General features: G+C 35.0%; 3 protein-coding genes and 1 non-coding gene across 4 annotated transcripts; 2 read left to right on the top strand and 2 right to left on the bottom strand.

Moving 5' to 3' along the window:
* Nucleotides 1-14,369: 14,369 nt before the first annotated feature.
* LOC149834135 (vacuolar protein sorting-associated protein 20 homolog 1-like) lies at nucleotides 14,370-22,148 on the bottom strand. Its single transcript, XM_090011238.1, has 6 exons — nucleotides 21,841-22,148; nucleotides 20,485-20,637; nucleotides 20,176-20,328; nucleotides 17,691-17,774; nucleotides 14,761-14,926; nucleotides 14,370-14,647 (listed from the first exon to the last, which is right to left on the bottom strand). The coding sequence occupies exons 1-6, from the start codon at nucleotides 21,940-21,942 to the stop codon at nucleotides 14,622-14,624; spliced, it is 684 nt and encodes a 227-aa protein (XP_089867364.1). The 5' UTR covers nucleotides 21,943-22,148; the 3' UTR covers nucleotides 14,370-14,621.
* A 4,480-nt stretch (nucleotides 22,149-26,628) lies between these two features.
* On the top strand, nucleotides 26,629-41,495 carry LOC149834134 (uncharacterized). The gene is made up of 9 exons (XM_090009287.1): nucleotides 26,629-26,790; nucleotides 29,781-29,852; nucleotides 31,561-31,650; nucleotides 32,029-32,071; nucleotides 35,043-35,149; nucleotides 37,630-37,725; nucleotides 38,508-38,698; nucleotides 38,798-38,867; nucleotides 41,367-41,495. The coding sequence occupies exons 1-9, from the start codon at nucleotides 26,629-26,631 to the stop codon at nucleotides 41,493-41,495; spliced, it is 960 nt and encodes a 319-aa protein (XP_089865413.1).
* A 3,322-nt stretch (nucleotides 41,496-44,817) lies between these two features.
* Nucleotides 44,818-44,889, top strand: TRNAP-CGG (transfer RNA proline (anticodon CGG)). The gene has a single exon. It is a non-coding gene; the product is annotated as a tRNA-Pro (tRNA).
* A 3,471-nt stretch (nucleotides 44,890-48,360) lies between these two features.
* On the bottom strand, nucleotides 48,361-58,379 carry LOC149834132 (DNA replication licensing factor MCM3 homolog 1-like). The gene is made up of 16 exons (XM_090009286.1): nucleotides 58,314-58,379; nucleotides 58,118-58,230; nucleotides 57,840-58,048; nucleotides 57,174-57,304; nucleotides 56,621-56,859; nucleotides 56,299-56,535; nucleotides 56,065-56,219; nucleotides 55,773-55,981; nucleotides 55,179-55,347; nucleotides 54,895-55,097; nucleotides 54,641-54,700; nucleotides 54,460-54,552; nucleotides 54,073-54,260; nucleotides 48,896-48,964; nucleotides 48,596-48,737; nucleotides 48,361-48,417 (listed from the first exon to the last, which is right to left on the bottom strand). The coding sequence occupies exons 1-16, from the start codon at nucleotides 58,377-58,379 to the stop codon at nucleotides 48,361-48,363; spliced, it is 2,340 nt and encodes a 779-aa protein (XP_089865412.1).
* Between the last annotated feature and the right edge of the window lie 6,500 nt (nucleotides 58,380-64,879).

Here is a 64,879-nt window from a genome sequence, read left to right as displayed (position 1 = left end):
CGATTATCATTCATTAGTGAAAATCACAACTTACACTCTCATGTTTCACTAAATTTGAAAAGGCGCTGTGTTTATAATTTGCAATTATATGATCTTGAAAATAAAATCCAAAAAATCACATGGTAATCTCAAATGTTATGTCATCATCATTTTGAGGAGAAAAGCCTTTCTTAATCTCAAATGTTATGTTATATTCTTTTCAGGGAGGATTAACCTCTCTTTGAGAAACTAAGTATGCAAACTATTCTTTCCCCTTTTACTAGTGATTTTTTTAAAGCAAATTTATATTAAAGATGTGAAAAACTTGGTGGATACAGTCTTGGGAAAAAACTTAGCAATCATCCTAAAAATCATAGTAAACAGAAGAAAGGATTGCATGTTTAGAAAAGCACCTATCAAAAGTCTGCCAAGAACTAACTAAAAGTTTGCGTCGAGCATCTCGATTTCTGTTCTCTATGGCTTAGACACACTTTTTTAGGGCTTCAGAGTACCAACTTAATGGAGAGCATGAGGGGACATGGCGCTACTTCCACATCACTTTTGAGTGCCTATGACGTCATTGCATACTTTCTGAATAAATCTATGATTTGCTCTCCTAACGATCCCGAGAAGCAATGGCCCTTGATCCTTCAGGTCGGTCATAGTTCATTACTCTTACCACTCTCTTTCCATAATCATAGTTGCTAGAGAATTACAAAAAGCCTCCATGGACTATCTGAAGAAGAAGAATCAACCGGAAGAGTGGTGGAAGACATACCTTACTCAGTGAGTCAGGCAACTCAGCTTCAACCAGGTTCGATCAAATTCACTCGTGTAAATGAACTATCTTTCAACCGATAGTTGTCTCACTTAGGATCAAGTCTTAAGTATAATGGGTACTCGTGCAACTATGCTCTAAGAATACAATCTAGATTTCACCTTGCAAAAATTGGCCCACGCTCTGCACTGAGTAAGACTGATAACCTCGACACAAATCACCTTGAAGAGTCTCTTGACTGGTTAAGTTAATCCGGCCTCGAATTGGATATGGATCCTGAGTTCAGATATGAGTATCAATACTATATACAAATGAGTATGGATTCTAGGTATGAATCTGGATAGCAGCCAGAATTGAATACTAAAAAGCAACTGAATCTCAATCCTAAAAGCACTCTAAGAGAACAAGGAGAGAGAGAGAGAGAGAGTTTAGCGATGAGAGAAATGAGAGTCTTGGGGTTTATATAACACCACTCAACCACCATAAAGGGCTTTTAAGAGGCCCAAATAACTAACTTTAATGTGCCAAGGCTGGCCAAATGGTCATCCACAAGTGCCCAAATGGCTGGCCCATGGAGGGCATCAAAAAATGATCACAAGGGAATAAGTAGGGTCCAAAACTACCCTAGCAGGGTCAGGAACGACCAAGATCGGGTCAAAGGTCAATGGTCAATGGTCAAAAGGGTTGAGCAGTTTATGAATCATTTGGACCATAAATGCCCATGCAAAGACGTTGGGCAAGGTCCAAATAGATTCGGGTAAAGGTCCAAAAAGATGTAAGGTAATTTAAGGTTGGGTCAAAGTCCATTAATGAGTTAATCAATGGTCAGTTTTTAGACTTGGGGATTAAATTCAACCCAAGTACCAAAAAGATAGGTCCAAGATCGAAATTGAAACCCAAGCTCAAACACAAATCCAAGTCCAAGGTCCAAAGTTCAAATCCAAATTCAAGTCCAAAGTTTAAAGTTCAAAGTTCAAGGTCTACAGTCCAAGGTCAAGGGCCAAAGTTCAAGACCATAAATGCTCATTCAAAGACGTTGGGCAAGGTCTACATAGATTCGGGTCAAGGTCCAAAAAGATTCAAGGTAATTTAAGGTTGGGTCAATGTCCATTAATGGGTTGGTTAAAGGTTGATTTTTGATTTGGAAATTAAATTTGTTTCAAGTACTAAAAAGTTAGGTCAAAAACAAAAACCAAAACTCAAGCCCAAATCTAAAGTCTATGGTCCAAAGTCCAAATCTAATTCAAGTCTAAAGTCCAAGGTCAAGGTTCAAGATCCAAGATTCAATATTCATTCAGTTAGAGGCTTGTTCTTCCCATTGAACCACTAGATATGGTTTGACCCTTATCATGTGGTTCGGTTCTCATCAACAATGATCGCTTTTACAAACTTTAACCTCGTTCCTCTTTATGTCTTAAAATTAAATTTTTGAGAAAGTCCCTTCGTTAATAGATCCACTAAGTTTTGAAAAAATTCCACATATTCAATTGAGATTACTCTTTGCTTGAGTAAATTATTCACATAATTATGGTTTACACTGATGTGTTTGTAATTTTCACCATAGATATTACTTTCTGTTGTGTATATAGTTGCTTGACTATCGCAACGTATAGCTATCGAAAGTATAAGTTTATCTCCTAATGGTATATTCATTAAGAGATTTTCTAGTCACTCAACTTTCATACTAGTTGATGCTAGTATTGCAATCAACTTTGCATCCATTGTAGAATGGGTTGTCACAAATTGCTTTTTAGGAATCCAAGTATCTGCTCTAAATCCAAGGGTAAATATTCAACTATTTATGGATAAGGACTCATTGAAATCAGAATTCTAGTTTAGCTCTGCACTGAGTAAAAGCGATAACCTTGACACAAACCACCTTGAACAACCTCCTAACTAGTTTAAGTTAATGCGACATCGAATTAGATATAGATCATGAGTTCAGATATGAGTATGAATACTATATACAAATTGGTATGGATTCTAGGTATGAATCTGGATAGCAGCTATAATTGAATACTAAAAAGCAACTGGATCTCAATCCTAAAAGCACTCCAAGAGAACAAGGAGAGAGAGAAGGCTCGTGGGAGAGAGTGAAAGAGTTTAGAGACGAGAGAAATGAGAGTGTTGGGGTTTATATAACCCCACTTAGCCACCATAAAGGCCCATGAAGGGCCTTTAAGAGGCCCAAATAACTAACTTTAACCAAATGGTCATCCATAAGTGCCCAAATGACTAGCCCAAGAAGGGCATCGAAAAATGATCACAAGCGAACAAGTAGCGTCCAAAACTACCCTAGCAGGGTCAGGAACAACCAAGACCAGGTCAACGATCAATGGTTAAAAGTGTTGGGCAGCTTATGAATCGTTTGGACCATAAATGCCCATGCAAAGACATTGGGTAAGGTCCAAATAGATTCGGGTAAAGGTCCAAAAAAATCTAAGGTAATTTAAAGTTGGGTCAAAGTCCATTAATGAGTTGATCAATGGTCGGTTTTAGACTTGGAGATTAAATTCAACCCAAGTACCAAAAAAGATAGGTCAAAGATCGAAACTGAAACCCAAGCTCAAACCCAAATCTAAGTCCAAGGTCCAAAGTTCAAATCTAAATTCAAGTCCAAAGTTCAAAGTCCAAAGTCTAAGGTCCAAGGTCCAATGTCAAGGGTCAAGGTTCAAGACCATAAATTCCCATGCAAAGACATTGGGCAAGGTCTACACAGATTCAGGTCAAGGTCCAAAAAGATCCAAAGTAATTTAAGATTGGGTCAATGTTCATTAATGGGTTGGTTAAAGGTCGATTTTAGATTTAGAAATTAAATTTGTTTCAAGTACTAAAAAGTTAGGTCAAAGACAAAAACCAAAACTCAAGCCCAAATCTAAAGTCCAAATCTAATTCAAGTCTAAAGTCCAAGGTCAAGGTTCAAAATCCAAGATCCAATATTTGTTCAGTTAGAGACTTGTTCTTCCCATTGAACCACTAGATATGGTTTGACCCTTATCACGTGGTTGGGTTCTCAACAAAAGTGATTGCTTTTACAAACTTTAACCTCATTCCTCTTGATGTCTTAAAAACAAATTCTCGAGAAAGTCTCTTTGTTAATGAATCTGCTAAGTTTTGAAAAGATTTCACATATTCAATCGAGATTACTCTTTGCTTGAGTAAATTATTCATATAATTATGGTTTAGACTGATGTGTTTATACTTTTTACCATAAATATTACTTTTTGTTTTGTAAGTATCACAATGTATAGTTATTGGAAGTATAAGCTTATCTCCTAATAGCATCTCCATTAAGAGATTTTCTAGTCACTCAGCTTTCATACTAGTTGATGCTAGTGTTGCAATCAACTTTGCGTCCATTATAGAATAGGTTGTCACAATTTGCTTTTTAGATACCCAAGCATATGCTCCAAATCCATGGGTAAATATTCAACTATTTGTGGATAATGATTCATTGGAATCAGAATTCTAGTTTATTCAACATGTTCATTCTCATAGAATATCCCATATTATAGAATTTCTTTTAAGTACTTCAGGACTCGATAAATAGCATCTCAATGTTCTTATCCTAGATTACAAGTATATCATCTCAACTTGCTCATGCTAAAAGCTAGGGGTGGCAAAATCTGACCCAACCCTCTTCTTAGCCGGGTTAGGGTTTGGCTTAAACGGGTTCGTGTCGTAAACGGGTCGACCTGCCTAACCCGTTTATTAAACGGGTCGGTTCGTGTTAGGGGTATGCCAACCCGCCAACCCGTTTGATCCATTAAATAAACGGGTTAGGAGGGCGAGTCAACCTGTTTACACGAACCCGTCAACCCGCAGGAGAGAAATAGCCAACCCACGTCGCCTGAGCGACAGCCAAAGGTCACCGGCACTGCCAGCCAGCCGAAAGGCCACTTACGATGGTAATCGTCTCCCATTAGCATCATGATTGGGGTCAAATGAAGAAAACGTTGGTCAATGCTTGGTGACCCACATCGTTTACTGACGACCATCCGACAACCCTGCGATGGCGAACTCCGAAAGAGGTCCTTGGAGCCTTTCGTCGACGGCAGCCTGATGGTCGGCCATCGTTGAGACCGAAGAAAGGAAAAGCTCCTTCTGCATCTCTGACGATAGGAAACTTCGTTGACACAATGATGAACCCAGATGAGACATAGGACATTGTCGGCGAGGCAGTGAGCCCCGACGAGCATTCTATCAAAAAACCCCTTTCCAACAAAAGGGGTTTTGTGTCAGCAGCTACCAGAAAAAACTCAAAAACCCCTATCGACGTTGTGTAATCGGGTGTCGACCCGACCCATTTATTAGACGGGTTAACCGTGTCCTGTCGGGTTACCCATTTAATAAACGGGTCGTGTTCGGGTTGAGGTATTCTAACCCGCCAACCCGACCCGATTGCCACCCCTACTAAAAGCTATGTCTGATCTAGTTTTATTTATAGCATACATGAGACTGTCAATAATACTTGCATACTTTAATTGAGATATACTTCTTTTAATGTTATTTGATAGCTTAACACTAATGATTATATTTCTTTAAAATTTTCTCAATATAGTAGGATTGAGTTAATACATAATCATTTTTATATCTAATTAACCTAATATCAAGTATAACATCAACCAAGCTCATATCTTTCATATCAAATTTAGATGAAATAAAACTTTTAGTATTATTTATGAATTTTATATTATTTCTCATAATTAGCATATCATCCACATAAATACAAACAATTATAACATGACTATCTTCTACTTTATTATATATGCATTTATCAAAGTCATGAATTTTAAATTTCTCATGTCATTGTTTACGTGATTGTTTCAAACTATACAAGGATCTTAACAATTTGTAAACTTTCTTTTCTTAACATGGTGATATATATTGTTTAGGTTGTTTCATATAATTTTTTTGTTCCAAGACACCATTCAAAAAAATATTTTTAACATCTATTTTGTGAATTTCAAGATTATAAATCAATGTCAAAATAATTATAGTTATAATAGATGCAATCCTACTAACAAAATTATGTGTCAAAATAATGTCCAGGTTTTTGTTTGAAACTTTTAAATAATGTTCAGGTTTTTGTTTGAAACTTTTAAATAATGTCCAGGTTTTTGTTTGAAACTTTTAGCTACAAGTTTAGCTTTACTTTTTTTAATAGAGCGATTAGTTCAAAGTTTTCTTTTGAAAATCTATTTACACCTAAGGGTTTAAAATCAAGGGATAAATAAACTAACATCTAAGTTTTATTTTCGATAATAAAATCTAATCAGTTCTCTATAGTCTCTTTCTGAAAAAGGGCATATGAAGATGCCATAGCTTCTAAAAAATAAACAGGGTCTCTATCTATCATGTATATATGAAAATCAGGACCAATTTTTTTTGGTTTTCTAAATCTTTTACTTTTTTTATTTTCAGGATTTTCAGGCTCACATATTCTTTTTCTTGGATTGTTTTCAATGTCTTTTGGAGCTTCAAGTGATTTTAAAGTTAAATATACTCTAAATTTGACTTAGATAAATTCTAAAATTACTTTAGTTTCAATATCCATGAACCTATATGTCTTGCTATTTTGAGAATATTCAATGAAAACATATGTTCGAGATCTTGGATAAAGTTTGGTTAATTTTGGTTCATTAAGTTTTATATAAGCAATACAACCCTAAACTTTTAAAAAGTTTAAATTTGGTTTTCTACCTTTTCAAATTTTATAAAGTATAGTCTTACACTTAGAATATAAAACTCTATTTAAGATATAGCACGAACTAAGCAATGCATCACCCCATAGATTATAATATATATCAGAACTTATAAGCATTAAATTAATCATATTTATTAGAAGCATATTCTTATGTTCAGCTACACCATTATGTTGAGGAGTATATGGATCAATATTTTGTCTATGCATTCTATAAATTTTACAAAATTCAATAAACTCATTTAAAAAATATTCAATCACCTCTGTCAGATCTAAGATACTTTATTTCGTAATTATAAAAGTTTTTAACATTTACTTTGAAAATCTTAATTTTTTCAAATGATTCGTCTTTTGTTTTCATGGGATAGTCATAAGCATATTTTGATAAATCATCAATAAAAGTTATAAAATAATTGTTATCCCCATGAGTTGAAGTATTTTTCAAATCACATACATCACTATGTATTAAATCTAGTAGTTTAAAAGTTCTTTCAACACTTATAAAAGGTTTTTTCACAAACTTCGCTTAAATACAAACATCATATTTTTTAACATACTCAACTTTGCATTGAGGAATAAGTTCTAAGTTACTCATACTTCTCAAAGACTTATAATTAATATGTCTTAATCTAGCATGTCAAATCATACGATATTAGCCAAGATCTGCATCTCATGAACTTGAGGCAACAATAGCTTATCATCGAAGAATTTAAAATCTATATATTTATTAATAAAAAACTCATGTTTTTTAGCATCCTTCATTTTATATTGGCTTTCAAGGGCTTGTCACAACTTCTTTATCATGTTGACTTTCGAGTAGAGCTCGAACAGGATGTCTGGGAGAGCATTCAGTGTATGTTCGCAACATACAAAATCATTCTGCTTTCACTTTCGTCTCTTTCAATTTTCGACGATGGTCTCCTTTTCGACAGAAAACTTAGATAGTTTTTTTAGCCAAAACCCAACAAAGACAAGAAGTTGGAGGCCTAAAGTATCATAACTGGATGGGTTACCCAGAGATCAGGGAGAGGAGGCATCGTCCCTAACCAACTCCATGTGCGACCACACACTATTTAGTGATCCCTTGATCCAAGTGTCATTGAGCCCTTCAACAAGACCTGCCAAAGCGACCATGCCATGGTCAATGCAAGAAAGAGGTGGTGAGGTTGCAAGAAGCCTAAATTAGACTTTTTTATAAGTAAATAAAAAAATCAAGGAAATAATATGGCTTTCTTAAGAAAAAAGAAAATTAGTTTTTTTAAGAGGAAAAGGGATGACATGCACTTTTGAAGAGGCGTGGAACTTTGGAGAGAGAGAGAGAGAGAGAGAGAGAGAGAGTTGGGTTCAAATGGTTTGGGTTGAGGATCTAGGTATTTTCACATGTTGATCTTTTGAAGTTAGAGTTTTTAAATTGTGCTCTTTTAACTAATATGTTATTTTCTTATATATTGTCTTAGTTTGTGTCTTCAATATCATGCCCATTAGTTGACACAAGTAGTGCACTCATTTCTTTACAAAAACTTGGTCTTGGATGAGCTTTAGACTTTGTGACTCAAACGAAATAACTAGGTAATGTTATGGCTTTTGTTTATATGCCTTGAAATTAACAAATTAATATTGATGTTCAAATTCAATAATATAGTAAATTATTTATTAACTATTTCTAGTAGGTTAACTGCTTTGTGAGAATTTTTTTTTTTTAATAACTTTCATAGAATGCTTCAAATCTAGACAAACGTAGAATTCATTGGGGTTAGAGAGAGAGAGAGAGAGAGAGAGAGAGAGAGGACTCACCGGTCAGTCACGAGACTCACGACACCGCCACCTCACGCCTCAAGTTGCCGGAACCTCACCGCTGCAGGCGCCTCTGAGCTCCGTTGGGATTTGACGAGACGTATAGAGAAATGAAAAGGGAAGGGAGAGCGGCGCACCGCTGCCTGAAAGCCAGGAATGCCCTTTCCGGCGACCGCTCGACACCTCTGATCTCCAATGGCGGAGAAATGAGAAGCAGAAAGGGTCGGAGAATGAGAGAAATGAGAAAGAGTGCGGTGAGCAGCGTGAGAGAGGGAAAATACCGGAGAGAGAGATAGAGGTAAAGGGAAAATGAAAAGGGAGGAGGTTTTATGTAAAAAAAAAAAGACTCTTACTGGCGCAGATCTACGCCAGAAAAGCCTATTTTTCGGGCGCAATCCGTTTCTGCGCCAGTAATATATTTTACAATGGAGCTATTGCCCAGGTGCGCCAGTAAAACTCCCAAACCGTTTGTGGGAGAGTCTTTAAGGACTTTCTCTAGTCCCTTTGCATGAAACTGGGCTCAACGTCTACAAATAAAAGACGAATAGTTTTCAATAGAGATATGTCTACTAACAACTAAGGGTGTCAACAGGTCTGGTTTACCCAAACCAAACCCTATAGGGTCCCGGTATGGTGACAAATAAGAAGGCCCAGGTCCATACTCGAAAGTCCGATTAATACATAGACTTGGGTATAGTTTGTGAAATTTCATACCAGACTCGAACCCAACCCAAGTTCCGATTAAGACCCACAAATTTTCAATGTAAAAATGATAAAAAATATGATTTTATAGGGTATGGTTCGGGTTTGGTTCATGTAGTTCTTATCGGATTCAGGTATGGTTTTTCTTATAGTGGAATCAATTATACCCGAGTCCGAACCCAATACCATACCCGAAAATCTGGTCCAAGTCTGGTTCCACTTGGGTCTGAACTAAACCCGACCTGTTGAAACCCCTACTAACTACTAGACAAGATTTATAAATATTGATAAACCCAGTAACTTAAAATATTAGACAAATTTACTTAGTATATATTTTATCATAACAACATATTTTTTTATGTTTTTTATTAACTAATAGAAAATTTATGAATATACAACTAATAAATAATGTGTATCACAAAAATTCAAATAAATAAATATTATATACATGGTATAACTTAAAATATTATAGAATTTTCTTTAATACATCTTTCATCTTGATACTAGATATTTTATGATATTAATGCATATGTTATATTTGTTTATATCTTTTACTTAGTAAAACACAATTTACAAATATACGACCAATAAATAATGTATATCATAGAAGATAAATTAAATAAATGTTATAAAAACATAATAACTTTCAATAACAAATTTATAGTGCAAACCTATGAGATATTAATCTCTTATCATTGTTTTATTAGTTAACAAAATTTTTCACTAGGCGTGTATTATCTTTAAAATTTTTAGCATTATTTTCAAACTTAATACTAATATATTTGTCACTTGTATTATTGTAGTAAATATTTATTTTTAAAACATGAACACAAATTTGTTGACTTCAAAAGGTAACCTATGAGATATTGACTTCAACCATAATCCGGCAAGATTTTTGGCATCTGTGGTGGAGCTGGAGAAATTGGCTGCTTTGTGAACTGTGATTTTGCTTCATGGATGTTTCTTTTTTAGTCTTATGATCAGGAGGATTGGAGTTTGGTTAAAAAAGAAGAAGAAAAAAAACAGAAATGATAAGAAAGATTGGAATCTGGGTTGTTTTATTAAGTCTATAAAAGATCTTTGTGCATATAAATAAGATAGTGTGGACTCAGATGAAAGACCTATTGTTTCAACCACTACTATTTCCAATCAATACTTGCAACACAATTTCTTATATTTAAAGTTTAGGATAAAGGTAGAAGATAATGAACAACTTTCTTTGTTTTCTTTATGTGGCTTTCAATTTGAGGCATTGAATTAGTTTCTCGGGACTTAATATGAAGTATAAGCTTGATTATCTGATATTGAATCACTGACGATCAGGAATCAATACTTGGATTTTTTTCTTGTTATATTTTACATAAATTATATGGAACCATAAATGACCTACTGAAGATGATAACTAGGTCACAATTGAATATTGAGAAACAAACCCAAATCAGAATGGATATCATATTTAACTTGGTCACAGCTTAATTAGGTCAGATCTACAGTGCTTCTGCCTTAATGTAAATGTTGGAAAACCATGTTGGATTAGGTTTGCAGATAAATGGAGAGAGAATTTCACAGGGGAGAATCGACTTTCTTTTCTTTTCTTTTTTTCTTTTTTTATCTTTTTTGTTGTGAAACTTGAAAAGCTAACGACCTGATCAAAGAGGGCATATCAGGTGATCTGCCAAATCATTTTAGAAATGTGATTTGACATCCTCACCGTTCATTTTGGTGATAAATGGTGGGCCCCACAACTTGTAGAAAGGATCATAGAATTGAAACAATGGATGATGAGGATGTTAGATTAATTTACTAAAGTGATTTGATAGATCACTTGATTGATCTCCCAGATCACGCCGTTTAAAATTTGGGCAAATGGGCTTGTCATGCATAAAAATCATGGTACCATCAATGGATGAATATAATGCTGAGATGAGCACCATAGCCATTTGTCAAATGACCTAATTCGATTCTATATATAAGAGAGGCGTTAAGAAAACTATGACATAACATAAAGTATAAATAAAAAGAAAATGATCATATTATTCGACAAAAATGACATGTTTCCCCAAATGTTCTACAATTTTCAAAATCCAATCCATTTCCAATTTTGTAAATCTATGACTTCTTTAAGACCATTTAACCCTTGGCATGAGTGAACTTTCTCAAGTTTGCACGATATATTGGTACACTCTCTGGGTATGCAAACTCTCATTAAAAAGTAGATTTACACATTTTTTTTACCTCACGAAATTCATCTAACCAAATTTATGAACTTCCTATAACTAAAACTTGTCAAAACTTCACAAATATTTCACTAAATTCACATATATAGTGTGACTATCGCAAATAAGGTATTAATTTCACATATAATATCATTGTGAATATACTCTTTATATGTAGATTTTCTGACATATTTATAAATTTTCAAAAATATTACAAATATTAGGGATGAATAAAAGTTGAATTTCTTTTTTTTGTGGAGTTTCATATGGTCATTAAATGTGTCCCTTCGATTGTTTAAAACTAATTGTCTATAACGTGGTGTTATTTTCGCATAAGCTAGGATTTTTTTGTTGTCCCCAATGTGCATTCTCCCGACAACAATTTTTGGCCACTATTACTGGCGATTTTTTTTGGTGTCATCAGCCACAGTTCATCATCAATCTTTTCTTAATCATCAACGGTAAGTTTTTTTTGTAAGTACATGTTTAAAGGCTAAAGTAGTTATTTTTTAAAACAACAACTTAAATAAGTTATTTTTTTTATGAAATATTGACATGAGTTAGTTATTTTGTAAAAGAATTGCATGTTTTCAAGTTATTTTCCATGTTCAATAGCCTATTACATTTTTTTCATTGATGAAATCATTTGTGTGTGAATGTTGTTTGTCTAACTTGTTCTTTAACTGTTCGTATGCCCCTATTCTTCATTTTTGTTGTTTATATATTGTGTATTTTGTATTATAAACATGATTAGAGAACACTGTTTGTTTGTTTGTTTGTTTGTTTTCTTAATGATTTGAGTTTCTGCATTATCAATAGGCTATTCTCTTTGTTTCTTGCAATTCTTTTTCAATAACCTATGTCTCTGTTACCCACACGGTTACTTATATTTTTTGTTTTTTTATTATAGCAAAATTTGAATTTATTGGTTATAATATGGCGATTGAGAAGAGTGTCTTAGAGGGGTTCACACCCATATCATCTGCTAGCGTTGAAACACAAAAAAAAATGCCAAAAAAGAAAAATTACATCATGAGTGATACATCTTACTATGAAGTATGAAGTATAATTGACACATAAGCCAGTGTAATGGACAAAAGCTTGGGTGTCTGAGTGTCACTAATCAAAAACTCAAAAATTTATGCTCAAACAAGAAGCAACAACTAACACCTTCAATGTTGGCCAAATAACAGATAAAAGGTGGAAGAGTTTATTGTCACAATCATGTATCCCATCCCGAAAGCATTTGAGGGAGAGGGGGACTAAGTGGTAAAGAAGCTTGACTTATTAGTTCACTTTAAGGTTGTTGTCAAACTCAATGCCTGGATAGAGGAAGCTGAAGATGTAGCGACCTACAGTGGCAGTGACGAGATGAAGAGTATAAACCCTAAGGCTGAGGTTAATATAGATGGTCCTAAGACAGTAGATATGAATGTAAGTCCTTTTGTTGGATATGATACTTAGCCAAAGATTGAGGCTATGGTGGAAAGTACATAAGAGAATGCTTGAGGGGTTGTCGTAGCGAAGAACATGGTTCGGTGTTCGTGGATAAATACTTTGAACACAAGTATTATTTTTTATATATATGTTTGTCATTGAAACTAATTATCAATTTAACATTCAATATATATATGTGTGTGTAAAGCATGGATAACTATGTTGAGTATTGCAATTCATCGATTAATTTGAAGTATATGTTTGCAACATGTTTATAGGATAACTAATTTAAATATATATATCTATTAGTTTGTCACTTAACGATACTTCATAATATAAAGTATGGAAAATGATTGACACGTGGGTAAAGAGGGAGCCTGTGTCGCGGGCAAAAGTTTGGATGTCCAATATTTTTTATAAAAATATACCATCACTAATCGAAAACCCAGAAATATGCATTTAAACAATATGCAACAATTGACAATTGTCATGTCTTTTATCCTGAACGCATCTAAGAAAGAAGAGGGAAAGTGAGTGATAAAAAAGTTTGAACCATTGACTCTCGCTGAGGTTGTTGTTAACCTCAATGTTCAGATAGAGAAAGCTAGAGACGCAGCCACCTACAATGGCAATGACAAGATGAAGACGAAGAGTGTGGAACCTAAAGTTGAGGTTAATATAGAGGGTCTTGAAGAAGTAGGCGTGAGTGAGAGTCATTTGGTTAGATCAAATACTCAACCAAAGGTTAAGGTTGCGATAGAAAGTACACAAGATGATGCTCAAGGGGTGTGGAGGAATCAGAGAAGCATCCTCAATAATCTAAGGTTGACGTCTAGGTAGATGAGCCCTTGAACACGAGGAGTTCGAATAAGAGATCACAATGGAGAACAAGGCCCGGTGTGTATCTACTAACTTCTTATAACTAAAACCTGTCCAAACTTCGCAAATAGTCTACTAAATTTTCATATATCGTACGAAGTTTGCATAATCAAATATGTAAACTTTCTGTAACTGAAACTTGTTGAAACTTCACAAATATTATACTAAATTCGCATATATAGTACAAAATTCGCATAACCAAATCTACGAAGTTCCTATAATTAAAATGTGTATAAACTTCACAAATATTCTACTAAATTTAAATATATAGTACGAAGTTCACAGATAATCATGTGAATCTCCTTTAAGTAACTAATCTTCAAAGATATCCACAAATATATGGCAATCTATGCATATAACACATTGCAAAGTTTCATAAAATTCGCACTCTGAAACGATTATCGCAAATAATGTACTAATGTCATAAATAAAGTCATTGCAAATATGCTCTTTATATGCACATTTTATCACAAATGTACGGATAGTCATTTCAAAAATATCACAAATATCAAGCATGTCGTTGTTTCAAAAATGTTATAGCTCTTTGCAGTTCGAACTATGGCTTATTGTCATCCTTATCTATTTGTTGTGGATGGCAACTGTTAGTAGCGTGTCACTGAGAATAGCCCAATTCATGGTGGCTGTGTGGCGATTAGAAGGATGCAACGTGAGAGGTGGAAAATTCACTCTCCCAGAGAGAGAGAGAGAGTTCATTGATGGAGGTTAACCCTAGCACGAAGACACGTCCTAACTGTCAAAAACTGTAGGCATCTGATTGACAGAAGACGACCAAAAACTCTTTTCCAAAGTATCAAAGGTGATTGCTTTGAAAACAAGTTCATAAAACAAGCTAATCCATGATGGTGGATGCAGTTTAATCTGAGCCTGCGCAGCAAACCTCTTTATGACCTTAATTGTTGACGTTTACAAATCCTTCGAATATAAGAGGGTGTTTTGATTCTTCAATTAACCACTCTGAAAAACTCAATGCTCTCTCAACAGTGACAAACAAGATAAAATCCACAAGATAAACGGTCTGAATGTAGTTTCAATATACAACATGCAAATATACAAGCCTGCCTGTTGATATACATGCCCTTTTAACTTCAATAAACATCTCTTATCTGCAAGATTATGCAGGCAATGGTTCCTCCATAACTGCAATTCATAGCACATTATGATTTTCTTCAATGTCAAAAAAAAAACATCTAATTCTAGTGCATGAATAGCAAATGCAGAAGAAAAATAAAACAAGCAAACAAAAGAGAAACCTTTTTTCCTCGTGGCAACAGGAGTCTTGATTGGCACATCTGGAAGCTCCAGTGCCTCTTCGACTTTTCTGCTAGGCAGTTCTTCCACCCTCTCTTCCTGACCTTCATCTTGTTGAACAAGATGAGATGGCTGGACAGGAACTTCTGGCATAGCTTCAAGGGCAATCTAGGGACAAAGAAGCAACCACCAATAAATGCAAAGATTTCAACTAAGATGGTCATAACCATTTGGACAAGAACGCAAGTTTCTATGTGCAAACATATAATTTTCCATAGACAGTAATAATTTAGAAATTCTGCTCTGCTAAAAGCTGTTGTCAGTATATTCAATTCAATGAGCATATGAAGCCAACATAAGATTTTGAGAAAGCTTTGACAAGGTCAGGTAACAAAAAACAGGGCAAAATCTCAAGCATCACTGACTAATTCACCAAAAAAGTGAACAGGGAAACAGCGATAGCTAGTAACTAAAAATAAAAGAACCTTACATGAACAATGAATTGTCAATCATTAATCCTACAATCCTCCAAGTACTTTCAAAAGAAATCACCCAAAATGTCATGAAGTCTCGCTTCATAGGCCACTGAACAAATACATTTTAGGGCAATGAATGAACACTATAAGATGAGATATGATTTCTCAATAAACTCTTTCAAACCAGCTGAATCTTTGAAGACCACTAAAACCTTGGAACTACATGGCCCAAACTCCTCAAAGTGAAACGATATAATGTCATTGAGCAATGAATTCATACTTCCGATCAAAACCCAAAAGGATGTAGGCAAAAATTAGATGGTAAATATGTGATTAGGATATGTGGCAGTGTGCAGATATTACATACAACAAGTATACACTACATACCTTGGTCATATAGACTTGCAAAACAAAAAAACAGAACTATCCCATGCATAAGGCTATCTTTTGAAGCCCCGTGTCGGAGGGAATGGCGACTGAAATGAAGAACATCCAGTCAATGGTCATTTGGGAGCCTAGAGTTGAATTTGGAAGGAGTTGGGATGGCTTTGTGGCTATGCCAAAAGCCTGTCAATTGGTCTTGTTTGAGCTATTTTAGCAGATTGGCCTCTGTCTGGTTTATATGGTATATAGGCTCACTAAATTGTAAAATTGATTTTCAGTGGAATGAAAAAGACATATCTAGCAGAATAATACAATAGAATACAAACCTAACCAAAATGCATACAAATGTCTCGTATCTTATTGGGATTATAAATAAGATGATATGCAAGGTTATAAAAATAATATCATATCGCACGATATAATACAATACCTTGCAGTATTTCTAGGTCATACAATATGATAGACCCCCCTCTTGAATCGGAAAAAAGGATGTATCATATCGTATCAAACTGTTTCGTAAAGTACATTAAGATATCATACTGTATCACATGATATGCCATATTGTAAGATGCAGCTACTTTTTCAATTTTCTGAATTTTAGTTGTTCTTTTTTAGATCTTTTCTCACTTTTGCTCAATGTCACCAATTTCATTAGCCAAGGAAAAAAAGGAATTTTAGTGCTAGTTTATTGTGATCAGTAAAGACGAAAAAAAAACTATTACAATAAAAGGACCCATTATTTAGTTTTTTGTGTTTATTGACATTAGTGAAAGTGATCCATGAAAGACATTATGTTTATAAGACATTTTTTTAATACTTAATACTTACCAAGAATTTTGTCAGATGGTTTAAGACACGTAAACTTAAGGCTTTTGAAATAAATATTAATTACAAATTTATAAGGTGTGACTCGTTGCATTATTTAATGTTTGCTATATTCTTAACTTTTAATCTTATACCCTTTTGCTACATGTAATAGTTATGCTTTTACAGCATTGTAACTATGGTTATTTTATCGTAGGTGTCATGTACTATTTGCTAATTGTGACATACTAATGTTCTTCGATATGCTTATTAACAGTGATTATATGTCACTAATGCTAGATTAATTGAGACCTCTAGCAACCATCTCTTCTTCTCTTATTGACATCTCCATACCTCTATGTACAACCATTAAAGTGTAAAAGGAAAGAATCAAAGTCTGACAACCTTGTATTTATAACACTAGGTGTCCAATGTACTTTATAGTGACCAAAATAAGGAAAAGCTTCCACACTCAACACTTTGTCTACCAGGAAGTTCCCATACTAGACATTGTGTCCAACGCAAAGTATCCATACCCAGTAATATCTGACATAAAATATGCACACTTCTCTACCTTTGACACTTTGTAGAAGAAAAAGGTATGTCAAGGGATGTGCCTGGCAGTGCCAATTTCAATATCGGTGTCCAGCTGTGTTGGATATGTTGGACCACCAAAATGTCTAGGTAACTCAGGATTCCAGAATACACCACATACTCCGGACAAATTGCAACTTTAAATATGAAGGTATCAGCTGGAGATGCATAAGCCAGGGTACAAGTTGTGACATCCATCAACCAAATCAAATATAAAATAAGGCTGCATATACATATGCTTCCATGACAAAAATAATTATCATGAATCATAAGTGCCTTTTTGAACCTCATATGTCATTTGGAGAGGTTCAAATTTGCAATTTTCAGCATGATAAACATGTTCTGTGCAGACATAAATTTTTCACTAAGGTGTCAAATTTTGAAAACAATGGGATACAATAATATGTTGATTGTGAAACCTCATATTTATCTTGAAACAGGACCAAAATATTCAGCATGTTAAGCATGTTCTGTGCAAACATAATTTTTTTACTAGGTGTCGAATGTTAAAAACAAAGGGAAACAATAATATGTTGATTGTGAGACCTCATATTTTATCTTGAAACAGGACCAAATTATCTACATAAAATAGAGAACTAAAAAAAATGTTAAGAGTGAAATATACCCATATAAGAAAAAATGATGACCGGAAAACAGTTCTGGTAACTAGTTACCTCAGTTTCCAAATTCTCAAATTCTGCTAAAACATTCTCCTCATCTTCTGCTGAGAGGCGCTCCCCCAATATAGCATCAAGCTCCTTCATTACCAGAAACAAACAAGTTGAATAGCCAAAATAGAATCCATTATTTTTGTCATGGAAACAGGAATAAAACAGAACAGATGCTGATAGAACTATTTCTTCCAATATATTTCAATAATTAAGTACCACAAATAAGAGATGATTAAATAATTTTACTCTAATCAGGGTTGCCAAAAGGACAACTGCTCAATGAATCAATCAGATAGGGAAACATCATATGGATGAAGCTATCTGCAATGCAACTTCCTTTCCCTCTTTTTCTTCCGTTTTGGATTTTGTTTTATCAGGTCTGAGAATCACTGGTGGTTTTTGTGAAACATTTAAGAACAAAAAAATAAAGAAAAATAGGCCTCCTAGGGGCTTATGAAAGAAAAAATTTTGTCACAGCAAAAGGAACACAGGGAATGCAGAATTAGGGATGGCAGTGGACCGGGGGACAACGGGGCTCCGCCCCGCCTCGCCCCGTTTGGACCAGGGATGAAGGGCATGAAACGGGGATGAAGGTTAAAATCTATCCCCGTGTGGGGATGGAGGCGAGGATGGACTTACGCATTTCCCCGCCCTGCCCCAATCCCCGCCTAGCCCCGCCCCGTCCCCAATCCTTTAAGGAATGACTATAGACTAAGGGGAAACGGGGGCCCGCCCTGCCTCGCCCCCGTTTGGACCGGGGATGGAGGACATGAAACGGGGATGGAGGCGGGGGTGGAGGTTCGGATTTTGAAACGAGGCGGGGGTGGAGACCTTGTCCCCCGCCCCGGTCCACTGCCATCCCTATGCAGAATGAGAGAGAGACTAATTACAAGAAGAAATTGGTGAACATTGTTTTAGACACCCAGTTGCACCATATTACTTTTAGATGGTTTACACATAAGAAAAATCGTCATGAATAGATGTAAACTTGAAAACAAGTCTAGAACAGTTTTTTCTTTCTCTTCCTTTTCTGGCATGTGTTTGCACAACAGGAAAGGTACAAGAGAGGATGTGACAAATAAGTAACCTGCAAAACAAAAAAGGCTGACTCCCAAAGCGGAAGCTTCAAGGTCCGCCAACATTATCCCAGTATGTCTCTCACACCATGTCTTGCTTTCATGACTATAGGCACTTAGATGAAACAGCTATGGAGGTTAATGAAGGATCAATAGATGGACCTTAACAAGATGCAGAAGATATATTTAGGGCTGGGAAACAAGCCGAGCAGATCATGGCTCGGCTCATAAAGAGCTCATTCAAACTCGTAAAATAGGCTTGGCAAACTGAATATGAACAGTAGGTACTCTGATCGGTTTGACTCGTATAAACTCGTTAGGCAGCAAAAAAATGTATTTTTGATACATTTTACATGTATTTTTTCATAATCATATTTCTTCCAGTTCTAAAATAATGTATTTTTCTATAAACAAGCCAGATTGAACTCGGCTCGTTCAACTCGGACAGATTATCAGATCAAACTCAGCTTGGCTCGCCACAAGAGTGAGCCAAGTTTGAACAGCTCAAGCTCATCTCTTTTAGCTCTTTTACCAGACCTAGATATATTGACTTGGTTGGCTGATCCAATTATGTGAACCACAGGTTAAATGTTGGAGTGGAGGTATAGGATAGGAAAGCATGGAGGAAGAGTTCAGAGACACTTACACAAATGAAACAAATGATAATTAGTAATGGTGGTGATACACATATATTAAAGATGGATAAAGATAAAAAATAATAATTACAAACTTAATTTAACAACAGTGATTTTGGTAATATGCAAGACCTTCAGTTTGGAAGGAAACTAGGGCAAATTTTAGGTGACAGTAGACAATGACATTGTCAAAGTGAACCCTGATACCTTCTAGGAATACTGATTTTCAATCAAAAGATATGTATGCTCCTTACCACCACTTTCCAGTTCAACAAAAATTATCCAAAGCACCACGGAAAATAACAATAATGATGATGATAATAATAATAAAAGTTATATTGGAATCATGTATTTGCAATAACTCAGTTCAATTTACCCCTAGAAAGTACTTTTATAAATAACAATAAAATATTATCGCGAAGTTCAACTAGAGCAGCATACTATCTGCGGAACAAAATTCTTGATGCAGAAATGCAGAAAGATATCAACCTTGACCGAAAACAATACTAACTTCCAGGAGGATGTTGCTGCAATATACTGGACAAATAAAACACAAAAGTACTGCTTTAAAATTAGTCAACTTGGCCATGTGTGTGTGTGCAGGTGTGAACCAGACCACTTCTAGGATGTTAAAACTCCTGCTGGCAATTTTTGATGTAGCACAGCGTGCATACAATAAAGCATATTAACTGGCACATGACCTTCTTGAATTATCAAATGGATGATTATTAACGTTTATACATCTCTGGCAAAAAATACAAGAAATGGGAGCCTTACATCTTGGTAAGCTTTTGCCTCAGCTGTCTCATCCATAAGCTTCTGAACATCCTCTATATTGATTTCACTCTGTATTTCCTTTATAGCGTTGTTTCCTGCCTTTAAGCTTTCAAACACAGCCTTCTGCTTGCTAGTTAGTTCTATATCTGCCAACTACAACAGAGTTGAGATTAAAGGTGCATTAGGATCCTGCCTATGATATGACTATTTCACCCGCTTGTCCAAATCAGGAACATGGTTACCATGTCTTCAGAAAAGGCCAAAAAGTGACAAGAATACGTTTGAGGTTAATATTTGTCGAATACCCACTTGTTGTTCAACATTTAAAAGCCATGTATCAACTTGCTTCAGTAGCTCTTCCTGAGCCTTTTTCTTCTTCAGTGCACGTAGTGCCCTATCTTTCTTCTTCTCACGAACGAGGTCTCTCGCAGCTTGCTTTTCAGCTTCAATCACGGCATCAAGCTGCAAAAGGTTTTAATTGGGAAAGGTTAACTCAATTGGAAACTGCTTCAATGCAAAGTTCAGCATACCAAGCAATTTTTATTTTACCATTTAGGCCCTGTTTGGGATGGGAGCCTTGAATCGGAGGCACGTTGTCGTTTCCTTAGTGCTCTCATGCCCTCTCTGCTGTTTGGGAACAGTGGTGTTGCCAAAACACTGCATTAGGAATGGTGTTGGCAGCCCCAACACCACATTTCAACGCCATTTACAACAGCATGCTTTTGGCAACTCCATTCTCAACACCTCATTTTCGGCAAAACCATATTTTGCCAACACATGGAAATGGTGTTTCCATCCCATTGAAAGGCCCCCAAACAGAGGATCAGCAGAAGCACTTGAATGCATTTCAACTATAGTGTTCACAAGAACCTGACCCTTTAATCGTATTATCCAGAAGGACCAAAAGATGCTTCTAGGAGACAATGATGTATGGGATGAAATATGATCAGACTTAATTGAAAATCAATTGCCTCAGAATGATTTATTTTGGTTTGTATGTGTGCACTATATCATTAATTGTCACTAGATAATCAACGGTATCGAAGAATGCACGAACAAGCTACATTTTTTTCTCGGTCACGTTCCAATCCCGAGAGAGAGAGAGAGAGAGAGAGAGAGCCGAAAGAATATCAACATTAATACTCATGAAGATCAACAAAATGTTGAACCCATGAACCAGACACAGAAGAAACAAAGCTAAAATATAGAAAAAACAAAGCTAAAGAAAAGAAACTACAGACAGCTAGCAACAAAACAACAAAGCCTACTCAACCAGGATCCGCAGGATTAGAAGAAACCACCGCTGAGAGAGAGAGAGAGAGAGAGAGAGAGAGAGAGAGAGAGAGAGAGAGAGAAGCATCTCGTTAAGGGGTTGTTTGCAAGCAAAACCATTTAAGCAGAAAAGCGGGATAATTTTGGATTTTCATTATGGAGGACATCACAATATCCCAGATTATCCCATTTTTCGGATAAACCCAAATACCCAAAATTAAAGACAAAGAAAGCGTCCTACGAATCGAATCTCGACATACTCTCGACTTCGTAAGTTACAGAAGCTCGATCAGATCAATCAAAAACCATCACGAAAAAACTAGGAAAAAAAAACCAGAAAATTCTCCCTTTTCCGTGGAAACTCTCCTTTTTCGTACTTTTTTCACGTTGTACCTGTTGCTGGTATTGTGCGAGCTTGCGCCTCTGCGTCTTGAGGGAGAGGATGGCCTTATCGACTTCAGTGACTTTCGGTTTCTTCGTGAAGAAATTCCCCATCTCCCCCAAACACCGGAAAACCCAACGGAATCGTCGCCTCTTCTCCTCTGAAGGAGCTCGAACGCATCGAACTCCCGACCCTCGATCTAATCTCAGGAGACGATATCGATCGGCGATGGCGATCGGGAGGGAACCGAGCGGAGGATTTCCGGCCGTCTATCTCGCAGAGTGCTCTCGCTGAGATCGGAGAGGAAGCGGAGCTCATTGCCGGAGTTGCTTCTCTCTTATGTATACATATGGCGGGGACGGTGAAGGGCCTCGTCGAAAGGTGGGGCCCACACAGGGATCTCGTTTTAAGTAGCAGAGAATGATGGGGCAAAATCGTCAATTTTGTTTTTGTTGAGTCAGACTTCGCTGGCCAAGGGGAATTGACTCTTTGACCAAGTCGGTTAGCCGGATGGATCGGTCTGAGTCAATGCAAGACTCGGCTGGTCACCGTTAGGGCTGTCAAAAGGTCGGGTTTCGGATTCAGGTGAGATCAAACCTAGATCTGATTTGAGATGCTGGTTCTGGGTCCAGACCCAGGTCCAATCGAACCTACCATAAGAGAAACCACATCGGGATCCTGTAAGGATTAGATGAACCAGACCTGGACCATCCTTTATAAAATAATATTTGTTATCTTTTTATATTAAAAAATTAAGGAACTTGAGTCAGGTCTGGGTTTGGTAGGAAATTTTACAAACTATACCCGGCTCCATATATTAATCAGACTTTTTAGAGTGATTCTTATTGGACATTCTTGTTTATCACCAAACCCTAACCATATAGAGTTTGGTACGGGTTGGATAAGGGTCAAACCCATCCCATTGACATAGTCATGAGAATGGTAGCCAATAGATGTGTCGGATCTTGTTTGGCATAAGCAGTTTTATATTAACTTAAAATTTCATGTATTAACATGTATCAACTAAAATATGACAAATCAAACCATAATAAACTTAAATTGTAAAATACATACTCGCTTTCTTTTTCGCATCTTCTTTGATATTATTTCTTCTTTAAGAGTTTGTTTGGTTGCAAATCTAAATTTTTAATTTTCTAGTTATTTGCTTTTCAAATTTTTAAGACTTTAGGATTTTTAAGTAATGAAGAAGTGTTGTGTTTAGATGCACTTGAAAATCTGAAAAATAAATCTAATTTTTATTTTCCTATTTGCTAATCTCTCTCTTTCTCTATCTCCCTCATATATTGCAACTATTGGATTAAACATTTGCAATGAATAAAGAAAGCACTAATCACATTATTGGCAGTTTAGTATGAATGTTTGTGAAAGTATATGAGTTATTTAAAGGCATTTTTAACATAATGTACCAAGATTTTATGAACACAACAACACTGAAAGGTTGATAATATCTTCTTGATGGTCATATTAACTAAGAAGGATTTCATTTTAAGAAAAAACAATACTAAACACCGAGTACATCATGAACACTTAATAAACAACTTAAATGATAGATGCAAAAGAATTTTGTCAATTTTTTTTCTCTTTGAAGAAAACATTTTAAAGGCAAAATTATAACTTGGGTTAATCAAGAGATAAACCAACATTTTTGTAAGAATATAAGAAAGACAAAAATAGGACACCGATGTATTTATAAATAAATGACATAGAAGAGTGCAGTTGTCAAAGAACAAAATGAGATAAAAAAAAGTTAACATTTAAAAAAACAAAAACAAAAACAAAATTATTGGGTTTGAGTTTTTATTGATTGTTCACACACACACACACACACACACACACACACACACACACACACACACACACACACACACACACACATATATATATATATATATATAGTAAGGGGTAGTTGCCTGCATTGACCAGTGACTATAGGGCCTTTGAAGGGATTTTTTAATGTTTTTCTCAAATCTAACCATACAAGTGTGTTCTACATGCTTGATTTTATAGAAGTGAACTCTTGGATCATCCAATTCTGACATGTTGTAGGTTTTTATAAGATTTGAAAATCGATAGTCTATAATTTTTATAAATATTTAAGTTAATTTTTTATATTTTAATCAAAAAACATTATCCAAATATTGTTTTCTAGAATTTCAACCATGTTGAATGCATTTGCAAGGTCAAATAATGCAAAAAATACCCTAAAACCCTTGTTCACTCACGATAGGCTCCTAATTGTGGTAACACCTCTCTCTCTCTCTCTCTCTCTCTCTCTCTCTCTATATATATATATATATATATATATATATAGGATGCATCATTGAACACCCAAGAAGTTTGACAGAAATTGAATAGATATGCATCATAGATTGTGTGTGTGATCAGTAGCATAAATTGTTTTTGTATTGAAAAGGTCTTTAGTGACGGTTAACGACCACAATTTTTCATAACTAAGCACGTGACTGCACGTCCAAGCATTTGAGTTGCATTTGTTTTTTTATGTTGCTTCTTTATATATATATATATATATATATATATATATAAACAAGATTGTCAATAATATTTAATTCCAAAAATTATGCCAATAGAGTAGTTACATAAGACATAGTCCTACTTTCATACTCCAGTTCACCACCATTTATTGAGATGACTAAAGTTTAGTATAATTTTAACAACATGATTTATTATGTTGTGTATTTATTTTTATATACTCATAAAAATGTTAAAATAATGCTATAATTTTGTTAGTATTTGGGTTCTTATGGTATTTTATCATTTATGATACTTGCTTGACATGAAATTTTTATTAATTGCTAAAGAAACAATCATTATTAAAAGATTTTGAAACATTAAACTATAAGAAAACTAGAGGTTACTTGGATAAATTACTTTGTAAAACCTTTAAAAAATATTGGTCTAATACAGTGGTGTAATTTTTTGAGATTAATGTATTTATAATTAAAGTATAAGTATATTGACAAGAGTAAAATATTCTTAATTTCTTATAGTCTCAAAATAAGGCGTACAACATGTCAAGTTAATTTACTTTTGAAAGACATCAATAGAGAAAATTGTTGATATAACAAAACTTTTATAATTATCTAAAGTTATAATTATTTAGTTATCTAGTTATTATATTATTTTATATTCACTAATAAAATATATTAATTAAAAATAGTTGCAAATGCATTTTAAATGAGCCTTGACACTAATTTCTTAACTTTGCAATCTACATTAAATATTAAAGAAATACTATGGCTAATTACAATATGTAGAAAAATTAGTCAACTGTGTAAATTACACCAATAAAATTTAATACTCTGATTTACAAGCATATAGTTTAATTTTAATCAACTAGAAGAAAATATGATGTATTGCAACCAAGTATACATGGCTTGACTGTCTTAAATTATGTTTTTAAAATAGACTTTTGAATTATAATGAATGATCTTTTTGTTTTAGACAACCAAGAAAAAACCACCTAAGTCACTCATAAAGTCAAGGTTTCTCTTGCCTACTAGGGAGTACACCCAACTTCAGCCCCACGACAAGGACATTCACCCATTGATTTCAAACTCGTGACATCCTTTTAGCAAGACGACATCTATGAGTTGCCCTATCAAATGAATAAAGCCCTCATGAGGCATAATATTCATATGAGACACACATAAAGTGCATTTAATTGTCGCCGGTTGATTTTAGCTTGGGGTCTGTAGATCTAACCCTCAAGCTAACGAAGAGGGGGTTGGTCAGACCAGATATCCAAGAATTTGAGATCCTAAGATCTCTCAAACTACTAGGATTAGTGATGCCTTGAATATGAAAACTGAGATATTTGAACATAACTTTAGTCGAGTTCTCATTCTAATTTCTTTTTCTTTGTTTTATTTCTATAGTCTGATTGATGATTTTCTTTGTAACAATTGTTGTAAAGGATGTTTGTTCTAATCAGACACTATTTTTCTTTCAATCTATTAACTTCATTGGTAAATTGATCCAATCAACTACAAGTTAGATCCTAAGATGTGTGTTATCAAATCAAAATACATTTAAGCTAATAAGGAAAGAATCCAATTTAAAACAAAAAACAAAACAAACTTTCAGCTTTCCAAGTCAAGTCGAAATCCAATAAAATCACAACCCAATCTAATGATCCAATTACACCCATTTAGCTACCCATGAAATGGATAGTTTTCTTTTCAATCTATTTAACAATATCAACAAATAGATCCAATTAACTATAAGGTTAGATCTTGGGTTGTAGCTAATGGGTTATCAAATCAAGATCCATTTAAGCTAATAATGAAAGAATTAAAAAAAAAAAAAAAAAAAACTTCAACTCTTTAAGTCAAGTCCAAATCTAATAAAACCATAACCCAATCCATTAATCTAATTACACCCATCTACCCGTGAGATGGAATCTTAAAATAGTCCATTTTAAGAACAAATAAGAAGATAAGGTTGCAATAAAACCTCTATATTGGCCAAATCCTTAGTGAGACCCAAAAAATGATTATGAACTTAAAAGCTTGGTCTAAACATGGAAGTTGTTTTGCATTTCAAAGCGGCAAGTAATCTCTCTCTTTCTCTTCATGCACATGCATTCACCCTCATGCTCCTTGTCTTTGTTGTGAGAGTAAAGACTGGCGTTATAGACATTGAGCCCCACTTTCAAGCGTTTTCTTTTCACTCTCTAAATTTGGGCTCCCTTAGAGAAGCTAGAGAGCCTATCTTTCTCCATGTTGCCTATGCATAGTCCCTCCCATAGTGTCTCGCCAATGGCCAGCCTTTCTCCATTCACCACAAATACCCATTCTTCTAGTGACACCTCCTCTTACACTCAGTCGGGTAGGGATAGAAGGATGGCAACGATTGAGCAGTTAATTCTACAACTCAACAATCCTGAACAAAGAGAAAAAGCACTCCTTGTTCTTTCTAAGGTGGTTTGCTTTGCCACCCAACTCTTTTTTTAACTTTCTCTCTAGATTTTTGGTGGATTTTAAGTTTTTTTTTTGTCAATTTGTTGCACACATCTTGATTTGTTGTTGCTTGTTGACATGGTTTTCATGCTTTTTAGAAATGAATATGGTTTTAGTGATTTATTTTTAGTTTTTTTTTATTAATTTTGTTGTTTTTTGTTAAGTTTGAGTTGTTTTTTTTCTAGTTTTATGATGGTGGTTGTGAAACATTGATAGTTTTCAAGTAGATGTTCTTGCTTTTGATTTTTTTTTCATTAGTTGTGATCTCATGTAACTCTTTTCATTCTTTTTGATTTATTGATGTTTCTAAAGAGTTATTTTAATTGTCTAAATTGGTTTAGCTTTCTCTCTCTAATATTTGTTGTTGTATTGGAAAACAATGTTATTTTATCCATTTAAATATATTTGATTTTCTTGTTGATATAAAAGCTTTATTCTTGTTAATCTTAAGTTACCATCTTGGTCTCAGTTTCTTAATGTGCTATTTTATTTTAATTCTTATATTTTTAAGATCATCTTTTAAAAGTCATTGGTGAATTGATGCATGTCGTATTTTTTATGTTCATCATTGTGTCTGATAGAGTTTCTTCTTCATAATAAGTTCAATCTGCTTCAAGTTGTATTATTTGAATGAATTTATTGTCCACTTTTGACTTTTGTTATGAATTCTTGTTATTTTGGTGTTTTTAGCATTGAGGTTTTTTAGGATCTTATGTTTTTGTATGTGAGGGCAATAAAGATATAGCTAAATGATTGGTTGATGATATCATATCTAAGAGGCCTGAGGAATCCCATGAGGGTTATTAGTATTAAGAAATGCATGTTCCCTCTTATGGCATTATTTTATGCTTTGATTTTATTATTGAGATCTTGAAATATAATCATGTACAAATTATTTTATCTTGCTAAAGGTTGAGCATATAACTCAAAATAATATTTTCTGCTATTGTAGCGTTGTGTGTGCATTCACATATGCATAACTATAGCTTAGTTTTATTAAGAACAAATTTTTATTAATCTTATGTATTGTTCACACATGCACACAAATAACACCAAAACATTGTAACTAGCATCTAATTTACAATAGGCAACTTTAAAATTTAGATCTTTGTTTCTTGTTAACCATGTTAAATAATTATTTGTGTTGTTAGAATGCAACTTTTGATGTTCTGATCTACTCAATCCCAAGTAATGTGCACGATAAAATGTTATGCATATACATACATAGCACATGTATGTAATTATGTTTTTATTTATTAAATTATATCTTACTATGTAATATAATCTAGACAACCAACAATATATACATATTTTTTAGTTATGAAAAAATATAAGGTGGTTTTATACCATGATACCATATGGTGATACACACTCTTGTTTGTATGGATCGAGCCACCACATGGTAGATCTAACCATACATGTGTTTAGCATGGTTTATTTACTATGCTAGAAGGTTTCATCATGTCGACGACTCACAATTCATGAAAATAAGAGTGGTCTAGAAATGGTATAAAATATCATATTTCAATCAACCTTAACACATGAAAATAGTAAATGGAACATGTTAAACATGATCCAAGGGTTAGATTTTGCATTGGGAGCTTATATATATATGTAAATTAAGTGTGTACTACCATAAGTTATGGTGGTGCGATATCATCATAGAAGCACCCATTAGTTATATACCACCATAGGAGCACCCATTAATTTATATCATCCTCTATTATAAGTAATATAATTTAAGAAAATTCTGAAAAAATAATTAGTCATGCTCATTCTATTTACTTGTCAAAATCGTGATTATATTCATGTATATTTCCTTTATTATAAACACCATTGGCATTCATGTTATTTTCAACCAAACTATTGAGACAATTGCCATAATCAAATGGCTAACACAAAGTTTGCCCTTGTCAAATGGTTTCCTTATTTAAATGCAAGAATCACTCATCTCTATTGTTAGAATGCCATAAATTATTTTTGACAAGGACAATATTCATACGATTGTCTGCATTATTGTCAAGCTAAAAAGGAAGAAAACTGGAGCATAGATGGTCATTTTAGTTTCTTTACTAAGAAGACAAAAATTTGTTGATATTTTGCAAGAAAGCATTTTTATTATAACATTTTATATTTGTTTATTTACTAATCACTTTTTGTTTACAATTCTCTATACAATGTATGGCATAACAAATTCCACATGTTTATACACATACATTTACATACACCTTCCCACCTACTATCATAAATTTTTAAAAGTTCTTGTCTTATAATTTTTTGCAATATTATACTATGGACATGTATGTCTTAGTATCGATGTTTTGAAATCATATTGATATTATGAAAATAAATTTAAAAAAAAAATGAACACAGTATTTTATAGTGATTTTAATTTTAAAATATTAAGATGCTTTTATTAAGTTTCTCTCGGTCATTTGATTAAACTTTTCTATCATCGCCGTTATTTGAAAAAACAATTAGTAATTTTTTCATTATTTTTTATTTTTATATTTCTTTGAACTTGCAAAAAAATTTATGTTTTTTCTTAGATTTATAGAAAACACTATTATATCTCTAAAAAAAATTCAACCTATTGCTAAGACTAATATGTCAACTATGATTTACATATTTGTGACAACTATCTTTAAGCAATTCACTTTTTTATGAGAATACTTATCAAGAAACAGTTCACAAAATTAAATGCATCCAATTCATGAAATTTAAATTTTCATAATTTCTAAAATTAATTACTTGAAGTCCACCAACACATGAGACACATTTGAGTTTCAACTATTTCATATGTAAAATGATGGGTTGATAAATAAAAACCATTCACTCTTCAGAAGTATTAATAAAAACCATGCATCTTTAATTGCATGACAATAGAATAGGTTATTTGTGCTTTGTCAGCTTATTATTTTAATTTCATATATAACTTGTTCTTATTGTAGAAAAGAGAGTTAGTTCAAGATTTAGCTCCCATGCTTTGGCATTCATTTGGAACAATTGCAGCACTGATGCAGGTTAGTTTTCTCTCTAAACTTAATGAATGTGTTGTCATGGTTTGTTTAATGTCATGGTTAGTGGTATTAGATTTCAAATTAAAATATCAATCTTTTAAGATATTAGAAATTCATATTGGTGTTTATCGATTTAATTCTCTTCTACATAGATCACGAGATTTACTAAACATCGAATTAAATAATTTAAAAACTTAAATATTATTATATAGATAATATTACTAAAAAAAGATAAATATGATGTGCATAAAAAACTTGGAAGGTAATTCATTAAAAAATTATATTGTTAACAATATCTTAATCTTCTGCAAATACAAGAATAAAAGAGTGAACAAACATGAAGACTCAATCTCATGACAAACAGCCTTTTGTTACAAGATGCTTTACAGTTCAGTTAGCTACAGAGTTACCTTCATAGTGAATGTTAAGATGTTAAAAATCCTGTAAATCTATAAAGAACCTTTTGCATGCATTTTGATCAAGATATCACATTTTTATTGGGTTGGACTTGAGTTATTCGTGATATTTATCAATATATTATACTAGGCTTTCACCTATGTCTTGGTAATCTAGGTATATTTGATTCAAAATTGGTTAAATAATTAATAATAGGCAATCATAGGATTGCTAAGCAAAGAATTGTTTTATAAAATTTGGTTCATGATTTAACACTATAGCTATATTACGAAACTAGAAAAATATCTCAAATGCTTAAGCATTTTTCAACTATTAAGTAATGATGCATAATATGACTAAGAGCTATAACTAAATCAAATTAAAGTATAATAAGATATGTCATTTTGGCTCTATAAAAATGCCTAGCACCATATCTTGAGTACAAATGCATATTTGGCTCATTATCAGCAACAAAGAATTCATAAGTCTCAAACCAACTACTAGCATTTTAAAATTCATTTTTTAGAGAGAGTTTTCATGATAAGAAGTTCTTCATTTTATTAAAATTTATTTTTGTATTGTAAATCTTTATTTGAATTTATCACATTGGGTAGTGAATGTGAAAATAAAGAATAAAAAAGCTAAGCATGTCTTAATGAAGAAGGCTAAATGTTTGACTACAAGAGAAACAAAAAAAATGAAAAAAAAAAGTTTGAAGTTTCCTAAGTGAACAAATTGTTTCTCCTGGGATTGGATAATGTGAAATGACTAAGACATGACTTGATATTACATTGATAAAATATCATTTTATTATCTTCCCAAGATGTTAAGGAAAATAAATAAATGATACATGTATCCTAAGGTCCTGTTTGGTTAGACAAAAATATCCAGATAAATGAAGATGTTGGAAAATTAAAAATTATTTATTTATGAGTGTTTGGCTATTAAAACTAGATAAATGAAAATTGAATTTATTTAAGAAACCTAAAACATGTTAATCTAATATACACCTAGATTTATGAAATTAAAAAACAAATGTAGATGTTTGGGGTGTTATTTTGCTAAATCTATAATCTTAATCTTTTTTTATTCCTTAAAATATAACCTAAAGGCTTAAACACATACCCTATTTGTTTTCTACTTCCCATTTTGAAAAATGTGGTAAATTTTATGTCTTGGGATGATGATAATCTCTACATGTAATAAAAAAAGTGTTCATCTGAAAGCACATTCTTGGCATGTTTGATTTGAAACACTTTTAGCTATTCTTTTTTGTCAAAGTATTTCTTGACAATTTTGTGAGCTCTTTTTTCAGGAGATAATTGCCATATATCCTATGCTTTCACCACCAAATCTCTCCCCTATTGCATCCAATAGAGTTTGCAATGCACTTGCACTTCTTCAGGTGAAATTTCCTACTTATCTTTATTCTTAATGATATTAGATTTTTTTATTATTTCATTATCTCAGGTATGTTCTATGAGACCATGCCAAAAAAACTTTTTAAGTCTGAAGGTTGTCATAATTGACAATTCAAACATTCATGAATAGTTTGACCATAGACAAACATTTTATTAATTGTCTTTTTTTTGTTGTATTATGCATTTTGTGGTTAGCTTAGAATAATTCATTATTGGAAACAAAGTTAGCTTTTGCACTTGGTTCTAAATGGAGGCATTCCACATTAGGATTAATAAGTCCTTTTTTATATTTTTTATTAACTGTTTGTGATTGAGTTGTTTCATGTATTTAATACAAACTTCTATTTTCTTTATTGTTTCAGTGTGTAGCCTCACATCCAGAAACAAAAACACTTTTCCTCAATGGTAATTCTCATTGATCAATTTTTGCAAGTTCTTTTGTGTTTTACCAATTATCTATCACAATAAAGGCCAAATTTTAGAATTGACACTGACACCTTAGTGATAAAATTCTTGCGCACAAGGCCTCTATGTTGCTATTCCTTAAATATATAATAGTCTCAAGGTTTCTCAAAAAGGATGAATTTGGCCTTTGCAAAAGTTGGCAATTTGAAATTTTAATTTTTCATGGTATGGACTTTGGATCTCTATAAAATGCACATTCCATGGCCAAGGGGTTGTTTAATGGCATTTACCATTTCTGCATCAATAATATCTACATATATTCATCTATTGCCTTTACATAATGCATTTTACGCAACATGAGATGTGCTTTGAATGGAAAAGCATAAATACTCGGGACAATCAATTTCATGGGCTATTAGAATGTAAGTTTGATTCTTTAATTAAATCTATAGTGCCTTTTTTCTCTTAACTCTCATGTTTGCTGGCATTAACCATTGACTGTTAACTCCTTTTGGCATTGTAATAGGGATTGAAAAATGAATATATTTTGGATAGGCTTCTTTTTACATTTCTTTGCAACAAGGTTTGCAAATATAACATTTCTTTTTTTTTATTAAATGAGAAAATGAGGTTGAAATTTCAATTTGTCCCTATATAAGGTGCTTGGTGAGACAAAACTCCAAATGCTTAGACTGCCATTGAGATGAAAATGGATACTGATAGCGAACTTATAAATATATGATAACAAAAATGATAAATGTCTAACATCTGGCTGAGATAATTCTTATTTTAAAAACATATGGGTTAAAAAGCAAATCACCTAACTTTAGAGGACATAAACACCAAATTTGAAATTGCTTTTTAGCAAAAAAATTGTTATATTTGATATTGGTGAAGTTGTGATTATCAGTTAAAGATAGCCATCAAAGGTAAAGGTACCCTTAGCATTGCATTTGAATGAATGTGCAATTTTTTTGTATTTCCAATATATGCAGCGAACCTTCTACAATATTTAATTCACCATAATTCAATTTTTATTAAGTATGGTGGTTATAACTTTGGTATAACTGTGAAGAATTCCTTGAATATGGCTTTCACCATATCCAACAATTTAATATGTCACGGTGAGATGACCAAGATATTGTCAAATTTTTTGTTGTAATTTGATGCCCCCAAGTCCTAAGTAGGTCATGCTAAATAAATAAACAAATATACAAATGTAAGTGTAAGAAATAAATGTAGGAAGAATATATATGATGGTACTGAATTTTTAGTCGTTGAATCATCTTTGATCCAACGGTTGTTTATTGTTTCTTCATAAGGTGTCTAGCATGGACACCGAAGGCAAGGAGCCAGCTAAGTTTTAAAGATGACACCTAGCATGCATTAAAGGTAAAAAAAACTTTGAAAACTTCAAAAGTTTTAACTTTTTGACGTTCATTGAGAACGTCCCATTTATTTTCATGAGACTTTTCTAACTCTCTCTCTCTCTCTCTTCACCATTTTTATGTAGCTTGTTCCATTTACAAGTTCTGTTAAATAAATCTTGTCATCAAAAGAAATATCTTAAATGGAACAGTTGTAACTTGGTTCGGTATTAGGGTGCACCGAATTAAATATAACCAAACATCTGGTCTAGGTTCAAAAGGTATTCCCCATATACTGATCCATAAGTAAGACTGAAATGGTTATGTGCGTTAGATACAAATATGTTAAATTGAGCTATATGGTGGATTTAAACCAAAAACAGCCTAGCATTTTAACCCTTTTAACTTGGTTCCACTTTGAATTTGGATCAAAGATTCAAAATCTATTTTTCTTGCAATTTCTCATGTAAATGACTTGTTTTTATTCTTTTCTTACTAGATCCAATGGTACCATATTTTAAACTTGAATTCAATCTTACCTCGTTAAATCAGACATGCATCTAAATTTATATTTAGATCTACTGTTTTTATTTGAAATTAAGATTCAAAACTTTTATGATTTGATCTGAATTAATTCCTTTTGTTATCCTATGATCCTATCTGATGCATGTACCTATTGCAATAAATATACATATGCAGAGAGAGAGAGGGAGTTGGCAGGTTTCCAAAAAGTGTGGGATGGTGGGAGCCAGCTTTAGCCAGAATGGACACCTCTATAAAGAAACAAGAAAGTCATTGGATGAGGGATGATCCAATGGCTAAAAATATGTACCACCATATCTTCTCCCATAAAAAGTACACACACACATTAACATTTGGGAGAGAGCTGAGGCCAATTGGCAAAATGTCAAGTCTAACGACAGTAAGTATGTGAGTTTAATGGACGACACATCTAAATTGTGGATTACACCACTCCAAGCTGATGGTGTCTATTGTTTGAGATTCTAAAGATCAACACTATACCAAACTCATTTGTGTACCTTTCAAACTATTTCCTGTCCTACATATATTGAAATATGGACCTTTTAGGGTGTTGTTTGTATAAAAAATGTTTGTTTCTCACCTTTTTCTTATTCAACCAAACTGAACTCTGCAGGGTTTGTATGCTCTGTGATTTTTTTCAGAGACCTAGCTACCTATCTATACCTATATAGATTCACACAAATGTTTGTGTACATGTTTGTATTTGTCTGTGTGTGTTTTGCATGCGTATATGAATGTATCTATCCTTTTCTATACGCGAGTTTCATTCCAAGCAAATGATTGGATTGTCCTCCAACCCTTATAGCATTGATGCTATGTTTTCAGAGATAGGGCCCTACTGCTTAAATGATAATTTTATAACTCTACAGTTTGTTTCGCATTTTAAACTGTGGAAGTCCTAGCAATTTGTAGATATCTCTTTTAATAGTTTTCGTGCACTAGAAAAGATTATGCTTTTGACTTTATCCATGTTATCATATTTCATAATCTTCATCTGACTTTGTTGATTAATTTGAAGTTTGTGAATGGCTAATGAAAGCTTTGATGTCGTTTCTTTTTAGCACATATGCCGTTGTACCTGTATCCATTTCTGAATACCACAAGTCAGTCAAGACCGTTTGAGTATTTGAGACTCACCAGCTTAGGAGTGATTGGTGCACTAGTTAAGGTATTTTTGTGTTGCCTAATCCTCACGTTATTATGTGCTTATTTTGGTTCTTGAATCATGAATGAAACAGTTCATGCCATTGTATGATAGGTTGTTTCAATACCAACTAGTTTTTCCTCATTTCGATGACTGTATCACTTAGGTAGTAAGGATACTTCTATATTTAATATTTAATGGATTAGTATGTGCTATGGTATCTTCTTGTGAGGGTCACCTCTTGTCTTTGAGATCCTTCCTGAGGCAGATTACAGAGCAAAGGAGGAAGGTATTCATGCTTGAACAAAATATATATTATTGTAGCTGGTGACGCATTTATAGGTGACTTGAATTTGATCTAATAAAGTTATTTTTTTTCAGTTTCCTTAAATACAAATCTCAAAATGGATGCTTCTGTCTCTATTTAATGGGTGTATCTTATACTTGTTTATATATATTGGTATCCTTAAATATAAATTTTTAAATAATTGAAGAAGAATCCAATCATCTCCCCCCTCTCACTCCCTCAAATTAGGCTGAAATGTTGGATTTATTCCGATCTCTATCTCTAAAACATAGTTGCATTGGTACTCAATCCACCTTAGCGTATTGTGTATCAAACATACTAACACCAGATACCGCTATGAACCTCATCTCCTAAACCAAAAACAGAAGTATCAAATGTTTAAGAAACTCATTCCAGTTACTTAAGAAATGTGTACCATCTTAAATAGAAACATGTTTCTATTACATTATCAATGAGTATCAAATTAATTTCTATTAACATTTTTGCATACAATCAACAATTTGATTTTATAAAGACTCCATTTTGTTAATATTTTTAAATATTATAATTTATAAAAAATGTATACAATAATTATTGATTTATATATTATGTTTAACTATTTTAATTTGTAGGTATCTTTATAGAATTATATATTTTGTATCAACTTTTTGGAAATTGTATCGATGTATATTAAAACTTATAATAAAAGTGTATCTGAAATTTTTAAGCCATCATGTGCCCATACCGGTACCTCGTAACCATTTTTGGCAACTATACTCTTAACATATTTAGTGTATGAGTTTATGTCCATGAGAGAGAGAGAGAGAGAGAATGCTTTTTTATTATCGTGGTCCTTATTGCACGTTAAGTTACACTAACTTGTTTTGCCTCTCTTTTTTATATCATGTTTGTTACCTGCATTAATTTTTGCCACCAAAGATACTTTAGAAAATGTCCAAGTCATATTTAATGTGGTTCTTTTTAATATCTATAAGTGTAAACTCTAATTGTGGGTGTGGTTTCCATAGTGATTGCTAATTAATACATCTTTTCTGATGAAAATTGATGTGTGACACCTAGAATTTTCGGAGTTCTTAGCGGTAGAATTGTCTAGTTAACTTTGATGGCATCCGTTGTGGCCATGGATATCTAAAACTTCTTGAGCCAGTGTTATTAGTATCTCCTACTTAGTGTAGTATTGCTGCCTATAGTTGATCTTCCATTAAGGAGTCACTGATAATTTGGAACTAGAGATAGAACAGATTTTAGTCTCTACCCAAGGCTTTTGACACGTCTTTGCAAGTTTTAATCACTAGTGATTTATGTGATGTTTACTTTTTTACCAAACATTAGTTCTAACTTGGATTTCTTCAATTCCTTCGATGAGGATATATTTTGAAAGAACTCTTGAAAGATGTTCACGGTGTCTTAGTTATATTGTTTCAGAAGAAAATAAATCACAAATCCATCCAGTCATGATGTTTTCTCATCTCCACTTTATGTTGATGGACTCTCAAGATCCTCCTCATCTTTAAATTGATGGTAAATGAGCTTGTAACTAGAATCATAAGATTGTTGAATCGGGCTAGTCTAATTCCTTGTTGAGTATATGGATAGCTGCTTTTCTGTTAGGTTTGCAAAAGACAATGCCAAGTTCTGAATCAGTAGCTTTCTCACCAAGTTCTGAAAATTTAATGCAAATGAGAGTCGAATCTGATTTTCAGGTACCATGGTTGTTTACTCTTTTCTGTGTTCAGTCTCTGTGATTGGCTTTGTATTTTTATATGAGAAGATTTTTTTAGTTAGATCACCAGGTTAGTCTCTGTGATTGGCTATAATTCTAATGGGCACTGAGACAACCCTTTTTTTTATTTTTACTCGGAGAAACCAACGCAGGATCATAGACCTAGTTGCGCTGGCTCTACATGCCGTACTTACGGTCACTGTCCTGGCAGCGTAAAACTCTGAGGGCTTATCCCCTGGCCCCCGGGGAAACAAACCTTCATCCTTGCTTTCCTGATTTTCAGCTACCATGTTTGAGTATCATTATTACCCAGAGATAAGCATGTAACATATATGAAAATTGGCCCCAAGGAAGTCAATAAATGTTTCACATACAAACTGAAAAAAGGGATTTATCATCCTTGCTTTCCAGAACATTTGTTTGTTTTGTGATTCTCTGCCTGTAATGTGAATATGTGATTATATTCTTGTACAGGTGGATGACGCAGAAGCAATTAATTTTCTACTCGCAACTGAAGTAATTCCTCTTTGCCTGCGCACAATGGAAATTGGTAGTGAACTTTCAAAAACTGTGAGTATTCCAATAGTAAATATCCAGGCAAACAATTGTTTAAATATCTGAAGCAAAACACACTCCTTTGCAGCCTGCTCATCTTGTTGTATTTTTTACATTATTTAGTTTGATGCCTTACTGAAAAGTTTCATGACTTGAGAAGTTAGACAAGACAGATTTTCTGTCTTTTTCTTTCTTTTGTTTTTTCTTCTTCTCTCCCTCCTCCAGTCTCTTAGAGCTATGCTTTATTTTGTGTGTGAGTTGTAATTTAGTCATGTTATGTTTCACATTAATTAAGGACATCTAGGCACTTGCACCTCTGGAAGCCTGCCATGGTTATTGATTAGTTTAGAGCTTTCTGCATGCTCTAGCTCTGTCTTTCTCTTGCCTAATCCTCAAAAGTTTATCTTTTTTTCAACAGTTCATGGCAAACACATACTCTTCAAACACACAGCAAACATGTATTTGTGGTGTAGACGCAGTGATAATATGATTATAGGTACCTAAAGGTCTATGTCATCATTTACATTAGAGATAAGGGTTTAAAGTTATGTCACAAAGACATTCCATTTTGGCCCCCATACTATGTCCTCTTATGTACTAGTCATATTGAAAACTTTCATAAGAATGGTTGTATCCCCGTATCCGCAGCCGTATCTATGTGACAGGTTAAAAGCACACACCTGCACACGGGTGTGTGTGTATATAATGTATGTATCTATATTGTCTATGCACAAAAGAAGGATAATAAACTTTGAATTGCAACTCATGCATTTTAGTTGATGTCATTCACTCTTCAGGTGGCTACCTTCATAGTTGAGAAAATTTTGTTGGATGATGTTGGGCTAGCCTACGTCTGTGCTACTGCAGAGCGTTTTTTCGCTGTTGGTCGTGCTCTGGGTATTATGGTTGCTTCACTAACTGAGCAGCCTTCGGCGAGACTGTTGAAGCATATAATTCGTTGTTATCTTAGACTCTCAGATGATCCAAGGTCTGTCCATAATCTCACCTAGCTAACATGACTACTCGTGCCATATTGTTTTGTGATTTTTTTACGGTGTTGTTTAGGCATTTGTTTCCATATGTTCAGGGCTTGTGAAGCTATGAAGAAATGCCTTCCTGATATTTTAAGGGATATGACATTCCTGAATTGCCTACGGGTGAGATTTTTTACAAGTACATTGTTTTACAAACTCTTTTGATAAGTTTGATGTGTTCTATTCTGCAGTTATCAAGTGTCGTGTTCTGAATTAACAAGAATATAGCCTTTGATTTTCACTTGTGTCAAACCCTGCAATGTGTGTGAACTAGCAGGGACTGGGATAAAAGAATTTGGTAAAGCAAATAATGTTAGTATTTTGCTAGCTGTCTGTTTGTAATTTTTCTTCTCACCAGCACAGAAATTGGAATACTTCACTTCCAAAACGTGATTGGAGTATCTCTTCCGACATTGTATGTTTTCCTTATGTTTTGCACGTAAGCTACCTATCCTCCCTTTAGATTAGTTTAGATTAGGATGTGTTGAAAATCTTAACTCCTAGACCAAAAAAAATCAGGATTTCCAACGATAGGCTTTACGTTTTTAGTTCTTGAAAGAAAGCTTTAGAACATTTTGAAAAATGGCTCACTAGTACGTACCTTTCATTGAAAAGAGTGACAATTATGGTTTTACATCTTTTCTCCTGCTTTTTCTTTTCTTCTTTGAGTATCCAAGGATTTCTAGATTAATTTTTTCATGTAAACTTTACCAACTTACAAATTCTACTGTTTCATAATATGATGACTAAGCACTTTAGGATTTGCAACACACTCAAAACAAAAACTGAAACCAAACATCAAAGAGTTCTTTTGACATTTAGAGGCCAAAAGTTGATGTTATACAGTACAATAGTTGTATACACAAGTTTGGAGTGTGATTATAATATTTTTAATTCGTATCTTACTCGGAATGTAGGTTGATCATACATTTCATAAGTGGTTAAAAAATATAGCGTAGAATGGTTTATTATTTGATTCCATTTTTACTTCCTATCCGATTCGTGTTTTGATTTTGGTTTGTTTCTTATTTCAAATATGTTGTCATTGTCATTTGCTCTTGGGTGGTTCTTTTATGCTTCAAGGGACATAAAATGGAGATGCTCTATTCCTTTTTACGTTCTTCTTGATCATAAATCCCTTTTGCATCACCTTCATTGTGGAGTACTGTGACTGTGACTCATTCTGTTTTTCTTTTGGATCTTTTTATCCTGTGGTTGTATAACTTGTTGACATCCATTTTCATGCCTTGTTTGGGAAAATGTCTATTTGAACTAAATTCATCTTTTGGTGTTTGGGGATAGTTTAGTAATAAAATATCAACACTGATGTGTAATATGATAGTACATAAATGTGTTGATGAATCAAACTTATCCCCTTCTTTAGCTATTGCCATACATGCTCCCATAACCAGCTTGAGGTTAATAAAACAGTGCCCATCTACCCTAAACTGCTGTAAGTAGCAAAATATGATAGGTTATGGTTGCCATCTTCAAGCTGGTTGCTCATATATATTGACAGGCTTAAAATTGTCCTAGATCTTTTTGGTTGCCTCTTGAGAAATGAAGCTTTCCCTCAGAATCTGAAGTAGCTGCAGTGTTTTGCTATGCATGAGCTTTGTGATCATGCTACTCTCCAGACTTTGTGTATGATGTGACTGAATCTGTAACATGTAGATCTAGTTGTCTATAAAATTGTGTCAAATTCCACCACTTGTCACACTAATCATGCATGTTGCTCTCCTTGATCTTTTTGAAAACCTCACATGTTACAATGGCGACCCTTAACCATTAAATATTAGAAATAGAGATAATAAGGCTTCCTCTCTTACACAGTATTGATCCACTGTAAACAATGCAAGAAGAGAGAAAATGAGAAAGAAAGCTAATAGGAAGCATGTGTTGAAGGTAGAGGAGATGGAAGTGTAGAATCTAAGAGAGAATTAGACCAATGATGTAAAATCATTTGGCCTACTTAGACTGTTAAGTTGCTACTTTTCTCTTAAGTGTTATTTCTGAAAGGCATGCAACATTTTGAAGGGCCTCATCGGCCTGTTGCACCCAACAAAAAGCATGTGCATGTAAGGTACCATTCTTTCATATGTGTTACCATAATTTGACAAACTCTTTCCATCTCATCCCTTCTCCTTTTTGTTTCGTTTTTTTGGTAGTCTGCATCTTCACAGAGAATTCAATTTCACCGTGTCCATGTCAGAGACACCAGGGCAGTCGTTACACCATTCATGTAACACACAAAAAGGTCTTCTGTAAGTAGAAATAAGGCACCAAGGAATCCTAAGATTCTCCCACTTCTCGCCTCAATCTGAGCCGTTCAGAGACCAATTGACCATAGATTTTCTTAGTCCCCCACCTGATCCTTCATTTATAATATGATCTGTTGTAATAATGCCTGAAGCGGACTCTTTCAGCGCAGTCAATTTTTTTTGGAAGAGATAGGTCATGGAAACTGAACGATGATGCTTGAATACGTGACGTTTAACTACTTCAAAACAAACTGACTGATGTTTTTGTGAAGATCCCATCAGCTTTTAAAAATTTCAACAGCTTTAATTGAAGAATCTACATGAATGAAATGAGTAACTTGATGTTTTTGATATCTTCCAGGATGATCCAACAGCATTCCAGTGGCTCATGCAGCTCCTGCACAACGTGGACAATGCTAGAAACACCAACAATATTCCCCGAGAACCAAGAATGGCGCCTGGAGCTTTTGACCATTTCCCAGCTGGTTGAGAACTTATTTAAGTCCGATGAATAAAAGCGTCCAGGAGCACATGAAACCATTCATTTTCATAGGCACAGCGGGCCTACTGCTACCTGCGTCATCTTATAGATGCCTTATGTCTGTCATGTATTCTTTGTCTTCCAAGAACAAGGATCTATGCTCTTTATAACTTAATGTGGATAGGGAGCTCTTCTCCTACCCCAAGTATTAGTCCCTATGTGGATACCCTCTTCGTAAGGAGAAGCCAGGAGGCTCTCCCTAGGGGACGAGGGGTCATTCGGAGTTTTATGCTCCAGGTCGGCATTAAGACTGTAGGTACAGCAGGCTATAAGACCAGCATGGCCAGGTGTTTGATCCTGGATGCGGTTTCTCCTTCATGGAAAAAAAGTCATTCCTGAACGTGTCTTTGTCACAAGGTGGGTAGACATGGTTATGTGGTTTCTGTTCTGCACTCTTGGCTTGAATGGTTGATGCTCTGGATTCATGATGAATAAATCTTTAAATTATAATCATGGTGGTTGTGTTTGCTTTTGGAATACTTTTCTGTGCAGAAGTTGGTGAGGAGCAAACGACTCTGTTGGTTGAATTCCAGTTAGAATGTTGCACAAATCCATTTTTGTTCAAGTGGCTTCTTTTGCAGCATTTGAGTTATCATGGTATTCATGTCGAAAGTATTGGCAATATTTTGAAAATATCAATGATTTTACCAGGGTAACTCTGGTGCCCAATCTATTCCTGAAAGTGTGATATTTTCAGAAGATCGCCTATCTTAAAAATATCACTCATCTCCCACTATTAACCCCATAAAAACACTTCAGTATTTTTGCATATTCTTACACTTTCTTTATACATAATATACATAAGGAAAATATTGGCTATGGAAGCCACGAGTGAAGCACTTTCTTTCTTTTCTTTTTCTGCACATCTGAACTTCCGATATGTAGATTGGATTTTCCGAGGATTGAAAAATCAATAACTTCATGTGTTGAATTTTCACCCCTCAAAAAACCATGTTCTACATCAGAAAGTACGATCCAAGGGTCGTTTCTGTTATTATTCATGTGTAAGTGTGCATGTGTGTGTGCAAAAGCCCGCGCTTGTGTGTGTGGATATTTTTACGTTGTAATATACTGATATTTTTTCAAGTATTTTTAAAAAAAAGAACAAAATTTGTTAGTTTTATAAACAAGATTTTCCGGGAACCAGATTTAGATTATCCAGCGTACACTTCTTTGAATAACCAGGCATGGTCATTTTAGATATGTTGCTCTTTCTGTCTGATTAATTTTTAACAAGAAAGGCAGCCACAAACCAACAAAGGCTTCTTGTTTTGGACAAATGTCAGCCGTCCATCTTTCAGCCATTGATGCCGCTCATCTAGGAAGCGAACAACATAGAGAATTTTTATGGGGACCATTTTTTTGGCAATTTTTGGGTGCTGTTCATCTTGATGATGGATGGTATCTAAGGAAACTTGGACAGTTTTCTGTCCATGGTCCCTTGGACATGATCCGCTCTCATGTAGCTACTTTCTGGTCATTGGTTCTTATGCGGGTAGCTACTTGGTAATTAGTTGAGCCTAGATTAACCAAGGACCCTTGCCTCGGGTCATTGGCAACTTTGGGGACAGTAAAATTATGGATTTTGGGTGAAGGCCTTTGGTTGCATGGCTCAGCTCAGTATTCTTAAGGGCTGTTTGTTTCGTACCCTTTCCTATGAAAGAGGGACAAAAAGAGACATGATTAACCGGGGCATGGAATTGTCACTGAAAGGGAGTGGAACAAGCATCTTTATGGGAAATTTGTAATAAGGCCCTCAAAATAGATAAAAAAAAAAAAACAACTTTTCTGCCTAAAGCATGGGGAAACACTTCTGCCTAAGCATCCCTTTCCAGGGAAAGTGGTTTCCCTTTTTTGGGGGTGTACCAAACGTCAGTTCCCATTAGTTTCACAGGAAAGCAAACCATTTTCATATAAAAAAGGGAAATTGGGATATCGGATCTAAATTGGACCCAATAACAACACTTGGCCCACCCATGTGGGCTACATATTTTTCCACCCGCTGCAGGTTTTCATGTGAAAACCCATTCATACCACCTTGGAGAAGCCTTTTTTTGTGGGAAAAGGGGGTCCCATGCAAGCATGATTCTTGTGGGCCACGCTTTTGGAATAGAAGGCACTTGTGACTATGTGACAGAGGCCAATCACATGACAGCATTCTATGGGCCCACAATTAAAAAAAAAATTTAAGGCAATTGCTGTCATGCGATTGGACTCTGTTACATAGGCAGGCCCTTAATCTAGCCCTGGATCTCGTTCATCGGACGGCTCCCCTGAAACAAACAGGCCCTTAGGCAAGAATGTCTTTGACAGAATGACAAGTTTAAAAGCCATGTTTGAGACGGTACGTGTGCGACTCCATTAACAAAATGTGTGTGCGCGTGTATAGGAGGAGACACTTTTTTTTTTATAACATGGAGAGACCGCCCTCATAATCAGAGACCTAATCATACTTACTGTCGCTATCCGGACAGCGTAAAACTATGTGGGCTTACCTCTTGCGCCCACGGAGTTGTCAGGCTTCAGATTGAGCAAGGAGTGACGCCCATGAGATTTGAACCTAGACCGCCTGCCTAGTGGGAGGAATCACTTAGGATTACACAATAAAGGATTAACCGGTAACACTATCTTGATGAATGTCACAAATCTCCGTATTAGAACCATAGTGACAAACCTTTTTATCGGCAATTTCTCATTTTTCAAAAACTTGCGAGAAATTGAAAAAAAACCATAAATCTTGTGTTTTTTTCGGCAAAATCTCGGCAATAAAACATTTAATTAAAAAATTAAGAAAATATTTTTTATAAGAAAATATTAATAAAAAGTATTTAAAAATAAAAATACATGATTTTTTTTGCGATAAATAGCATTTTAAAACGTAAATATCACGTTTAAATCACGGTATTTATATTTTTCTATAAATCTCGCGATATTTTGTAAATCTCGCAATATTATCGCGAGATTTTCATAAATCTCGCGATATTTGTCACACTGATTAGAAGTTTCTTGGCAAGCGGACAACTTGCAATAAATTTGAAATTTTGTTTTTTGAGGAAAGATATACAAGATTTCAAATTTAAGATATACAATAAATTTGGGTGCTCGGGTGGGGATCGAACTGACTCAAATAATATTTACATTTGAAGTTTTCATGCCCGTACCTGGTATTTGGGTTTTGGACTCGTCGGAATCCAACAAAACCCGACTTGTGCCCATGATCTGGAAGAACAATTATTATTATTAATAAATATTAGCGTTAGCAATAGCGTTAGGGCGTTTGGTCTAGTGGTATGATTCTCGCTTCGGGTGCGAGAGGTCGCGAGTTCGATTCTCGCAACGCCCCTTTTTATCCATCTTATCTTATTCTGTTTCCTTTTCTGCCAATGTTAAGTAACGCTCGGTGAAAAGCCAAAAGAACTAATATTAGTCTTAGAAAAACTTAGTGCAAGCTAGAAGACTCTAATCTTATCAATTTATTGTATTTTTCATTAAAAAATCATTTTATTATATGTGTATCATAGCCACATCTGGTTCTCGGTTTTTGTTGAAAAAATTAAAAAACATATAGTTTTTTGGAGGATAATATCTAGAAAATCTCAGTGTATAATAATTGAAAATTATAAAAATTAAATTATTGGTGATATTAAAATATAAAATTCGTTATAATATCATAATATATTGGAAACAGGATTTTTTAAAATCTGAGGCTAATATCAGGATTTTGCTAGCATGTGAATATCTATGTTTGATATGATGAGTTCTGACTGATTTGTATCCATGCTTCCAATCATGGTAATAAAAGGTCTGAATAAGTCTTACATGGTAAAAGTGAAAACAGCTCGTCATATAGATCCAAGACCCAGCTAATGGAAATGGACCATACTATATACCATCTGGATCTACTAAAACCCATGCCTGATTTAGATCTGATCAGTTTTGATCTAATGCACCCTTATGTTGGACTTACATTGGTCTCTCTCTCTCTCTCTCTCAATTTTGGATAGGGATGGCAGTGGACCGGGGCAGGGACAAGGTATCTACCCCCGCCCCGTCTCAAAATTTTGCCCTCCAACCTCGCCTCCATCCCCGCATGGGTTTTGATCTTAACCTCCATCCCTGCACGGGTTTTGATTTTAACTTTCATCTCCACCTCCATCCCCGTTTCATGTCCTCCACCCTTGGTCCAAACGGGGTGGGGCCTTGTTTTCTCTCAGTCCATTGTCATCCATAAAGAGTATATTAGCATTTTACTAACGGGGATGATGAGGCAGGGCGGAAAAAAGCATAAGTTTATCCCCTCCACCCCTGAACGGCTTTTGATTTTAACCTTCATCCCCGCCTCCATCCTTGTTTCATGTCCTCCATCATTGATCCAAACAGGACGAAGCAAGGCAGGCCCTGTTTTCCCCCAGTTCACTGCCATCCCTATTTTGGACGTCATATTGGCAAAGTATCAATGCAAGTGGCTGAGTTACTGGTAATAATGGATTGGATCCAATTGACTGTTTTTACTTTGGGCCTGGCCCTTCAGTAGAGCGGGTCCATGTCTGTTTTGGATATGGAGATATGTGCCCGAATCAGGGTAAAGTGATATTGTCATGAAACAGAAGGATTGAACGCAAAGTATCCACACGGGCAAAGGAAAATTTGATTTAATTCTATCCGAATCCATATAAATTCCAACTCCAAAGTCTGAGTTGAGACTGGATCCAGTGGAATCCAACCAAATATATCCAAATCCCATCCAACAAGGAAATGGATCCTATTGTTTAGTCCTGACCCACAAAATTCATATCAGATTGTGGTCAGAGACCCAAATAGATTGGATCTGCTTTAGCAATTAATTAGGGTTGGACTGCAGAGGGCCTTGTGTGCATGGACAAATTCAAATTTCTCTCTGTAAAGGAACTCCCAATGTCCTTTCATTTGTTAACTTGTGATCTAAGTGAAGAAATTAGGGACGGCAGTGGACTGGGGGTAAACAGGGCCCCACCCCACCTCACCTCATTTGCACTGGGGATGGAGGACATGAAACGGGGATGAAGGCAGTGATAAAGGTTAAAATCAAAACCTGTGCTGAGATGGAGGTGGGTATGGACTTACGCTTTCCCCTGCCCAAGCAGGGATGAAGGTTAAAATCCAAACCCATGCAGGGATGGAGGCGGGGATAGAGGTCCGGATTTTGAGACAGGGCGATGGTGGAGACCTTGTCCCCAACCCGAGTCTACTGCCGGGATGGAGGGAGGCAGGGATAGAAGTCCGGATTTTGAGACAGGGCGACGGTGGAGACCTTGTCCCCCACCCGGGTCTACTGCCATCCCTATGTGAAATAGTATAAGAACAAGTATGGACTTACCCTTTCCCCTGCCGAAGCAGGGATGAAGGTTAAAATCCAAACCCATGCAGGGATGGAGGCGGGGATAGAGGTCCAGATTTTGAGACAGGGCGACAACGGTAGAGACCTTGTCCCCCGCCCGGGTCTACTGCCGGGATGGAGGGAGGCCGGGATGGAGGGAGGCGAGGATAGAAGTCCGGATTTTGAGACAGGGCGATGGTGGAGACCTTGTCCCCCACCCGGGTCTACTGCCATCCCTATGTGAAATAGTATAAGAACAAGTATGGACTTACCCTTTCCCCTGCCCAAGCAGGGATGAAGGTTAAAATCCAAACCCATGCAGGGATGGAGGCGGGATAGAGGTCCGGATTTTGAGACAGGGCGACAACGGTAGAGACCTTGTCCCCCGCCCGGGTCTACTGCCATCCCTATGTGAAATAGTATAACAAGGCATGCGTGTGGGCGTCTGTATGTGGGACTGTCACAAAGATATGGGTAAGACTTGACATGTGAATTCGAACATTTTTTGAAAAAATAAAAAGATAACCAAAATATACAAATATACATTTTTGTTAAAATATCATTTAAAAGTATAAAAATATTATTAAAATAATACCGATACATGTCAGAATCATGCCTCCATGGCATAACGTGTCCGATCATGTTACCCATGACATACCCTTTAAATGGTGTCACTGTGAGATAGGCATGAGCGTGTTGTGGTGTGGGAGTGGATTTGTGTTGGGGTGTTTCACTCAACTGTATCATGCTCTATGGTAGAAAGCCACGGTTGTGAGCCTTATTTGATCAATATGAAAATTTATTAGGAGTTAAGCTCGGCTTGTTCTTGCAGCAAGCTGAGGTTCAGCTGGCTCGTTTGAAAAAAAAAATTAACACTTTCCAAAATTGAAAATAATAGAGTTTAGACCTTAGACCTACTAAGGGAAGCTCAAACTGGCTCATTTCCAAAATAAATACATCGTATCAAAGCTGTAAGCAATAGGATTTGAACTCTAAACTTGGTTTGCAAGCCAAACACTTCAGCCATCTGCACTGTGATATGAAATATATGTAAAATACATTTATTACTAGTTAATGAGCCTAAATGAGGCAAGCCAAACCACTCATTCATCTTTGGCTTTGGGAGCCTATTTCATGAGTTCAAGCAACCTCTTTACAAGCCACAAGTGGTTCGCCTAGTTTCTCAGTCAGTGTTAACCCACTTGGGGTCATGTGAGCCCACGTTTGCATTATCAGAAACAATTAAACAACCATAAACCTTGGGGAGAGTTACAACTCCAATGATGTAAACTACAACAAGAAAAAGGTTAGCATAACACTGTGCATTACATCTTATGCGTGTACGGAATTGCTTGTGTCCAGAATTTTTTGAATGCACCAACCTTCAAATGGATCATAAGAGTGAAATGACCAACCTTGTGGAGGAATTCATAGGCTGCCGCGTCTTTCTGCGTTCAATCAAACAAGATGCACGGCTTCTCCAACTATCATGACTCGATTATCCGATTGAAGTTTCTGCCAAAAGGACCAAAAAACTTAAGTTGCTTGTAGCACTACAATCCTTGGTGATTGGTAATGTATGAAATCAGGGAGGTGACCAAGTAATCCAATTGCCACCAAAATCAGGAATAAATTGATCTATGAACAGCTTTGTAGGTAATTCCATATTCTTCCTGCTTACATCAAAACATACCTGTAACATGACCGTTATCTCTGGCCTTGTGTAAGGTGGTATAGTCCCCAAGTTAACAATCTGTTCAATCTCTGCAACTGAGATGACCTCCAGATGGGTCGCTCGCATATGTGCACTAAATTTAAGATTAAATCTATCGAGTCTGCAAAACCCATGGCAATGGTTGTTAATAACATTTAACCTTCATTTATTTTGTTTTTTAACTCCACGCTTAACTTTCAAGAAATTACTGTTATAACCACAAGCTCAACATTGCCAAGCTCAAGGGAACTTTGGGGAATGAAGGGAAAAGCAAGGTACCTTTCAGCAGGAATATCCACATCAGGCACTTCAGCTGAGGCATCCATTTCCATAGGATCTGCTGTTCCACTGCATGCATCATGCGTTCAAATAAGAACACTATAAACATAGAAAATGCTGAAAATAAGAAACCCCAGGCAGCAAGCTTTCCTATGTGAATCTTACTGTCTCGGTAGGCCAGTGTGGGGTGACGGTCCTTCCTTACCGCCGCAAGCCTTTTCGACGGCTCACTCACAGCTAATTTGTCACAAGCATAGAATGTTTCGCAAACCCGTAACATGCCCAATCTAGCCAGTCTAACAGCCAAAGGTCGCGTATCAACACTTTTTCATAAATCATTTCATTGGTCCTACGCACCTCCTCATGCGCAGCTGCCTAGTGAAAGTTGATCAAAAGCATCTTCAAATGCATATTTTATATAATCCATGCCGCTATCACTTCCAAAAAGGGAACAAACTTGTTTTAGCCTTGCGTGCCATGGAGTGTATTGTGATTCCATACACACGCTACACCAAACTTCACCACCGAAGGAACAAGACCTTGCAGCCTCCAATCCGAAGACCAATTGATGATTTAACACCATAGCGAACAGCACCATCCGGACTCGTTCGCCGACGCCTAGACATTCACTCACCTAGCCACAAGTCACCATACTCGATTGGAATCACATAAGGTGATCCCTGAGGGAATTAACCCTAACCAACATGCACCCCGTGCATCCAAACACAACGCGTGAGAAACTCTTGTAAGTCGAGAGGTCATCAACAATTTTCAAATGCAACATCGTTTGATCCGCAGGCTCTGCCTAACCAAACAACGCTCCATGTATATGCCGTCACACAGTGATGCACTAACGACGATACCGATTGTTGCCTATCGTGTGCCATGCTACCATCGCACGTCACCAATCAAGCCAACACATAATGTGTGTTCCTATACTCTATGCATTTTTCACTTAATAGAGCTCCGCACTACGCATGCTCCATTTCGAAGGCTCGGTCCGGGACATTCTCCCCTACCCAAACCATTGGTGTACTCGACAATGTCGATGCAGGTAAGAACACAGTCTTAACCAATGTTGTGAAAAGCGTTGAGGCGTGGCAAGGCGCTCCACCAAAAACCGAGGCGAGGCGTAAAGCGTAAGCCTCAAATTTTTTTTTTGAAAACTTTAAAAACTTTATAAAAAAAATATATAAAAATACAAATAAATAAAGAAATGCTTTATTGATGAAATAACAACCAATAAGAAATAGAAAATCTCAAATAAGTACTAAAAAATATGAGATTAACATATAAAAGTAACTAAAAAACTGATTACATAACCGAAAAATATATGAAATTAACCAAAAAAAGTTAAAATATACTAAGAAACTGATTACATAACTGAAATAACCGTAAAATATATGAGATTATCCTACAAAAGTTAAAATATATGAGATTATTCTAAAAAATATGAGATTAACATATAAAAGTAACTAAAAAATGATTACATAACTGAAAAATATACGATATTAACCAACAAAAGATAGAATATACCAAGAAAACGATTACATAACTGGAAAATATATGAGATTAACCTACAAAAGTTAAAATATATGAGATTATTCTAAAAAATATGAGATTAACATATAAAAGTAACTAAAAAACTGATTACATAACTAAAAAATATATGAGATTAACTCCAAAAAGTTAAAATATACTAAGAAATTGATTACATAACTGAAATAACTGGAAAATATATGAGATTATTCTAAAAAATGTGAGATAAACATATAAAAGTAACTAAAAAATGATTACATAACTAGAAAATATATGAAATTAACCAACAAAAATTAAAATATACTAAGAAACTGATAATATAACTGAAAAAACTAAAAAATATATGAGATTAACCTACAAAAGTTAAAATATATGAGATTATTCTAAAAAACATGAGATTAACATATAAAAGTAACTAAAAACTGATTACATAACCGGCAAATATATGAGATTAACCAACAAAAGTTAAAATATACTAAGAAACTGTTTACATAACTGGAAAATATATGAGATTAACCTACAAAAGTTAAAATATATGAGATTATTCTAAAAAATATGAGATTAACATATAAAAGTAACTAAAAAACTGATTACATAGCTGAAAAATATATGAGATTAACCAACAAAAGTTAAAATATATTAAGAAACTAATTACATGACTGAAATAACTGAAAAATATACGAGATTAACCAACAAAAGTTAAAATATAGTAATATATTAAGAAATTTATTACAGGAAAATATATGAGATTAACCTACAAAAACTTTGTTGATTATGTCTCAGAAATCTTGTTGGAAAGTAAAAAAAAAATTGCGCCTCAGGCTTGCGCCTTGAGGCACAGAGGGCCCCGCGCGCCTTCTGCGCCTCAAGGCGCGTTTTTGATAACTATGGTCTTAACTGATATGTCAATTTTCTTTTGTACTTATCTTTGGTTTACTCATTCTCTTCATCATACTCAACTTGTTCTGGTTTTCATCCACCATCATCGCAACCTTTAATACGACAAGTCACATTTTTTAACGCGCCTTTGATCACTTAGACAACGATCTTTCGCTCCATCAACATCAAGCATTCTTTGTTCGTAGGACCCCCGTATAGTCACATACACAAGCGGGTCATCCTACAAACTTGTCATCTTCATGCTCATGTCTGGGATGCCTTCCGACCCCAGCAAGGACAATTCCTAGCTCTTCGTGGTCCTCGCAGAGAAAGACAACCACCAACGCGTGTCGTAAGGATATCAACTTTATTAAAGCACCAACTTGCAGTTTTCCAACAATCCAAACTAGTCCCCAAGTGGGGGACGCCTACTTGCGTATCACCCCAAAGCGGTCCTTCAAAGCATCTTCCTGAGCACTCGTCCACATGAAGGCACCTTGACCCAACGCCGCAACTATCATTCAGAGTCAGCATACTACAACTCTTGTCAAGAGTCAACAAAACGTTCTCACAGAAACTAAACCAACGAGCCACGAACAACTTTTTCCGTAATTGCCAACTCAAGGAACAAAAACAAGAGAATTTTGCTCAAGATGGGCACCTCATTAACCCACAATATTAAGAGAGAATATAGAAATTTTAGTTGAGTCATCCATACCTAAAGGTGTAAATCCATCCAACGTGCATTCTCTGCATGCACAACCTTAACGCACAACTGGTAAGAATATTTACTTATCCATGTTCCCTTAGCCAACTGAACAACCTTATACTTTTGCTTATCATCGACAAGATGACTCATACCACCATGTCAACATCTTGCTTTTGTTCTTGGTCAATAACACTTCAGCTGCGCAAATTTGCGTAACCAAGATAAACCATCACTGTCCCCTTCAGTATCGCACTCAACGACACTCAATGAATAACAAGGTCTCCGTGAATCTTTTTGCTCTAATGCCAATTTGTCATAGGTTTATTTCTTCAATAGGCCAATGTGGCGCGATGATCCTTCATTACCGCCGCAAGCCTTTCCAGCCGCTCACTCGCAGCTAATTTGTCACGAGCATAAAATGTTTCGCAAACCCGCGACGCACCAAACTACCCAATCTGGCTAGCCTAATGGCCAAAGGCCGCATAACAACACTTTTTCATGTGCTAAATCATTTCAATGGCCCTGGGCACCACCTTATGCATGACTGCCTAGCAAAAGTTGATCAAGAGCATCTTTAAACGTGTATTCTATCTAGTCTATGCCACTTAGTGCATAGTTATCTCATACCAGCTATCACATCCGAAAAGAGCACAAACTTGCCATAACCTTGCGTGCCATGAAGCGTATTGAGACTCCATGCGCACGTTACGCCAAACCTCACCACTGAAGGAACAAGACCTTGTGGCCCCCAATTCGAAGGCCAATTGATGATTTAACATCATAGCGAACAGCACCATCCAGACTCGTTCACTGACGCCTAGACATTCACTCGCCTAACCACAAGTCACCATACTCGATTGGAATCACCTAAGGTGATCCTTGAGGGAATTAACCCTAACCAACATGCACCCCCGTGCATCCAAACACTACGCGTGAGAAACTCCTACAAACCGAGAGGTCATCAACCAAATATCCAAAAGCAATATATCCTTTAATCTGCTGGCACTGCTTAACCAAACAATGTTCCACGTCTGTGCTGCCATACAGTGATGCACTAACGATGATATTGTTGCCTATCGTGTGCCATGCTACCACCGCGCATCATCGATCAAGCCAACGCATATCGCGCATTCCTACACTCGATGCATTTTCCACTCAGTAGAGCTCCGCAATGCGCATGCCTCATTCCGAAGGCTCGGTCTGAGACACTTAAAGTGCATTAAGAAAATCATTATGACATTTTTATAAACAAAGAAGCATTGTAATGGAAAAACAAATGTAGCTCAATTAAGCATTGATGAAACACAATTCTTTTGAATATCAAACATGGGTTGCATTTACTATTAGAAGACAACTACTTATGATACTTAGTTTATGACTGAACATTTTGCAAAGTCTATATTGTCATTCATTCCTTAACCTCATTTCAAGCTTAAACTGGATACCAACCAGTAACTGTAGCTTGAATACCTGCTAATCTATTAATGAAGAAAATGTGAGTAAGCTTTCCATTTATGGAGATTATTGTAGAAGCTTTATCTAATTCTGTCTCTTGCTTTCATTCTCAATTGTCTGTTTATTTTAAACGTTTTAGACCTTCAATTGCATATCCCAAACTCATATTGGTCTTTATTATTGTGCTTTAAGACTGGAAATATATAATTTTCCCTTTTTAAGAAAGAAATCAGTAAAAAATGTCATATGAACAATTTAAGAACACAGTATGTAATGATGGTTTCCAGTATTATTATTTATTCTGTCATTCAAACATTTGATCACATCAAACAAAATGAGCTGGAGCTTGAACAAATGGTTCAGACTCATTTAGAGAGCAAACCTGCCAAGGCTCAGCTCCTTTGCAGACCTATGGATATGAGACGGAAATCATGATTCAATACAAAATAAGATACTGAGACTGCATATGTAGACTCAAAGAGAGAATGAAGAGGTAAAATGTCTTCTCTTACCAAGTGATAACTATAAGATTCAGGAATAAAAAAGACTAGCAGTCTAGCACAGGAAGTAGGACCTTCATTAGGAGTTTACTCACTTTACACCATTTGATGGCCGAGCATGGTGGTATGAATCAACATTGCTGCCTTCATCACGATCTGCTCTATGTTTCCTTTCTTGTTCCCTCTCTCTTTCATGTTCACGTTCTTCCATGTCTGTTAGCTCTTGATGGTAAATGGCAAAGTTCAGAACTTTAAGGGCAGACTCAACGTCAACCTTTAGAACCTACAAGCAAAGCAGGATCAAAATAATCTAGCAGCTCTCTTCCCAGCATGCTCCCATGTTTCTCTTTTCAAATTTTCAAAAAATGCCACATACACTAACTTAAGTCGACATGACATATAGCATATATCCTTGCATGTATGTTCGCATGAAATCTGTGATAAACCTATTTGAAGATAGTTATATACATGGAAGACAGTACCTCACTTCTCAACTTCAATTTAGCATGTGCAGTTGAAAGTCGAATGATAGTCTCTAAGGTCCTTGCAGTTATTGGAAGGGTTCCACCTCCAGACTGCAGGGCAACCACATCTCCATCAACATATGAAACTTCTTGAGAAACATAGGAGGTTGATTGATATAGAATAAATGTCAGAGTCAACCTTTTCATTTGGATTTGCATTCCGAAGTTCAGCATATGCTGTTGAAATACAATCTGATGCCTACGGCATAGAATTAAGCAAAGAGACTTAAGAACAAAGTTCAAAATGATGATGGCCAGTTTTGACAATGTACAATACAACTATGGTTCAAACAAGAATTCATAATCTTCAAGGCCAAAAACAAGTATGCGTTGTGATGCATGATCATGGCATAAATACATATAAGAGCCTAAAAGGAAACAGTATCAAGTTACCTCATCGGTCAGCACAGGTTGATGCCTGCTTTTTGCATAATGTATATATTTTTTCAGAAATTTGGTTGTGAGAGTTTCTTTCTTGAACCTTTTTGTTCTTTTTTCACCATGAAGCATTCTGTTGTACTTGACAAAAATGGATGTTGTGGCATCGGTCTCATCATCTTCAACATATCTTGAATTCTCATCCAGTGATGTCATACCTATGAAAGTAAAAATGTATCATAAGCTTCTAGTTTGCATCACAAGGAAAAGCTGTAATATGGCTTGACACATTCTTGTACCTCCATCTTCTGTTGCAGAACGATATCGATGCATTCGTAATACATGCTCTGAAATTTGACGATCAATCTCAGGATCCATTTGGTCGAGCACAATAAATAACAAATCAAAACGAGATAGTAATGAGTCAGGAAGGCCAATATTCTTCGTTGGAGTCAATGAACGATCATACTGCACAGTTATTCATGACATCATTGATCAGGAACTTAAGATAAACTCTTCCATTAGCTGACAAGGACCTAGTATAAAAAACATACATCCATTGAAGTCATTAGATCCAATATTGATGATCTAGATGATCAGGACACACAATTTTGCAAGAATGATGAGCATATCCAATTGCATATCATGTTGACCACATTACATTCTTGGTTTCCAAAAGATGGGCTTAATACAAATTACAATTTGGTGACTCGATAGATGAAATTTACTGGACGTATAATTCAATTAAAAAAGGAAGACATACAGATAATTCCAGCAAAAGTATATAAAATATACTGGAATAATAATTGAACTTTATAGCCATATGATAAGAGGAAAACTTTCACAGATGATTCCATTAGAGACCAAAACAGCACCATAGGATGAGAACTTACAGATCCATATATAGGATTAGCAGCTGCAACTACACTGCACCTGGCATTTAAAGATGCATGGATACCAGCTTTGGCAATTGTCACGGTCTGTTGCTCCATGGCTTCATGTATGGCCACGCGATCTTGATCACTCATCTTGTCAAATTCATCAATGCATACAACACCTCGATCAGCAAGAACCATGGCACCAGCTTCCAGTCTTCTCTCCCCTGGAAAAAAATATCATATTAGTCTCATTCTAACTGCCAACAATGTTCAAGCCTGTGTGTGCATCTATTGTGGAAACACTTGCCTGTTTCTTGGTCTGAGGTAACAGCAGCTGTGAGACCAACACCAGAAGAGCCACGACCTGTTGTTGATATAGCCAGTGGTGCAATGTTCATGATAGCCCTTAGAAGCTGAGACTTTGCCACAGACGGATCACCAACCATCATCATATTTATGTCACTGTAAAATATGTGTGCCAACTTTCACCATGTAAGACATGACTGTAACTGAACTGATCATGAAGAAAATACATGCATACCCTCTCAAGTGTGTACCATTCGGAAGGTTCTTCTCCACTCCACCGAGCATCAGCAGAATTACGGCTTTTTTTATCCATGAATGCCCATATATAGATGGTGCAAGTGAATCTCCCAGTATATCAAATGCATCAGATCTGTTTCCGATTCTTTTGATGTTCTTTATATCATCACTAGTGAAAACTGGGGCATTTACTTCTTTGTTGAGCAGATACACATTGTTTGCAATAAGAATAGTCCTATTGCAGCAGATTTTATATAAGCATCATGATGTATTATTGTCCAAAAGCAGCATAAGAAACGGAAGAAGGATTGTTTAGAAACCTGAACACCCCGTTCACGCTCCCTTTGCTCTTTCCAGGCAAAGCCTTGTAGATTCCAACAATTGCAACACGATCTCCAGGCTTGCATGAATCTACCAGATCATCCTCTACAATGACATCTACTGATCTTGGAAGCTGACCAGGAGCAGAATTCTCGGGGACCTCCTGGATTGACAAAGTTTGGTGATCTTTATACTTGCACAACCCATACTCAGTAACCAACAGGTTTCCATTGTCATCCTGCATTGTATTTCATAATGAATCACAGTAATTCAAATGGAATAGCCCAGATGTATATGCTTAATGAAATGTTTTGCATTTATTTTGAGAATATCTACTTCATGCACCATTTTTATGTGATGCACAACACAAGCAGATTGAATTGTCATCTGCATGCAGCACATCATTGGCTGCTAAATGTCAAAGTCAATAACAGAGAGAATAAAAAACATGTCTATAGTTTTTGTCTGATCCCATTACATCATTCTGTATAAAGAATAAAATTTTGTAATATAACTTGGATAAAAGTGCAGCAAAGATCTTTTAATTTTTACCCTGGTAGGATACACTGATCCAGTCGGTAAACCCATGTTGGATGTAATATCGCGATATTCGCGAGACATGAAGTCCCCTGTAGCTGGACAGAAATGAACGCTTTTGACAACCTTAGGCCTTACCAATGAGCCTGCATAAAAAATGAGCAAAAGAAAAAACGGGATTATGTTCAAATGAAGCCACTGAAAAAACAAACTTTTTTTTTCTAATAAGCAACTCCAGGCAGCTTAGTATCCCGTTTGACGCTAAAAAGAACAATGACAAGAGAGATGAAAATATTTAATACTGTGAAAAATGGTTCAGATTGATGATGAACAGTTTTTGGAATCAATCTGATTTTCTTGTAAAATTGATCCATGTTAAACCAGATCAGTCGATAAATTTTCCTACTCCAAGTAAGATCTACAAACTATAAAAGAGAACAATAGTATGTAGCAATTCCACCCATTCAATAATTCCCAATGAGAGTCCAATTTGACCAATTCCCCATATTTTCCGGAATCGTATTAGCATTTCAGGTACTAAATGAGACCTATGTTTACCAAACAACATCGTGCATTTGTATTATATGCTGGTATTCTCTATCAAAAGGCGTTTTTAATCAAGAAACACGAAAAACAAGTGCGCAAACATTAGCGGAAGAATGGGGGAACGAATCAACTGACATTTGGTAACAATGCCCTCGACGCAGGCCATGGTGCCGAGAAAAGGAGATAGAAGCTCCCTCGGAGTAACCTTGTGGAACCCAAATTGGCCCTGAAACCCCACGAGCACCCGCTCATCTTCCTGCAGATACTTGGGATTCACGTTTCTCGTTACCTCCGTGAGAGCGTCCGAGAATGCTTGCATGTAATCGCCCGGATTTCTGATCAACCTAAATCGAACAACCGAAATCAAGAGAATCAGTAACACCCACAATATATATATATAGAGAGAGAGAGACCTGCGAGTGAGGTCGTGGTTGAAGTTGCGGAGATCAGAGAGGTCGACGAGCAGGCGGTGGCGGCCTTGGCTGATCATGCTCCTTATCTTCTCCATGTAGATTCCTCTTCCCGCCTACAGTAGACAGTAAATCCAAAATCATTTGTTGCATAGAGAGAGAGAGAGAGAGATTGTGGGGGATTAAGACTTTTCTTTACATCTTCATCAAGGAACTCCATGAACGTTCGCTTGGATGACAACATCATCTCCTCGCTGAGATCCATCTCTGTTTAGAGGGAGAGAGAGAAGAATGGCGTCTCTTCCACAAAGAAAAAAGAGAGAGAGAGCAATGGAGTCTCTTGTATATATATATATATATATATAGAGAGAGAGAGAGAGAGAGAGAGAGAGAGATCCAACAAGGTCTCGATGGTTCGCCTTCTTTGAGGGAAGTGATCTTCAGTCAACCTGGGTGTTTTTGGCGGGAAAGCAAAAGGGATGGTGACCTAGGTTTTGGCGGGAATATGACGTGGCGCAGTCTGAAATTACCAAAAACTTTGGGTGAGCATTGGTCGTGGACGGAACAGGTCTCCCGTTGTTGGGTTAGCAAAAGGTTAGGGCACGTTCCACGCATCTTGTAAGGTGGGTCGGCTTAAAGACGTTCAAGTTGAATGATGGAACGAGTTCGATACACTAGGGTACACATCCTTTGGCACAATTCCAGAAAAGCAGATTCTTTGGTTATGTCACAAGGACACGTTGACACGAAGATGCGTAACACGGATTCAACTCGAAAGTTTACAAATTTGTTGAAATTGTGACACGACATAAAACTTTTATTTTTTTTTAATCAACAAAAAAACATTTATTTGATGTTTTGACGTTTTTTTATTGAAATAATGCTTAAAATGTTAATAAATATTGACATAATATTGAACTATTGACCGTACATGCTGGTTTCCATGTCCACTTGTCTGACCGCGTATGCATGTTTCACACATCAAGATATGGGTAAATATTGGGTTAGTTGGTCCTGCAGTAGGGTATTACGAAGATAAGGCCTTGAGGAGGTGAACCAATCCACACTGTCAGTGTCTTATATTAATATTGAATGTTTATAACTTTATATACTAGGTAAGTAAAGCTTTTTAAATGCCCGTAATAGTGACAAGCGCATTATATTAAGGTCAAACTTATACTATGTATTTTAATGTGATCCTAATTAATATACTAATAAATAGGCATTAGTGAGTTCAATTTGCCAAACAAGTTTTTTTATAAATCTTGTTTTCAAACATGTTTATAATCAATATGTTTGTTAAATTTTATTTTTTGTTTTTTTAAAATTTTTTTATCTTTTAGAGTCTTGTTTTGATTAAAAATAATATATAATGAAGGATGACCTTGTTAATTAAAAAAGTATAGTTGAAGGCCGACATTAATTGGGGCAACTTTTTTAATGGAAGATTGAAATCTCTATACTTTGTACGTAGAGGGTCTCACCCTGAAGAAGAGCGATAAAGAAACTCTCTTTTATAGCATTATTTCATGTAGTCAAGAGGGAAGCATGAATTCACCCAATTCGATATGCTCCTAAACCTATGGTGAACACAAAGGTTTTAATCTCTCTTTTTTTATGTTGATTCAAGTTGAAGTAAGTTGATATAGCTTTGTGCCTTTTTTTCTTATCAATCAGTTGAGATTGAGAAGTTTTATTTGGTGGAAAGTATGCTTTTTTTATGTGATTACCAATTTATATATATTATTATTCAAATTCATGTGTGTACCTTATACCTATATTTGGGATGGACCATAACCCAAATTTTGGTACCTCTTAACATAGACAATTTGTGAAAAGCATAACATCACAACCGTATGTTAGAATTTCATGATTTTAATGCATTGGAAAGCTTGTTGGGATATTTAAATCATGCCCTTTTCAACTACAAGTAAAATCTTTCTTTACATGACCAAAATTTTATAACAAATTAGTTTGATCTTATTTTTATCTTAATCAAAATCATATCGATATTACATATTTGTTTCTAACTGCAAGTATATAATGTTTGAAATTGTATCTATCTATATATGCTTAAATATTTTAATTGATTATAAATGATCTCGTATATTGACTTATAATATTTATTTAATCGTGAAGATTTTACTTGCATATTTAAATTGACATGTCATATGAATCGTGTATAAAAGTGTATGATTGTTGTCATAAATATGATTATTTCAAATAAGTAAAAAAAAATATAAGAAATGTTATTGTTTATCATAAAACATGGCAATTAAATTTTATACTTAATTTTAATATATATGGATATGTCATACTTTATTAATAATATTTATTATAATAGTGTAATATTATAAAATTTATAGTTTATTTTTAGTATGTTGACCTATCATATTTTCCAACACCTAATTCATGCAATTTGAGATCACATTGGATTTAGAATCGTGTGCGGATTGGCAACACAAATTTACCCTCAAGGCATGCTTGGATGATGGAACACATTGAGATTGGGATAGACTAGTCCCTAATCAAGTGTTGTACCATGTTTGGTATGCAGTTCATGTGTGTACCATATCAGATAAACAACACCTCACCAGCTCGTTTTCATTGAGTCATCAGTTCAACACAAGTGTTGTTTGTTGTGTCCGAGCAACATTTATCCATTGATTCAAGCATGGCCATAATGATTGAATGTATATGAACACTAAAATCACCACTCATCTTATTGTGCTTCAATTTCAACAACATAATGAATGCATAAGAGATCAATTGAAATGTAAGGAGACTTTGTAAATAAAACTGTATACAAATCTCTTGAGTGGCAACAAAAACTTACCATGGGTTACCTTTTAAATACACTAATAGACTAGCCTAACTGCCTTTCATTTTTTTACAAAAATGATATCCCAAACGAAATTATAAAATTTAGCGAACAAACACATGTAATTGCATAGGGTTTATATTTGGTAATAATGAAGGTTTGGAACTATTGAACCTAAATCACAGGTAGAAGTTGTATAAATTCACCATTCAATACTTTTTGTCAACTAAGAATGAAGTTTGGATTGTGTATTTTCAACGTAACAATATAAACTTTAAAGTCGTGAAACTTTCATACATTGTGGGTCATTGATTTTTTTAATCTTTTAAAAACTTACTTAAATGTCACAAACACATGATTCAAAACCCATTTCCCAATAAATAAACATTATAGATCACATCCATAAGATATAATCTACAAAAAATATGAAAAAATGCAAACAACGTAATTCATATTCAATACTTTTGTACCTTTATTTGTACCAAATATTTAACACCCCCCCCCCCACACACACACACACACACACACACACATATATATATATATATATATATATATATATATATATATATATATATATATATATATTGTTACAATTGATTGCAAACACAATCGACCTAACAAATGGGTAGAAACCCTTATGGGAAGTTTTTTCTCACATATAACACCACAATTATAATCTATATGTTTTATTTAGTGGGAACTACTTTTTTTATTGTTGGAATCTGACTTGTATGTAGGTTTTCCCAACGATCCAAACATCAACGGCTATGAATGCATCGATTTTCTCAACTCACAAAAAATAAGTTTTTCAAAAAAAAAACATGTTCCAATAGTCATTTTGTACATAATAGAACATGTTGAACACATCTATGAAATCAATTTGAATAAAAACAACTATTATCATGAATCCCAACTCAATTGTTGGTGAAATTGATCATATCACACACACACACACACACACACACACACATATATATATATATAAAGGTAAGAAACTAATGAGTAGAAATTACAATTTTCTTTAAAAAAAAATAAACATTTATAGATTAAATGTTACTGATATGATATGCATGGTTTGTTTAGTGTGAAGTTTATTTTGAATCATGGAATTATGATAATTAATTAGGTTTTAAAAGGGGTTAAAGAATCAACGGCTCACAATGTACCAACATTTTGGTTTTGAAAAGATTACATTTTTACATCATAAAAGCACAATCCAAGGATTGATACTTAGCAAACAAACCATGTTGAACACATCTATGTGGCTAGATTGAGTCAATACAACTTGCACTTCTAATTTATAGGTCATTAGTTCAGTACCTTTATTAGTAGCAAATATTTATCCTCTCCACACACACACACACGCATATATATATATATATATATATATATATATATATATATATATATATATATGTGAAAAGGGGTAGCTCTACATATATCTCCTTCGGAGCAAGCCACTAAATGGTCTACCCCTTGTCATCATCTTCAAACTTGGCATGTTAAGTACGTTTCTTAACAAATGTGATCTCCATGCTTGAAAACATGTGAATATTGGATTAAATATGAAAGTAAGATTCATAGAGGGTCAAAAAAAATTTATATTATAAAATTGCAACAAAAAACTTTGATCCAATAAATTGTTTTTATGTTTTAAACCACGAAAACCACACCCCATATGGTCATATTTGTCAAATAATACATGTAGCATACATATTTTGAAGGGGTGGACCATTCCTCTCTCTCTCTCTATATATCTATCTATCTATCTATCTATCTATCTATATATATATATATACACACATGTGTGTGAGAGTATTGTGTTCCTCATGACACCTTTTTTGTTAGGCCTCTTCAAAAACTTAGTTTTAAGTATTTTTTCTCACGTCTAACATGGTAGGTGTGATTTATAGGTTTTGTTTAGTAGGAACTGACTTTTGGATGCTTTTTTGGTGATCTAAATTCAATGATGATGAAGGTACCAATTTTTCTCTTACTCATATTTTTTCATCAAAAAAACATGATCCAATAGTCGTTTCACACTAAATCTAGCATACTAAATACATCTAATAGTTCAAATCTATCATAAAACACTTAAAACCTATGAGGCAGAATGAGAAATGAGGCCTAATATGTTCATCTTCCTTTATATATATACACATATATAAATCGGTTAATATTTGCTACCCTCAAGGGTAAGAAACTCTTTAATTGTAATGTCTTAAATTTTTTTTATGTTTTTTGTGCATTGAACCCTCCAAATGTGATGTACATGCTTGGGTTAGTAAAAATAAATATTTGAACCATGTTATTCTGACATATATGTGAGATTTTAATGGGGTTGAAAAGACAACAACTTATAATGAATCAAAATTTTAACCGTCATAGTATGTCAACAAAATACAATCCAATAGTCAATTATTTGATTCCTACTACTTTGGCAATGTAGAAGACAAAACATCTATAGAGTCTCGTATGGTCAAAACAACAACCATCTATGAGTTTCAGCTAGGGGGTTTCTTACACACTAGGGTAGGGGTGTCGATGGGTTGGGTATGGCACCCATATTAGATTTGATAGGGTTAGGTTTTGGTAGCAAAGGAAGGGGTTTGAATGACTATTCAAGTCAAACCCACGAAGCTCGGCTATTAAATAGGTCATGTATGGTTTATGAAATTGATCAATCCCGAGATTTAATTAAGAATCATGAATTCATTGTAAAAGGCTTAAAAGTGTTTTCATGAGATTGCAAGGGTGCTAAATTCAATTCCTATAATCTACATGTCAAGTTGATCCCTAACAATGTGAGTGTGTGATGTGTTTGGGGTTCAAGATTTCTTAGGGAAGCATTTTTCTTAAAAAAATCTCAACAATAGAGGAGAGCGGGTCCCATCATAGTCGTCAAGAGATTTGTTGATGAAAAATTCACCAACAAAGATATTTTAAAGAATATATAAAAAAAATTGATAAAATATTTAGGTGTAAAACTTGCCTTCATTTTCAAAGTAATGGGATCCACCTGCTTAGTATGAGATTAAGTCATTCCCTCTTAAATAACAAGGTGTAATTGGATTAAGGTTGAAATCTTTACTTGAAAAAGTCTTCCCTTGAGCCTTCTTGAACTCCTTTGTGCATTTGTGAGGTAAGGTTGGATGGTGGATCGACCCAAGCAAGACTTAAGACAAGAATGGCATGTGTGTTAGGAAAGTCAATGCTCAATTCAGTTTCATAAGAAAATCAATAAATATAAAAGAAAACAAAGTATAATAAATTTAAAAAATAAATATAACTTACTCAAGTCTCATGAGAAACACCTAGTTCCTTTCTGTTGGTGATCCAACAACATAACCACATTATGGGCTCGATTTGATGTAAATCCAACAAAGTTTATGAGCTTTAGTCAATGAAACTCTTACGAGATAAGGAGCCTTCATGCAAGAAAACAGATCCTTTGAATAAATATTCCAAAAAAGAAAATTATTGGGCAAAAGATCCCAAGAAAGGTTTTTATATTGAAAAGATTATAAGAAAGCAACTAAATAGTAGAGTTTGAATGAAAATAAAAGAGTTTATAGTTTACCTTAGGTCCCCATCCTCGGATGTGAAGGTTGATCTTCAATCCAAGCTTGTGTGATACTTTCACATGGAAGAGAGAGGAGGAGGAGGTTTAAAAACCCAAAGGATGACCCCCCCCCCTCAAAACCTCAAGAAAATCCATATTTTTGCACTTTAGAGAAAACTTGAGTGAGTATAGAGTTGAAAGGAAGAGGGGATATCCACATGGCTCTTAAAAAGATTGCACAAGCAAGTTAGACAAAAAAACCCTAGATTTGTCGCTAAATATGTAGTGAGAGCTCTATAATTGCCGCCAAATCCTTTGGCATGGCTTGACAACTTAAAGTATTTTGTTTGTAACTCTCAAACTACACATCGTATCGATG

Source organism: Nuphar pumila, chromosome 6, assembly GCF_984573655.1.
Source record: "Nuphar pumila chromosome 6, dmNupPumi1.hap1.1, whole genome shotgun sequence".
In the NCBI taxonomy this organism is placed as follows: Eukaryota; Viridiplantae; Streptophyta; class Magnoliopsida; order Nymphaeales; family Nymphaeaceae; genus Nuphar; species Nuphar pumila.
Note: the sequence above shows the minus strand (reverse complement) of the source record. Positions and strands in the feature narration are given on the sequence as shown.

Excerpts from the sequence above, each read along its gene's own strand:
- LOC149834132 (XM_090009286.1), bottom strand. The coding sequence starts at position 58,379 with ATGGATCTCAGCGAGGAGATGATGTTGTCATCCAAGCGAACGTTCATG. Across the intron at positions 55,982-56,064 it reads TACCTCAGACCAAGAAACAG|GGGAGAGAAGACTGGAAGCT; the intron begins GCAAGTGTTTCC and ends ATTTTTTTCCAG. Across the intron at positions 54,553-54,640 it reads ATGCAAATCCAAATGAAAAG|TCTGGAGGTGGAACCCTTCC; the intron begins GTTGACTCTGAC and ends GTTGCCCTGCAG.
- LOC149834135 (XM_090011238.1), bottom strand. The coding sequence starts at position 21,942 with ATGGGGAATTTCTTCACGAAGAAACCGAAAGTCACTGAAGTCGATAAG. Across the intron at positions 14,927-17,690 it reads TTGAGAATTTGGAAACTGAG|ATTGCCCTTGAAGCTATGCC; the intron begins GTAACTAGTTAC and ends CTTTGTCCCTAG. Across the intron at positions 14,648-14,760 it reads TGTTGCCACGAGGAAAAAAG|TTATGGAGGAACCATTGCCT; the intron begins GTTTCTCTTTTG and ends TATGAATTGCAG.
- LOC149834134 (XM_090009287.1), top strand. The coding sequence starts at position 26,629 with ATGGCCAGCCTTTCTCCATTCACCACAAATACCCATTCTTCTAGTGAC. Across the intron at positions 26,791-29,780 it reads CACTCCTTGTTCTTTCTAAG|AAAAGAGAGTTAGTTCAAGA; the intron begins GTGGTTTGCTTT and ends TTCTTATTGTAG. Across the intron at positions 35,150-37,629 it reads TGATTGGTGCACTAGTTAAG|GTGGATGACGCAGAAGCAAT; the intron begins GTATTTTTGTGT and ends ATTCTTGTACAG.